The sequence below is a fragment of the Vigna unguiculata genome, chromosome 9 (genome assembly GCF_004118075.2).
Source record: "Vigna unguiculata cultivar IT97K-499-35 chromosome 9, ASM411807v1, whole genome shotgun sequence".
Classification (NCBI taxonomy): domain Eukaryota; kingdom Viridiplantae; phylum Streptophyta; class Magnoliopsida; order Fabales; family Fabaceae; genus Vigna; species Vigna unguiculata.
The window spans coordinates 32,117,890-32,189,978 of record NC_040287.1 but is presented as its reverse complement, the minus strand read 5'-3'; the positions used below and the strand labels follow the sequence as shown (position 1 = coordinate 32,189,978).

The 72,089-nt window shown below is 31.0% G+C and overlaps 6 protein-coding genes across 6 annotated transcripts in view; 3 read left to right on the top strand and 3 right to left on the bottom strand.

The window, feature by feature from the left end:
• Positions 1–14,371: 14,371 nt before the first annotated feature.
• LOC114162363 (bidirectional sugar transporter SWEET1-like) lies at positions 14,372–17,041 on the bottom strand. Its single transcript, XM_028046224.1, has 6 exons — positions 16,833–17,041; positions 16,658–16,694; positions 16,039–16,134; positions 15,241–15,520; positions 14,927–15,046; positions 14,372–14,823 (listed from the first exon to the last, which is right to left on the bottom strand). Exons 1-6 carry the CDS (start codon positions 16,864–16,866, stop codon positions 14,647–14,649), a joined length of 744 nt encoding a protein of 247 aa, XP_027902025.1. The 5' UTR covers positions 16,867–17,041; the 3' UTR covers positions 14,372–14,646.
• Positions 17,042–33,099: 16,058 nt separating this feature from the next.
• LOC114164673 (pentatricopeptide repeat-containing protein At3g21470) lies at positions 33,100–35,135 on the top strand. The gene has a single exon (XM_028049414.1). It carries the CDS (start codon positions 33,474–33,476, stop codon positions 35,025–35,027), a length of 1,554 nt encoding a protein of 517 aa, XP_027905215.1. The 5' UTR covers positions 33,100–33,473; the 3' UTR covers positions 35,028–35,135.
• Positions 35,136–35,284: 149 nt separating this feature from the next.
• On the bottom strand, positions 35,285–37,759 carry LOC114164674 (psbP domain-containing protein 4, chloroplastic). The gene is made up of 5 exons (XM_028049415.1): positions 37,248–37,759; positions 36,627–36,730; positions 36,227–36,338; positions 35,854–36,081; positions 35,285–35,729 (listed from the first exon to the last, which is right to left on the bottom strand). Exons 1-5 carry the CDS (start codon positions 37,546–37,548, stop codon positions 35,665–35,667), a joined length of 810 nt encoding a protein of 269 aa, XP_027905216.1. The 5' UTR covers positions 37,549–37,759; the 3' UTR covers positions 35,285–35,664.
• A 1,409-nt stretch (positions 37,760–39,168) lies between these two features.
• LOC114163669 lies at positions 39,169–40,383 on the top strand. The gene is made up of 4 exons (XM_028047965.1): positions 39,169–39,543; positions 39,649–39,854; positions 40,026–40,169; positions 40,254–40,383. The coding sequence occupies exons 1-4, from the start codon at positions 39,169–39,171 to the stop codon at positions 40,381–40,383; spliced, it is 855 nt and encodes a 284-aa protein (XP_027903766.1).
• A 2,857-nt stretch (positions 40,384–43,240) lies between these two features.
• On the bottom strand, positions 43,241–49,967 carry LOC114163116 (putative transcription elongation factor SPT5 homolog 1). The gene is made up of 22 exons (XM_028047204.1): positions 49,553–49,967; positions 48,582–48,820; positions 48,339–48,485; positions 48,096–48,254; positions 47,897–47,980; positions 47,711–47,781; positions 47,265–47,619; positions 47,019–47,174; positions 46,835–46,932; positions 46,695–46,743; positions 46,458–46,610; positions 46,228–46,371; positions 46,041–46,131; positions 45,781–45,939; positions 45,660–45,705; positions 45,482–45,576; positions 45,285–45,363; positions 44,939–44,993; positions 44,736–44,850; positions 44,496–44,639; positions 43,896–43,993; positions 43,241–43,733 (listed from the first exon to the last, which is right to left on the bottom strand). The coding sequence occupies exons 1-22, from the start codon at positions 49,860–49,862 to the stop codon at positions 43,488–43,490; spliced, it is 3,093 nt and encodes a 1,030-aa protein (XP_027903005.1). The 5' UTR covers positions 49,863–49,967; the 3' UTR covers positions 43,241–43,487.
• A 19,890-nt stretch (positions 49,968–69,857) lies between these two features.
• LOC114164576 (alcohol dehydrogenase 1) overlaps positions 69,858–72,089 on the top strand; it is a 2,976-nt gene continuing 744 nt past the window's right edge. The window contains exons 1-8 of the mRNA XM_028049295.1: positions 69,858–70,144; positions 70,630–70,766; positions 70,935–70,981; positions 71,159–71,484; positions 71,571–71,653; positions 71,747–71,822; positions 71,926–71,987; positions 72,074–72,089. The exon at positions 72,074–72,089 is cut by the window's right edge and continues 80 nt beyond it. Coding sequence (XP_027905096.1) covers positions 70,111–70,144; positions 70,630–70,766; positions 70,935–70,981; positions 71,159–71,484; positions 71,571–71,653; positions 71,747–71,822; positions 71,926–71,987; positions 72,074–72,089 — 781 coding nt within the window. The 5' untranslated portion in view covers positions 69,858–70,110. The remainder of the gene's footprint in view (positions 70,145–70,629; positions 70,767–70,934; positions 70,982–71,158; positions 71,485–71,570; positions 71,654–71,746; positions 71,823–71,925; positions 71,988–72,073) is intronic.

The following is a 72,089-nucleotide window of genomic DNA, read 5'->3' as shown; positions in this document are numbered from 1 at the left end:
TGCTTAAACCAAAGACAATTAATTTATTTATAAAATCTTTCCTTATCCAAAAAGTGTGTAACAATGACTTTCTTCATCATCAAAAATGTTTATCATATGTAAATTAATCCTTGACCTACTCATACTAAGTTATCAAGTTCCTATACTAGTTATATATATGTCCATAAGTTATTTTAATTGACTATATAGAAGGCATTATTGTCAGAAACTTGATGTATACCATTTTTTTTTATCAAATGACAATTTGTGTAACATAATGTTGTATTAAACATCTTACATCTGGTTAGCTACTGCACATAAAAGTTTCTTAAATATAGTGGGTGAAAAGTTGTATATGCATTTATCTCTGAATATAATCTAATAATAAAATATAAAAGATAAGTTGATTTATAAAATCTTTTTCTTGGTTATTTCTCCTAAAAGTACAATTAGCTTATAAAAAGTTTATTTATTTCTATTTCTACAGTTGTTTACTGACTTATTAAACATGTTTAGTAATAAGTTTAACTCTGCTCTGATTTGCACGAATTCATCAGCTTATTTACATAAACGTTATATATATATACACTTCAAAGTTCTGTCATCAAAACGTATTTGAAAGTAACAATAATGAAATCTATCTTATACTGTAAAAGAAGCAAATACAGGAAAGGAAGAAAAAAATTTAACAGCAAAAAATGGTTTGTATATGTTGTCTGATCTGAAATCATAGGAAGCTTCCCTCGTTAAGGATGAGAAAGGCGTTGGTAGAAGAAACAAAGTATTCAAAATATAAACCCTTTAACACTGATGAAAAAATGAATAAAACAAGATGCTATGAATACCAAGGATATGTATTTCAATTGAGGCAAGAGAATTTAAAAATAATACAGAAATAAAGAGGAAAGAGAAAAAAGAAGTTAGACTATTTTAATTTATTTAAAAACATTAATGACAATGTAACACGTGTTAGGGCTTCTTCTGTCTCTAGCAACAGTAACAAATTTGAATCTACAATTTCATAAGTTTTTAACTTTTTTTTATTCTTTCTTTATAGATATATTCAGCAAAATTTAGAAGAAATACTCAAATAATCCAAGACCACCGCCTGCCTGACAATAATTCCAGCCATTTTTTTACCTAATATTTATGTATATTTGAAAAATTTATAAAAAAATATTAAATTAGTTGTCCCATATAGGTAATTTGGATCCTATGCATCATAATCACCTAACATTTCTTTTAAGGAATGGACCCAGATGACGTTGACGATTATTCTTGTAATTAATTTTTTTTTTTGGTAAGAAAACCTTTTATTGTACACTACTCAAAGCTTCTTATCACCCCTATTTATGATTCTCTTACACATTTATTATAAATAGGAAGCATACACGTATTTCACTCCCAACACACCTCTTGCAAAGTCCACTACTATGGCATGCAACCAGCCCCCTCCTCCTTTTCAGAAGCAACCTCTTCCTACTGTGCCTGAAACTCCAGATATCGAAGAGAGACATCTCAAAAGGGTAGATGTATATGTTAATTATCTGAATTTTTTAGTTTTAAATTTTTCTTTTGGCTTCTGAAATTCTATGTAATTGCATGCATTTGAGTAATTCATGTTTATATCTGATTCCAGTTATATATACACTCTTCTCTGTACTCACTTCATGAATTCATATGTACAGGATGCTACTGAGAACGAAAAACCAAAATTTATTTTTTCTGCTGTCAAAGTAAGTTTTCACTTTGGTCTATCTATCTGTGTAGTAGTCCTATCTATATTTTTATGACTCATTTTTATAATTTTGTTTACATATTTAGGTTGGTAAAGAGGAAAAGACTCCTAATGTTGTTGTTGTTGCTGTAAGTGCTCTTCTGAGGATTTTTTCTTTTTTTTTGTTAAGAGTCACCACAGAATCTAATTAAGAATTTTGGCTTTTTCCCCTTTAGTAAGAACTTTGACATGTTTTTCTGATCCATTTTTGCAGGAAGTGAAGAAGCCTGCTGAAGCTACAAAGGTGAACCCAAGGAAGCGCAAGGCAGAAGGTCAATGAGGTGCAGATAAGAAAGAGGAAAAGATGAGTAGCACCATTTGTAATAATTAGTGTTATGGACATGCATTAGCATGTTAATAACTGTAAATTACCATTAAATAAAGGCTACTCTTGTTTCGATTCAGGACTTTGCCCATCTAATTTCAATTTCCTTTCAAATGTATCAGTGGTCTCTTAAGAAATTTCTAAAACCAGTATTATGATAATTGAAATAGTAACAAATACTCTCCATTTACTGTGTTTCATGTCAGATAAATGCAATTAGAAAGGGATGTTGGGGGATTTGATTCCAAGATACATTGGATTTCTCACAAATTTAAACTAATTTCACTTCTTTTTAATGGATAGTTAGGAGCAAATGATTTATAAAGTTAAGAGGTTAAGACCAACTGAGCTGAGTTGTTTTATATCAGAAACACTTATTCTAAACTTTTTGATGATCTGTCGTCTATGTGTCACATATAGAAAGGAAAATGGTGGTCGGAAAACCAATTTGGTAAATGTGATATTTTTGTTAAAATATATTTTATATTTCAACTTCTAGATTTATTTTTTTATTTAATTAGTTAGATGGTATCTATTTTTTTTAATGTATCAGTTTGATATTAATTTTAAAATGGTGTCATTAAATTTAATTTTTGAAAAAATATTTTAATTGAATTTTTTTGATAAAAATATTATTAATGTCATTAATTTTATTGATAGATGACTTTTATTATTAAATTTTTAATATAAATATAATACTTAATGTTATAAGAGTTATTTTATATATCAATACATTATGTTTATAATTTTTTTTTCTAAAAAAAAAATTAACTGAAATATTTTTTCAAAATGAAAACTTAATTAAAACATTTTTAAAAATAGATAGGAAATTAGTACATCCAAATAAAAGATGTTTGTAAGGAAGTGATGTTTCAAATTAGGCTCGTCTTAAATAGTGTGAAATCTGTGCATACCAATGAGCGATGTAATAAGTCAGAATAACTATCAAAAGTCTTGAGCCATGTCTAATCAAGATCTGACTTGTTTAATATAAAAGTCGCATTAAAAAGCCTTTTTGAAAACATATTAAATTTAAGCTTTTGAAAACATTAAACCATCTTATTATCTCTCTGTCTATGTGTGTACCTTTCTTTCACTTCTTTATAATAAAAGTTCCTAGTGGTATGTTTTGTTTTTGGAATGTTAAAAGAGGCGAAAACTTGCAAAGTGAATTTATGCAGGTTTCAATTCAAAATCTTGAACAACACTTTATATTTGGATTAAAGATAAAGTTTCCTTATATTTGCAGAATTTGATATTTAACATTGAAATAGCCCTGGTAAATACATGAGAATATTGCAGGTGAAAAGGGAAATATTATATATTGTCTATCACCTTTATCTTAATCTCGTTAACCTATCTTTAATATACCAGCAGTAAGGTTTCTGGCTATTATAATCCAAATATAAAGTTTGAACTAATATACCAGCAGTAAGGTTTCTGGCTATTATAATAGGTAAGTGAAGGGAGAAGGATATATCATTGAACATAGTGAATGTATAATGTGCAAGTTAAATGAAAAGAGGAAAATGTGGAAAGAGCTAAAAATCAAATCAAATTAGGGAAGAGTACTAAGTTTGTCAAATCAAATCAAAATCTAAATATAAGGGTAAATGGAAGTCGCTACCATTTCAATGTTCGTCTATGGAACGACATAATGATAAATAATTAAAATAGAGTTTGAAGTGGTAATCATAATTTATTTTAGAAAATTATGAAAAAAAATATATGTGAAAAGAGTATTTTGGCTTCGAGAATAGATTAATGTATTCGTGCTTTACCTTTATAAATTAAATATACTAGATGAAAACTTTGTGGTTAGAAAAACTTTAACTTATCATATCCTAAAAGCTTTACCAATTTGTGCATCCAAGGTGAATTATAATATTGAAATAACTAAATTAGAAGTAAATTAGAAGTGCGGTTTAAAACAATGGAATAACCAAATTAAAAGTATAGTAGTTTAAAAAATTGGAATAACCAACGTTAGTGATTTTGCTTTCTATTTATTCAAGGTTGTCCTTCAAGATTCGAAGAAAATTTTTCAACATTTCTATATTTTGTATTGACAATAAATAAGACTCAAAGCCAATTGATTCTAAACTTTAACTTTATTTTCCACTTTAACTTTATTTTCCACATTTTGTATTCACACATGATTAATTATATATTATTGCACCGATAATTCAATTTGGTCTCATATATGTGTCTAACACGTATTCATATATAATACTTTAGAATATTTTATCAATACTTATCAATGATGTATCTTGTTCCTGCGAAAAACAAATAAGAGATATTAGAAAACACAAATAATTTCTTACCTCAATCCTTGACCTTTCGAGTTGACTCCTTCTTGACTTGCACATGTCATCTCCTAAGGTAGGCGGTCCAGACCCTTAAGGTGTTACCTGCGGAGAAAACTCCGACAATTAAGTCAGCAAATGGCTCTTCAGAAGTCAAATTTCATATTAGAGAATTAATGAAAGCGTACCCCTTAATTGTTGGGGTCCATGCGTATTTATAGAGTTATTAATTATGCCTACCATCTTTATGGGTTGGGCCCTCCCAGTTATACTGGGCCAACATTCAGAGCCTAGATGGGTCTGGGATAAGCCCAAGTCCTGTGTTAGGGTTGTTGATACTAGGGTCCCTGTTTGGGATATTCTAAGTTTGGAGTCATCGACTTGTTATAGTAGGCAACCTGGGCCGCTATGTGATCCTGCTTGACTGGTTACTCGTGTACTGATTTTATTTGTGGGGCTATACTTAGGCGGTCTTGGTCGTGTACTTACCTTAGTCCGCCTAGGTATAGTACATATCTAATTTATAAAACAGTAGTACTTGTATGATAACAATAATTTGTAATTTTTATGTTAACAACTTTAATACTTATGGTTTTAATTATGATTTTAATTTGGATTCACACAATAACAATCATATATTTATCATGCTTTTAATAATTATTATATAATTTTCAATATACATATATCATATATCATATCATATTATTTTCAAAATAAACATATCAAGATATCTGATAAGTACAATATTTGATACATATATTGTATGTGTGCATCATTTTGTGTCATTATTTCTAGAGTAAAAGAAAAGTTAAAAATATTCATTTTAGGTGAAAATGTAGTCACTAATTAAAAATGTGGTGTAAGAAAAATATTTAAAAATCTTAAAAAAACAAAGACATAATTAACTTGGATCATATATCAAGTATAAAAGTATAAATGTTATTCTAATGGTAAGATATTTATTTCTTATTTATTTATTTATCATACTTAAATTGTTTATTGAATGAAATGCATATATTTACAAAGTTCATGATGATTTTGAATTATCCTAAGTTGCTTTGAGTCAGAGTTGCACAATTATAACTTTGTAATCAAAATTTATATTTACTTAGAAGCCAAGGACATATTGAAGATCATCAGGTACTGGTCTATCTATATCATTTTTGTTGTTCGTTCTGAGTACATTGATAAAAGTAGTTATTTCAAATTGTTTTAGTTTTATATTTTCTCATGCTAACAAGACAAAAGTTTACTCACTCACTTGCAATTACATTTTGAATTTCCTCCTTAAACATAGAATTAGGCGTCCAAAAATATTTCACATGCCAAGTGGTTTGAACTCTGCCTCAACCAGACACGTACACAATTAGCATGAACTATGTGTAAGTACACCTCCTTTGACTCATGCAGCAGCACCGATCCCAAACTAATAAAGAAGACATAGGCCTATTTTTAATTCTTGGACCCCACGAGTGCAAGAGTCAATTCATGTTTTCAATTCTGTATCATAACACTGTTTTAGCATACAGAACATTTCCTCTGCTGCTTAATCCCGTTTTACACTTCTTACTTCTTTTGTGTTAGTTATATATAATTCTTTGAACTTGTAATTCCTTATTTCATTCTGTTAGGTACAGATGAAAAAAAATATTAATACTAATATATTTTTATTAAATTAATTATAACTATATTTAAAACATATGGTTTGAAATTAAACGAATTATCATTATTATTTGTTTAAAAAATATTAAGTAAAATTAATTATAAAAATTTAATAAATAATTTTTTATTAAAAAAGTTAAAAAAACAAATTTTAAATAAAATTCTGATATATTTTTGAAATAAATTATTTTATTGTTAAATAAAAATACTTTTTTGGCTGCCCTGAGTCTTAACGAAGTTACTACTCTAGGGAATCTTTTTACCAATTAAATTATTAAATTTTATCTTCTGATAGTTTTCAGCAAGAATTTTGCTGTTTTGTTCCTCTGTCGGTGATGCATTTCCTGGACTACACCAATTTCTTCTTGTGTCTACGCTGTTCTTTTAATAAATTATACTTTATTTCAAAAATCGTTAAATTAAAAAATCTTATTGAGTTGATTAAATCTATAAGCTTTTCATAAATTTATAAATTATTATACATCAGTGATTTTTTTTATATATATAGGATTTCACCTTTGAGTTTAGAACTAACAAGCTTAGGAAAGCATAGGAGGACTATATACCAAAGTCTATGAGCATATAACACAAGCAACAACAACTTCAGAAAATCTAAATTCAGGTAAAACGATTCTATTTTTTAAAGAAGTTAACTTTTCCCCGGAAGAGGCGATCAGGGGAATAAAAAAAACAACGCACTTTGCATATCAATTTCAATGTTAGCGTATCTATTTGCACACTTATTATTTTCCTTCTCTATATATGTATGTAACCGTAGGTTGTATCCTTTAATAACGTTGTAAACAGCTTCTTCATTTGTTTATAATATCCTAAGACACGATGTTGTAATTCCTAAATGTCTGAGGTACCAAATATAGAGTTTTGTTTCAATTCAAAGATAGAACCAATCTCTGTTAAGATCTAATTCAATGTCAAGGATTGTTGGTATCAGTTCAACACAAACCTTAGCTTTTAATCCCAGCAGATGTGGGACTTGAAGATAGATATACTCTATTAAAGGAGCTGAAGTACACCATTTCTCTTTTCAAAATCTGAATTGTTTTTAGTTTCTCAAAATCCATACAAGTTAAGATTGCTTTAATGCAGACCAAACTGCAGAAGCACTATATTTTGCAAAGACAGATACATTACATTTTAGGAATCTCTTTCATCTTCTCTACCCATACATATATATATTGTGGTCATTTTCGGGACAGAAAACTATATTGTCTCATTGAACCACTTCACTTCACTGTAACAAGAGTTCTACTATCCATGGAACCAATCCGCATGAGCATGGTAGGCCATTTATAAATTCTAGAAGACTATTGCATTAGACCTAAATATGTAAAGGGGAATAAAATACACAACCTGCTATTTTCTACCCACTGACTAGAAACAACATATTCAGTGAATGAATTTATTTGAATGTACTTTTATTATAAATAAAAATAAATGATAACTATAAAATTATAAAGCTACAAATCATTTATCTGTGTACAATTTGTGATGATGATCATTGAATTATAATATCAAAATATTAAATTACTATAGATTAATAAAAATTTAATCTGTACAATATTGAACAGAGTAAAAAGAAATTCATTTCGAGTTTTTTTAAAAACTTAATAATAATAATATATGACTTAATATATATATATATATATATATATATATATATATATATATATATATATATATCACCTAATAATAAATTAAATATAATGAAATACAATCATTTAACTAAATTTCGTCTTTAATCTTTCTCTATTTTGAAGTTATTGCAGCTAAGGAATATAAATTGGTAAGTTTAGAACGACCCCTTCAAAATTGTGGTGTTCAAAATCGCATTACTTTCACCTATTATCATTATGGAGAGCACTTTTCTTATCACGAAACATATGAGATATTTTATGAATAAAATATAATTAGATTTTGAAAATTTAACATCGAATTTGTGAAAAATAAGTATTTTCTGATTTCTAATTTTACAATATTACCAAAAGTGTACTAAAATAATAAAAGACAAATATATATATATATATATATATATATATATATATATATATATATATCAATTATTTTTTTTATAAACAAAAAACAAATATATTAATATGAGTAATATGGTTGTTCTAACAGAGATAAAAAAACAAAGATAAAAGAAAAAAAGAAAAAGAAAAAAGTTATCAAAAGATCAAGTCTAAACCATATATCTTTGTCTCCCATAGTTGTTGTCAATCAAATTACAAGAAAATAGCAAAATCAAAAAAGGAGTCTTGGGATATAAAATTGATCTACCACTTTGCCAGTTTGGATCTTATATTGAATAATTAGTGTTAATTCTTTGACAAGTGTACCAATTCGTTACATGTAGTAAAATGGATATCGTTTTTCCAAGATATTTGTGTTGGTTTGTCTAATTGTAATTATTTACTAATTTTAGCAATGATGTCAACATAAAAAATTGGTTTAAATTAAGAATAACATGCAAAATTAATAAACACTTTATAGAAGAATTTAGGAAAGACTTCACCAAGGTTGGATTTCATGAACCATACTAACACAATATTTCCTACACAATTTCTCTATCTTGCTCAAACATCCTCATCATAAACATACTAGCCCCTAATTCCTTAGAAGCAAGTTCTAAGTCAAATATGCCAAAACATTAATTCCTTAACTATTTTAACACATGACTTGCATTAAGATTTGATGTATAGAATGACCTAGAGATTACGTCTATTCCTAGAACTCAATCTCATGGTTGTTCTATCCAAGGTTAAGTTCCAATTCATTTTTCAATAATTAGATACAACCAAATAGCAAAGATTTCCATCATGCACATTTATAATTGAGATAGAACATATGAACAACGAAAGAGATTACATTGCATAAGAAAATTATAGAGAGGATAAGTTCATTACATCCAACCCCAATGAAAGAGGAGTTTAGTCACTCCTAGGCATGTAGAGAACAAAAGTTGGATGAATTTGATGGATAGAATGAAGTGATGTGAGTTTTATTGCCCTATAATGGCGTTTCTTGTATTTTCCCTGGTTCTGTCGCGTTCCCACACTCCAGCACAACAGTTTCGTGTAACTTTCGAAACTATAACCACTTCAGAAAATCGTCCTCTCGTTGGGCGACTGACATGCTTGCTGGGTGACTAGGTAGAACAACCTCACTTCTTCTCCAATCCTTCACTCTCCTATACAATAATCTCCAATAAAACACAAGATATACCTAACCTAAAAGAAACCTAAAAACAACCTAAAACTTTCCACAAAACACATGAATAAATACAATTAAGAGGTCCAATCAAATAAGAATAATAAGTATTTTTCATACTTATCAATAAGCGCAAAAAGACCACATAGATACCATAAATAGAAAACAAAACATGTCATTGTAAACATAGAATATTACATTCACGTCCTGACCCTATCAGATAATATAACAGTATACTAATACAAGGGGATAAGAAAGAAGTCCATCACCAACTTGAACAAAAGAGTCTAATATCTGTTAAAGGCACAAATATTGTAAACACATGGTTCAACACAAACACCAATTTCAGAATATGAAAAAAATGCTTTAGGATTTTTATACACTATCCAAGACTATGATTTAAGTTGGGGTAGAGTGAACACTTTGTCAGCATCAAATGCACCATATAATGGCTACCCACATACACGGCCACAATTTGGTTCAATTTTTATTCAACCTTAGAGTTCAAAATGAATGAAGTGTGAAACTGTTATATTATGATGTATAGATGATAGTCCCACCAATAAGTGACACATCTTCCAACCATGTGCAGCCACCTTACACCCAAAGAACAAATGACTAACGGATTCTACATTCCACACATCACACAAGTATTGTTACTCAAATGCACACCCCTTCTCTGTAAATTATCATATGTTGCCACTTTATTAAAAATAACTGGTCATGCAAAGAATTGGGTTGTAGGCAAGGCTTTAACTTTCCAAAAAAGACCAAACACAACATTATCATGCCTTATATCTCCATTTCGCATAATTATGTTGACTTCACACTATACATTTGTTTATCTCCTCCCTTCCAAAACCACTCATCCTCCCTCTTTACATGGACTATTTCTTTGTATATTATGCATCAAGGTAGTGACCCCAGATTTTTCCCATTCAAACCATTATCTTCTCCATAAAAGGTTCCATATCCATTGATATCACCATTCCAAACACTCATTTAACAAAAAATCTTAATAAAATTGTATTATGGGTCTTTCATCTTATATAATATTTAATTTTGTCTAATATATTCAATGTGAGACTTTTGACTCACAGTTGGACTATTCCGTAAAACATAGACGTCTATAAGGGATATATATTATATACTGATTTAGCTGTATTCAAGCTGCGGGTACTGATTCCTAACTAGTATTTTGGTGGGTGGGGATGATATCTTGTACTGATGATATCTGTCATTTTTAATTTGTTGCATGTTGTACTCGTAATCTTGTAACTTATTAATGAATTATTTTTCATTTGCTTTTACAAACCAAATAAATTCCTTCTGTAGATAGAACTCGGTATAAAGTTCAGTGTAGGTTCTATAGACCATAGAAGTTTATCCACAACAATGAAGGGAAATCTCTCAGAAATGAAGTCAGTCAAACCATTATTAATAAAATTTGAGTTTACTGATATGTTTTTGGTTTGTTTGTGTCTTTGCAAAAGCAATGTTACATCTGGAATTAGCACATACTCAGGTGAGCAGTTCAAGTGGAGCAGGAATGAAGCATAACCAACTGTTACATCTTGGTCTTACAGTAGGTTCTTGTCTCTCATATTTTATACTCTGAAACCCTGTTTGGACTTCATTTGCATGTGTAATTTTTGTTCACGATCTCACACAGATGAAAAAACTGATATTGCTGTACAAGAGGAAACAAGGCCTGCTTCCTTCCCGTGAGAAGCTTCCTTTGACTTGGTAGTGAGGCGTTATTGCTGTGTCTCAACTAAAAAAATTGGGTGTTCATTGTTAGACATATTTTATATTTAATATTCGATTAAATTTTAATATATATATATATATATTACAATAAGATAACAAGTTCATACAATATATCTTTTATACCTTTTATATATTTTTAAACTCCTAAAAATTTTCAACAGTAGTATATTGTTCTTACTACTTGTATAATGGAAAAAATTTGTCACATATTATTCTTTGATGGTGAAAGTTATTATTTATGGACGATAGGAATGCAATTTATCTAAAAGACTAAATTTGTGGATTGGGGAGGAAGATGATATTCCCTTTCCTGAAAATCTTATCGAGGCTCAAATCAAAATGTATAAGGAAAAAAAAAAAAGCGAGGAAGGCAAAGACAACTTTATATTTGTTTGTAAGTGTTTCACAAATGATCCTTACGAAAATCATGATTCTAGAGTTACCTAAAGAAATTTAGAAATATTTGAAAGGAGAATATGAAGAAATCGAAGATTTGAGGCATGAAGGTTTTAAACTTAAAAGTAATTTGAGACGCAAAGGGTGAAAGAGTTTGAGACAATTAAGGAATACTGAAACAAATTATTAAGTATTTCTAAAATTGTTGGGAAAAGAGTTTCCAGATCCCAGACTTGTTGAGAAAATTCTGGTGACGGTGCCAAAGCCAGAGAAATATGAAACATCTATTGCTTCCTTAGAAAACACAAGATAAGAGAAGATCATGCAGTTAAAGGTATTTTACTTTATAATAAAAAGAATGGTATCATAATCAAGAACAACAGAAGGAGCAAATACAACAATACACATATTTTCCCATCTTATCCCTATTGCAAGAAATATAATTATTAACCCAACATGTGTTGGTGGAGGCCAAATGTAAAATGTCATAAATGCGGCCAACTGGAACATCAGGAGAATGTATGCAAATCCCAATATTTTCAAGAAAATGTCAAGATTGTAGAGCACGAATCAAAAGATGAACTACTTCTTACAACATCTTGTGTTGCAATCAACAAATTTACAAAAGATTGAATATAGATAGTGGTTGTACAAGTCATATGATACATGATCGAAAACCTTTCAAGAAGCTCAACAAATCAGATATTTCTAATGAGAATTGTGAATGGAGAATAACTTTTGTGAAAGGTACATGAATAATTTCAATTAAAACTCATTCAAGTATCAAATTAATTTTTGATGTCTTATGTGTTCCTAAAATTACTTAAAATATGTTAAGTGTGCTCAAATGTTAAAAAAATGTTATAATATATTTTTATAGCTCTGAAAAATTGACAAAAAAATTAGATAAGTCTCAACAAAGTGCTAAACATAAGCTCTCAAGACCATACAAGTCTAAAAGAAAAAAAAAATACTAGAGATTTATGTTATTAAACTAAGATAACCATGAAAAACGCATTTAAACACACGAAAATCATCTCATTCAATGGCAAAATCACACGATTTTTAAAGAACATTATGATATTTTCATATCCTATTTCTAAGCATTGTTTGCTTATATAAATTTTGTAATTCACCAAAAGAAAATTTGTTCTACAACAATAGTGTTAGCATAAAGACAAATAAGCATTAAAAATCTTTGACACAAGCAAACCCGAAGCATTCAGTCTAAATAGATACTTTTGTGACTCTGTAGATAGAAATAAAGTTATGCTTAAAAGCTTAAAAGTTTGTTAAATGAAGGAATGTAAAAACACTCTAAACAAGCACGTGATTTGTGATTTTTTTTTTTTTTTTTATATTCCTAACGACATAGACAGATAAATTTATACATGAAATCACTAAACAATTCTCTATTGTATTTAATAAGCCTTTGGGAAAACTTTTCAAAGTATACTTTTAAATTTTAGTCAAGCTCTTTCTAGAACTAACTATTTATTTCATTAAATTAGTTTTAAGTGTTTAACAAGTATTAAATTGGTCAAGTATCAAATTATAAATATTAGGGTTTAGAATAACTATTAGGTTGGTTGAGAGGTATAAGGGTATTCAAACAATTCAAAAGGTATTTTTGGATTTTTAAATACATGTACATTTTATTTTAGAATATACATTTTGTTATGTAATTTTTTTTTAAATAAATCTTAGATTATTCAATACAAAATATATTAAAAATACCTTGTCGATTGTGCAAGTACGGAAGACACTTCCCCATTAGATTTTTTCTTCCGGATAGCTGTTCTTGGTGTTTCTTCTCCTTTCTTTCCACACCCCATACTTCTTAAGAGTTCATCAGCGAATGGAATAGGTCCATTTCTTAAAGAGACAGAAAATATTAAAGAAAAGAATGGGAGTGAGAGATTAATCATTTAGGACTTTTATTATAATTCAAATGAGAAATAAAATAGAGATATCAAATTTTATGAGTGGAGAATGAAAAAACGAGAGGTACAGGAAGAAAGAAACAGCCTTCTAAAATTAATAAGATGGACCTATTATAGGCCCATAAAATCAATCCCCACATACGCTTTTGCACAAAGAATAAAACACAGACTACACAGAAAAACTATACTATAACACTCAAAAAAGTCAGCACCATTTGACATCTATTGTAATAATGTATTAATATATTGGTATTTTAAGTTAAAAAATAAAAGAAATTCAATTAAAATATTAATATTTTGGATTATGTAATAAATGTATTTTGCTTTATGAGTGTCAAAGTATCACCTTTGGACTACAAAACACAACAGGCGAAGACAAACAATTCAAACCATAATCGAGAGGAATTGGGTAACGATAATAAAGGAATTGAGTGACAAACAATCTCAAACTTCAAAATACAACTTGAGTAATCAATATCAAATCTTAGAAAGGAACATTGTTGAAACAACTAGAGAACCATGCTAAAACATATGACCTAACTCAGGTTTATCCTAAAACAACAGAGCCAAATTAGAAGCGGAACTTCTTATAGTGGCCCAATAGGCCGAAGTTAACAGGAAAAAATACAACATAAACAAGTCCTCTAGTAGCTCAAGGAAGATTCCAAGTTGAGAGAATCCCACCTAAAATAACTAACTTAGCATATCAAATTTCTCTCTTCTCTTACCTATTATTCTTGAATAGTCAACATCCATGATTGAAGGAAATACAAGAGGGACTCCAAAAAGCTTTGGAAGAGACTAAGACATTCCTCAAACACTTTTAGGTCCCAAAGTATTGAAATCAATTTTGAGATGAAGTAATTAGTGAAGCAATATTGCTCTGACTTTTAACTGACTTTAGCGTAGGAAGCCTCGCCAACTTTAAAGAGTAAAAAGTATGTATCATAGTATTAGCTTCTTCACATTGGCTTAAAATTTTGTAGTTGAAAATGAAAATCTGCACTTTTATTTGTAGGTTATACTCTAGGAAAAAGCCATTAACATAAAATCCCTGAGACCAGGGAAGGAGGTAAACTCTCTCGTACATGCTTGTGTCCGTTCAATATTATCGACTACAAGTTGCCTTCGCTTGAAGTAAATTACAACCATTTATAGAACTAAAATAAGAAAAGACCAAATCATAGAGTTGTTTGCTCTCAGTTGCATTGAAAACTATGCAGCTGAGAATGACTATTTTGTGATGTGTTCCTTGACGTATCATCCTTGAGTTCCATTTGCATTGGATTGCTTCCCCTGTTGGGGTTTTGCATCCCCCATCTCCATGAATTCCTCCTCCGTTGGGGCTTTTTTCCCTCCACCACCTTTATTGTCTCTGTATATGAAATATAAAATCAGTTGCATTGCCCCCAAAGCAGAACCAACACCATTAGGTACCTGAAAAACCATACGTGAACCTTAGTTTATTCTTCTTCACTGCCAATACATCAATATAAAACCACATTCTATAGTTAAAAATTAAAATTGTAAAGTGACTTACAGCAACAAATGGGTCACGACCTAGCAGACCGAAGATAAACCAGGAAGTGCCGCAGAGAAACACAAACAGCGACAAGAAGAAGGGCATGAACTCCACGCTCTTGGTTTTGATCACTAGTCTCTGCACATAGTTTTAAATCCACAATTAACTCACACCCACACTGAGTCTTGCACTACAGTATTACGTGGTATTCTTCCTTGACAGTGTTTGTTTAGTAATAATAAAGAAAAAATGATCAAGTTGTTAAAATTTACTTAGTTGATTTTGAATGAACAACTACTAGTACCGTTGAATTTGATGGAAGATTAGCTTACCATAATTGAGAGTGGAGAGCCATACATGATTATGGAAAATATTGCAGCAGCAAAGCCACAGAAGAGCTTTCTTGAATTGCCGTGAAGGGCGAAAAGGGACACAAAAACAACAGCACAGAACACAGAGAGCACGAAGGTGAAGAGACCAAGAATTTTAGCCTTCTGCTTCTTGGGGGCCATTACGATGAAGATCAACACGTATATGATCTCGATCAAAGATCCAGTGCCATTCACTGTTGACACTAATATATTGTGGGGAGACACAAAAGGTAGACCATACCTGTGGATTTTTAAAATTACAAACAGACAAAAAAATTTACTAGGAACTAGCTATCTTGGTTTTAAGTTTTAATAGAAGTAGTTTTAATCAATAATAAGCATCACAACAATATACCATATAGAAGCTAGCAAGATAAGGATATAGTTTTCTACGCAAAGATTTATTGAACAATTGAAAGCGAAAATTCAACCACTGTTTGAATTCTAGTCCGACAAATTATTTAGCACTCCAAAAAAACAAAGTTTGTCCCTGTCATTCGCGCACTTTAATGATTAAACCAATAGACAAGCAACTTCTGTCAATCATCAAAAAGCAACTTACGAAAATATTATTATCCGGTATAAGAATTGAAAATTTACATCAGGGAAAAAGGGAGGCATAAATAAAGACAATTGAAAGAAGTAGAGAAAATGAGCACCACAAAATTTAAAAAGAAAGTACACGTGATTTGATAGAAGATTTGGAGGAGGAGACCATAAAGGCATGCAGTAAAAATAAAGAAGATGCGAGAAGCTTACCAAGCTGAAAGGAGACAGTTGAGCAGTGTCATGACATATGGAATGCCCGAGAACTTCTCTGTTGATCTGTTCTGTATAATCCTCTTGAATGTGATCCTACGAACCCAGTTCGTCACAAATTTCACTCAAACTTGCACTATTTCGCATATCAATAAACAATACAAAAAAATTGCTACTTTTATTTTCATAGTTTAATTGCTCAATTTGGTAAATCATGTTCATGATTTTGAATTTGAGTTGGCCTTAGCTCCAAAAACTAAGTTCGTAAGACATGGGTTACATACACTATTTTATTTACATCACTAGTCAAAGATAGATCTTTAAAAGATTCTCTAACAACAAAAACTATGTATTTTGAACATGAAACTCATAATACTGAACAGCAGTCCAATATAGATTAAACAAGTACAGTAACAAGTTTTAATATCAAAGATCATTTGGCTTTATAACTTAACCCAAAAAGCCATCTCAAAATGTGATTCATCAGAGTTGTTTTGTTTATATACATGTTACCTCAAAAATAGTTTAGCAGGATCCATGGCAAAAAAAAAAAAGTAAAGCCATAACAGTTTAAGAGAGAGATAACGGAGAGGGTAGGAGAAAGTCGTGTAATGCATACACTGGAGCCAGGAAGAGGAACAGAGCGGAAGCATTCCCTATACAAGAAAGAAGAACAATGAGAAACAGATAAACCAAAAGTTCAGAAGCCAAGACTGAACAAGAAAAACTTCCATCAGGGTAACAAGAAAAAATGAGAGAAACTCCTGCAAAACTTGAAAGGGTGTTAAACCTACCAAATATGCCAAACAAAAAATGTGCAACATCCATGGCCTTTGATCTTTTGTTATCCTTTCTTTTTTTTCTTTCTGCCTAATCTGCAGAAGGGAGTGGGGAAAAAACTTTGGGAGTTTGGAGACCCAGAGTGGTGAAATAAAACCTGTTTCTTTAGAAATGGAAATGTGCTACGATGATAGGAGAGTCCAAGTTAGTGGGTATTTATAGGAAAAGGAAACTAGTGCAAGGTTAAATACAGTATGATACTGTATTTTAGTCTTATCCTTGGGATTCGATGTGGAGAACTGCTTTCCTTCGCAACCATAATCATAACATAACCATGTATTACAGGGTCTTTGTCATGTGTCTGATTTACGCCAACCCAAAATAATGCAGATGCTTATGCCATATATATCATTGTCATACTCTAACATAACTCACGGGGTGAGGAAAAGGAAAAAATATATATAGTAGTTCCACATGACATCAACACGAGACATGTGTGCAGTGCAACAGTGCTTCTTCTGCCATTAAGGAACTGTTGCAATCAGATTTTAACGTAACAGTGAAACATGAATAAATATAATTAACCACTGGGTAAATTTACCCCATGGATCATTTTGTATCTCGACAGGAACCAAGCAGAAAAAGGACTTTGCTGGGTTTCCGAAAATATTTTCGTTCTTTTACAAATAAAGAAAACAGTAAATTAGCCTTGTGACATAATGTGAGTTCAATTGTTGGGACTTTATGTTTCTCTTTTGGGAACAAACTGGGGAGAGATGAATAGCAAGTAAGAACTTGATTCTAATGCTCAAAAACATGTATTTCTTGAGAAGCTCATAGGAATTGTGGTGCTTTAACAAAATAACTGCTGGCTTGGTTTTGTTTAATTTCCCCCAGACAATCATAATATTCCAGAATCCTGTGGTGAATAACCCGAGGCCTAGATTACGTTGTGAATCGTGCAATTTGCATAGTAATCGAAGCTGGATAAAGTTTATCTATGCTTTGCATGTTTGGTTTCACGGAAATCTCTAAAATCAATTTCTAAAATTAATTTAGGTTAATAAATTGTTTCAAGACATCTAAAATCAATTTCTAAAATTAATAGAAAATTCACATAAAGAAAAGCAACTCTTTCCAATTTTTTCATAAATCAAAATTGATTTTCCTAGATCAAATAAAATTATACTTTTCAAAATGTTTCCAAACACATCCATATAAGTTTAGAGACTACCGATAGTGTCTTTTACTGCTGTGCTTTTAAGTATACATCAATAAAAAATTTTAAAAACTTTTTAATATATTTTAAAATATTAAAATAAGTGTCAATTAGCATATTTATAAATCAAAGGAGCGGTACAGAAAATCCAAATTCGTAAATTCTGAATATAGATCCTTTGTGTTTTGAAAATCAAACTGCATTCTAGTTATGCTTTATTTTCACTAATATTATATTTTTGGTTTAGTTATTTTTTTTTTGTTACGCAATTGACAATAATTAATAATATAAAAAAATACAAATATCTTCTAAGAAGAATGGATAGTAAATAAAGATATTTTAGAGAAATATTATAACCATTTTTAATCACAGATAAATATGTATAGGCGTTTTTTATACCAAAGTAGTTTAATTTTCTTTTAAATTTATCAAAAATGGGTATATGTATAAGTTATGTTAAGGTGATATAATTCTACTTCAAAACAAACTTCAGTTTAAATACACGTAACTAAAATTAAAGTTGTGTGATCTTGATTTCAACTTAAAAATATTCTAAGTTAAAGTCATGTTATACTAATATGACCTTTTTTTTTGTAATAAAGCATTGTCAAAGTGGCACAACTTACTAATATTTATAATTTCTTTTAAAAATTATCCATTTTAGTAAATTAAAAAAAATACATTAATTTGGTAAAAAAAACTAAATGCATAAAATGTCCTAGAAAATACTATATTTATAAAAATCATGAAAATCACAATAAATAATGTCCGCAACAAAAAAGTTTAAATTTAACACATATTACTCCAGGTTTTGAATATATATATATATATATATATATATATATATATATATATATATATATATATATATATATATATATATATATATATATATATAATATGAGATTTTACCTATTTTTGACAGGTTTGGAAGAGATGCAAAGCTTTTTGTCAAAACATTTGGGCTCTTTGTCAATAATAGGTAAAAATGGCAAAAGAACATGTGTTAAAAATCAAGTGTTAAAAATCATTACGTTTCCACAAGGTATATCAAACATAAAAGTGTTATATTTTGAAATTCACTTTCTTTAAAGTCCTTCCTATACTTTTGAAACATGTCAAATAATGTCATAGTTTCAAAGACCAAGGTATGTCTATGTGGGCAGCCATACACATGTTTTGTTCTTTTGTTTTAAATCCATTGACCATGCATTGCATAGCTACTTACGTGATAAGAACTTTTAAGACCTTTCGTATCGGCGAAACAAAAAGCTTCTAACATAATCCAAACATGATAATCTTTTTAATATGGATGAATAAGAACAAAAAAATAAAAAAATAAGAAGAAAAAACGCGTACAAGAATAAGATACCTAATCTCATTGTTTAATTCACATGAGAAGTTGATTTTGTAAAGATAATAATAATTTGACAACTAAATTTTGACAATTTTCTCTTACAATCTGATGTGACATAATTTTTTAAATAATTTTAAAATATAGAAAAATGAGAAAATAGAATGAGAAGTCATTTAGATAATGTCACGTCATGATTGTAAGAGAAAGTTATCCAAAATTTAGTGCTAAAAAATTATTTTCCATTTTGTAATAATTGTTTTGTTAGAAGAAGAGTTGCTTTTTGCTTGAGGTTGGGTTCATGAGGGTTTTGACGCATCCAAACATCATGTGCAATGAGAATGAATGAGGAAATGGAAAGAAAGAAAGGAGTTAATAGCTTTATTTGGATGCATGGGGCCATTGCTGAAATCGAAAACCTAACAAAATGATTGAATGAAGTATGTGTATGTATGTATATATATGTATAGAGAAAGTATGAAAGGTGGGATGGTAGATAGGTATTAGGTATGTATGCCCTTTGGATGAAGGCTCTTCCTATGAATTTGTGTGGCTCAGAAACTGCGTTCCCTACTTCTGTTTGGAGTAGCATTAATGATAATGAAACATAACACCATATATTGACGCAAACTTCATGCCCATACCAACACCCCTAACTTCTTCTCTTTCTTTCTATTTTAATTCCTATGAAATCAAACATCTGCACGCAATTTCCCTTGTCATTTTTTAATTATCACACTCTGTTGTTTAGGAGAAGCTTGATTCATGAGTTTGTCTTACTAACTTTGTTTGTCAAAACATTTTTAATTCAACGAATTAGCTTCCATAGAGTCCATACATATGTGAATAGTAATTTGGATAGACTCAATTCTATTCAATAATTACGTATATATACTTTTTTTAAATAATTATATATTAATAATACATGTTTTTTTTTTTTAAATTATACGTGTTTGTGTCTTGGTAAGTAATGATTTGTGTGTGGAAATTATCAACTCGACTATGCCATTATACTTTATAAGAATAAGTAAAAAGAATTTAGCCATAATTAGTAACTATAAACTAACTTCGGTTAATAATAAGGGATTCATTAAAGGCGAGGTAACGAGCTTGATTTTTAGAAACACACTTTTGGTAAGGTATGGGTGAAAGATATGGGTTTTTTTTTTGTAACTAGTTGTACTTTATTTTTAAAAGGTAAATATGTTATCTTTAATAAAGTACATAAATGAAATAATTTTGTAATTCTATTTAGGGACTAAACATAGTTTTGAAAATATTAAACATATTTAATTATATAAAAGAAAATGTCTTGTATAAACATTTTGACAGTATTTTCTTAACATTATTTTGCTATTTTTGTATTACTATTTATTTCATCTCACCTTTTATAGTCTTTCTTTATATTTATAACGTTTAGCATGAAAATACCTGACCTCAACCACAAGCTGTTAAAAATTCGTGTTAATTTTTTTAGTATTTATGAAAAGTCGTTAGACTAATAGATTACCATAAATAAGAATAGTCTGTAATACAATGGACTCGTGGCCAAAAACAATTATCATGAAAAAGTGTTGTTTCTCTATAATATGTTATATAGCACACAGGTGTCAGCGACTCTGCTTTTACTCATTGCCCTGCACAGTGGTTAACTGTGCAGTCCATCCACAACAAGATGCAGAAAAACCATATTTAATCCTTCAATAGGGCAAAAATATCAATTTCTTAAGAAAAGCAAGATTGAGTAAATAAAACATAACATTTTATTTAGTATTGTTTCAATTAATGGAATCAGAACAAAATTGGTACAGATTTGTTTCTATATGATTATTTATTACTAAATAGTAACAAGATTATGAACAGAATAACTTCTGGTTTTTGCTGTTTCTGCTGTAATTACTACGTTTGAGCTTAGAATTTGTACAAGGAAACACATTGTCAAGAAAGACAAGAAGACAAGAAATATAGACGAGAGCCGTGTAAATGAAATTCTGAAGAAAAGAGAAATATTTGCGGATTCAATAACATAAACTACATAATGTTCTCAAGGCACCAAGATAGTATAATTATCAAGCTAAGCAATAAATCAATAACTTAACTACAACAAAATTATGAAGCCACCCGACAAGAAGAAACTAAGAGTGGATTAAGCATAATTTGGTGGCGAAGAAATTAATGTTGCCAACCTTCCCTTCAAGAGATTAACTTTCTTTTCCAAGCTTTTTTATGTTTCCACCGAAAGTGATAAGACTTTTATATCTACACGTCTTTGTGCTCCTTACACCCTTTTCAAAATCAAGTGCTTTCCAGAGTTTCTAGTTTTTCTTCAGTTTACCTTGTTGTAGAACTTCACAAGAGAAAATGACCAAAAATTTAAAGCCTAAGGGACAAGTTTTCATGGAATCATGCCTCATGGTAGATATCAAATTAGGATCCTTTCCTATACATGTTTCCTAATCTATAAAGGCAGTATATATAGTTAATCTTTTCATGCATCAAATCATTCTGACTTTCACAACGAAATTAAGATGCAGTTAAGTTGTAAAAGCACTACATCGCTATCTAGTTTCATTTATGATTCTCACTTTCTCACTTTCTCACTTCCTCTCTGTATCAGTCCTTTTCACTCTCTTTGAATATGTTGGCCACTGAACCTATTTTTAGACCAGTCCATGACTTAAATCCCATCAGTACCTTCCCTTAGTATGGGCATGTTACCAAATATTCCTTCCACTTCAGTCTCAACATGACAGAAAATAACCATCAAACCCAGAATTTTATGCAATCATACAAGAACGGTCAACCAAATAGCCATATAAGTATCATCCTACTCCACATTAATTTCTTGGGCTAAAACTCTGAGACTTTATTTTTTGGAAACTCTATAAGGAAGACTATTTTCCTCACATCACCTCGTGTACTGTCATCTTCACGTATCCAACAATGATTGGTTATGTATCTGTTCTGATCATCTTTATTGAAAGCAATCTGCACTTCATAAGGTAAACCCACAAAACGAGAATCATTGCCTTAAGACAGAACTTTCAGAAATTAAAACACGTCACGAGGTTCCATAGTTTGTACCATTGCTGGTACGTGTTCCTTCAAAATTAGTTTACTTTATAAATGAGTTTACATTTTACCCATTACCAACAGTTAAACCAATATTATCGACATATGTTGATAGTGGACCAGTGAGGAAATTCTTTTCAACAGTAGAAAAATATATATTAAATATATAGAGAGAGAACCAGAATATTTTTCATCGAGGTGGTGGTGAAAAACATAAAAGCAAGAATTCAGAAAAAAGATAAGGGTATATAGGTAGAATTGTAGGAACACTTTTATATGCTATATAATTTAAGAATATATCTGTAAGAGAATTCGCATTAGTAATTATGGATAGCAGTTGTTAAATGCTGATTTGATGTGAATTTTGGGTTGCCATGATGGCATCCCAACAAGGTTAGTTGAATTTGATGCTGCAATCGGCTTATGCCATGATGTAGTAGAAGACATGTTGATATTGATGCATTATTGAAAGGAGAAAAGACCAGGGATAATGGGTTCTAGAAGAGATCAAACTCCATCCTTCTCTGTAGGTAGAATCTGTCTAAAGATTGCAGCTTTATATTCCTTATGCGTTATACGAATCAAGTTGTGATGTAAATAGGGAATTATTTGTTTCTGAGAAGTACACGGAAAAACGATAAATAGAAAAGGATGTGGGTCAGTTTTTCAACCACATGATACGAATCGAAATGTGACTTTCAATTGCAAGTACACTGTATAAGAAAAAGTTAAGCAATATTTTGAAGATGGTGACAAGTTTTCTATCCGAGTTTGGTTTATGATTGTGCTAAGGTTTGTTTTAGATTCGAGATAATATCAAGTTTATTACGTAAATTTAACTCATTCATTCTTATTATATCTTAGTAAATTTCTTTAAAAGACTCATCGACATGAAAAAATCAAGTAAGCCTTAACACCAACTGGACAATGTTATACACAAACTCCATCCTTAAACAACACACATTATTAAAACTTTCAACTAAAAGACTAAAACATCACAAATTTTAACTTAAATCCAAATCCAATTATCAAACCAAAGGCTATTAGGTAGTCTTTTTACTATTGCATTTCTAAGGTTTCTAAGGTGCCAATATATATATTTGTCTTAAAAATATAGTCATCAACTATTTTTAGTAATTTGATTCCAACCAATAAGAATTAAATGATGCTTTTTTTTTAATTTTTAATACACCATATTAATCATATTAAGTAATATTTAATAATGAAGCGTAGAATTTATAATTTTCTATCACTAAAATTTAAATTTCACTTTATCAACGTTATGATTTATAACATATATAATATTTAAAATTATTTATGAAACCAAATTAAATATATAATGGTATTTAGATTTTACAACATAATAGTACCAAGTTATAAAGATATTTGTAAATTATATATATATATATATATATATATATATATATATATATATATATATATAAGTATTCATCATTGTATATTACCTATTATTGTATAAATAAATATTTGGTTTTTAATTACAAAGCAAAACAAAATAGCTAACCAATCTGAACTTATCTATTATATTCAGCCTTGAACTACATTTAGGTCTATATTTAAGAGTAAATGAACCAAATTTTAATTTGTAGAATATGTTAACTGTTATAAGACGATATAAAATAATAAATATACTAATAAAATAAATAGTATCACATTCTGTACTAGGGATGTCAAAAAAATCCGTACCTGCGGGTATCCGCGGATAAAACCCGCAACAGATAGGAAATGGATATTAAAAATGGATACCCGCTACCCGCAGGTATGGGTATTTTTGATACCCGCATGTTAACGGGGCGGGTACGGGTATCATAGTATCCGTACCCGTGGATACTCGTACCCGCTAAACTTTACCTTATATATATATATATATATATATATATATATATATATATATATATATATATATATTAGTAAACAACATTATGAGTCTTCATCCAATAATGGTGGTCAGATTCTTACCCCACAAATGAGTAAATTACTTCCATATACTGTGGAGGTATTGATGTGTCTCTAAGACTGGTTATGGACCAACATGGAAGGTAATGAAATTAACACTTTTACTTAGATATTTTAATTAAGTGATTGTTAGAAATTTTTACTGAACTTCTTATGTTTTAAGGCTTTTCTAGATTAAAATTGGACAACATGAAACTTTATACAATGTTGCAAGAGGTGGACATTGATGAAGTTAGTAATTTCTTTAATATTTTATTCAAAAATAAACTACAATATAAATTGGTAGTGATTTTTTATTTGTTTGTTTTTTCAAGAATCAATCAGAGAAAGGAAACTTGTTGATCTAAGCACTAATTATGGTTAAATATTTATTTTTTAAAATATTTTTGTAAATACCCATGGATACCCGTGGATACCCGCGGATATGAAAAAAATAGACGGGTACCTGCATAACGGATACCCGACGGATATGGGTACGGGTACGGGACAAATATTTTTCCAGCGGGTACCCGTACCCTACCCGCCCCATTGACATCCCTATTCTGTACCATGGAATATATTGTATCACCTTATTAAGGGGAAAATTAGCAGGTTCAAGTAAAATAAAATTTTCGAATTCAGCCGAAAACTACGGTAGTTTATTAACTTAATTATTTTTTTAAAATAAAACACAAATCCCTTCTCTTAACATCAGACATGTCCATCCACATATTTCGTTGAGTTGATGCTCTTTGGTGGATTTAGTGGCAGATCTTGACTAAAATTTCTGGAAGAGCCAAAATTACATAATTAAAATTCCTATCACTCGTTCAATGAAAATGAATAAACTACATTATCTAACAGATTGTCCATCGTTTTTTCATATTCTTAAACTTATCAAATAATTCAATCATAACTAAATTTTTTGAGCTTTTTCTCTAATATAAATAATCATATTATCTGCAAAATATTCATTTCCCATTTTTCTAATGTACATATTGATTCAAATTCGCATTTCATTTCATTATTATGCGATAAACAACCATATTGTCAGTGTTTTGGTCTTCACTCATCTTTTATCAATTCTAAAAAATAAATTTATTATTTTGTTTTTCACCAATATAACTATTTAAAAAACAAGTTTAAGACTAAAAAATAATTTATCATAATACAATCAATAATTGAGAGATATAATTACTAATAAAAATTATGATAATCAATTCACTACCAAGTGAGACGGAAGATTATTTTTATTTTTTTTTCTTTTGTGGTAACATAACAAAAAGAAATCAGGTCAGGGTAAGAGATAAATACAATATGTGAAAAACTAAAAAGATAATGAAAATAAAAAAATAAAAAGTATATCTTAATTGTTATGAAATAAAGCGAATAACAGAGAGAATAATAGATAATAAAGAAAAGAAGAAACAATAGAGTATAGAGAATGAGAGAATAGGTAGCAACTCATTTGTGTATTATCATTGATAGGAGAGTCTTATTTATAGATACAATATGTAATCCATAAAGGAAATAAAAAATCAACTTAGTTAATACAAAGTTAATATAAATATTTACATAAAGAATAATGAATCATATGAGTAAATGTATAACATTAATAATTTTGTTTCTTTAATATATTTAATTTTATATATTATTATTTATTAACATTAAATGCTATAACTTATAAAAGAAATAAAAAATATCTAATTTTATTTTCTTTAACTTTTCAATATACTATTATTTAATTTATAAATATACATATAATTTAAAAAATTTAAAAATATAAATAGTTTAACAAATTTTAAATATATAATTTAAAAAAATTAAAAAGGTTAAAAAAATTAAAAAAATTGGAAAAGTTGGGGTGTCGTGTCCTCGCCTGCTCTAACAATCCTCCGCCAGTGGATGGATTCAAATGTTGCAGTGAGATGTGGGTTATCCGACGCTTCAACCAAAGTGGTAAAGGTTAACATGCAACAAACGTTAAGCGATTCATCTCTACTATCAAAATTTCGTCGAGTACATCTTATCTCGTCCGGATTGAATGAGGTACGGTACTCAAATTGAACTAAATCGTTCGAACTAATAACGAGACACTAACTTGAGCTTTTAAGTATACTTAACAAGTACCTCCCCATTTACCTGATCAAAGCTGCATATTGAGGAGTTGAGGGATGGAACAAACAATCATTGGAGCATTCCAAATGTCTAGTAATCTTAAAGAACCATTTCAGTTTTGTAAGAACAAAATATATATATATATATATATATATATATATATATATTCTTTTCTTTTTTCAGAGTATCATTTTAAACAATCTTTTGATTTTAGAATTTCTAAAGATTACACAATTGATTATTCAAATTGTCAAAGTATTTGCATATTTAAATGGACTAATAAGAACAAATTTATTCTCCAATTCAAGATTTATAGTTCATTATGGATCCAAACCAACTTGATTTAAGTCCAACCTAACCTACTTTGGTTTAGCTTGACCTAAATTAACTTGGATTTAGTGCAATTTAAATTGGATTCAGTGCAATTTAACCTTGCATGACCTAGGCCCAACCCAACCAAACTTTCCATAATTAAGGCTTAACCTTACCTAGGATTGACTTAGCTTAATCTAACAAGAGCCTAATCAAACTTTGTATGACCTTGGTCTAGCTAATTGGGCCAACCCAATCTTGGCTAAATTTGAGTCTAACTCACCTGAGCATGATTCAACATTGTCTGATGTGGATTTGACTTAAGTTTGGCTCATCTCAACTTATCCTAACCTAGACTTGACCAAACTAGGGCTTACCTAAACCTAACTCATGTGGCCGACCCGACCAATTTAGCATGGTCCCTCCCTATCTAACCTAACTTTACATAGACTTGACCTGATGATAAGTGTGATAATTACCTATTTTTTACACTTCTTAGAACCTCTTAATTGTCTTTTATTCATGTATTTTTGTGTTAATCTCATGAAAGAGTTTAGGATTTTGTTATTTTATTTCAAAAACATGTTTACTTTGATGTTTGTGGACTTTTGTAGAAAAGAACGGAAGATTGGAGAAAAATTCACTAGTTGTTGCCTGGAGCCACTCGCATAGCTAGTTGGATGTACTCGCCCAGCTAACCAGACTCACTAGCCCAGCGAACCAGACTCATTAGCCCAGCGAGTGATGATCTATGTTACTGTCTATTCCAGTTTTTGGACCTCTCGTCCAACGAGCCTGTTCGCCCAGCGAGCGAATCCACCTAGTTGTTGTTGTTTCACTAGTTTTGATTGCTCACCCCTGTAATCTTGTGTTTTAATTCAACAACCTTGTTTGTTCTTACTGTGTTGTTTTGTTTTACTTCTAGTTGTAATCCTAGTTTTGTGTAGTGTAATGCTTTGTGTTCTTCTTTTTGCAGATGGCTCCTCCTAAGACTTCCCATGTTGCTAAAAAGAAGAGAATTACCCGAGGCTCTTCTTCTCAGAATCCCCAGCCAGACTTCATGGAATCAGACATGGTGCAGAATTTTGATCAACATAAACTCTCTTCGGAGACGGCTGCCAACCGCTTTGCTGAGATAATGCCCAAGAGCTTGATACCTGAGAGAAAGGTCAAATTAAATCCTGGGCAGTATGATGAATTTCGTTTGGAGCTTGAGAGGAGAAACTGGCATAAGGTGTTAGTAGACCTTCCTAATGAAATTGATGAAGTGTTGGTAAAAGAGTTCTATGCAAACACATACCAACAGGTGAGGGATGGCCCACGTCAATGTAGGGTGCGGGGGAAGCTGATAAAATATGATAGGAAAACGATCAATACCTTTTTTAGGACGGGATCACCTCCTGCGGGCCACGTAACTCCATTTAGTGAATTCTCAAGTGCTCATAAGGACCATGATGCAATTGCCTCAGCTCTGTGCACCCCAGGTCATACTTATATGTTGGGCGTCAATGGCAACCCCATCTGTATTCTCCGAAAGCATCTGACCTCGTTGGCACAAATGTGGAGTGTTTTCTCTTACACCAACCTAAGCCCAAACACTCGTACTTCAGATCTTAACTTAATGAGATCTTATCTGATTTATGGGCTCGTGACAAGTATGGATATGGACGTGGGGGCCCACATTTCTCAAGATATCGCCTACACTACGGACATGGAGAATGTAAAGTTGGGTTTTCCTGCACTTATCACAGCTCTTTGCAGGGAAAAGGGAATCATTGTTGACACTCTTGTACTCCTCTCCCTCCAGCCACCCATAGACAAAAAGTTCATCAGGAAGAATTACATTAGTAGGGTGGAACTCAATGAACCTGCTCCACCACCCCGAGCACCCCGTCCACCCCGAGCTGCCTCTTCCTCTCAGTCCACACATGATCCTTCCTCCACTTTCGAGGCATCCTTCCAGGCAGCCATGACCAAAATGTTTGCAAGACAAGAGGACATGTGGTTGGGTCATCAAGCACTTAGGCAAGGCCAAGTCAGCATCATAGATAACATGCACCATTTGTCTCTAGGTGTTCCAAATTTTCCAGATGATCTCATCATGACAGGAGCACAGTTTGAGGCACGCATTCCTTGGCCTGAGTCTCAGTGGGGGGGAGGTACTATTGTTGTTGATGATGATCCTGATGTAGAAGAAGGAAGCCAGGAGGACCCTGCTGCTGATGACCCTGATGCTGATGACCCTGATGCTGAAGAAGGAGAGTAGGGAGGACCCTGATGCAGTCTGGAGTACTTTGATTGGTGTTTTTGTTGTTTTTGTTTGTTTTTTTTTAGCGTTTTAGTTTGTGTTATTAGCCAGTTGTTTATTTAGTTTTTACTTTCAGTACCTTATTTTATGGTGGAACACTTGCTTGATAGTTGAACTAATTCTCTTTTCTCATAATTTTGTTGGCTAGCCTTGTTTTGGACGCCTTATTTTGTTGTTGGCATTGGGAGCTTTGATGTCTTTTCATGTTATCCTTGCATGATCTTGAGCATTTTGCTTGCAAATCCAAGAGTGAGAATGTGGACGTGGTTGCAATTTGATTAATTCCTTAGCCTTGTTTGATTATGACTAGGGGATTGAATGGTGAGAATTGTGAGAATGTGTTTGGGAGTGTATGTGATAAAGTTGTTATTGCTATGGATTTGAGTTTTGCATGATTCTTGTAAATGCACATACACACTTGATTAGAAATGTGAAAGACACTTTTGTTTTGATGTTACATAGCTACTTGGCCAAATAGCCACCCTTGATGCATGACTTTGATTTTTTGTGAACCTTTTGAGCTTTGTTATAAAAAAAAATTTTTATGACCCCTAAGCCTATAAAAAGAAATACATCTTTACCCACACCCTAGAAGAAGAGAACAAATAGTATGTTATGAAGGTATAAGTTGGGATTAAGTTTGGGGAAAATTGTGTGAGGAAGTAAGGGGTGAATTGGTTGAGAATGCCTTTTAGTAATGTTTGAATATCTCTTTAAAAAGGAAAAAAAAAGAAAAAACAAGAAAAAGAAAGAGAAAATGAATGAAGAAAAGAAAAAGGCAAGCAAAGAGGTTGTTACAGATAAAAATGAGATTAGAAGGATATGGGGGCGTATTTTTTATATGAAGGTAGAGGATGTTGATGAATGATTTATGCATATTTTTGTTCTCTTCTTCTCATGTGGTGTCTTTGAATCCAAGAAAAACCATGTTTCTTCTAGCCAAGCCAAGCTACAACCCTTAAAGACCTTTTGATCTAAATCAAGTTGTGTGAAGTGTTTTTGAGATGAAGTGCAAAGGTTGATGAAGTAGTTTTCTAACATGTTGAGTTTGAGTTGTTTAAACACTTGTCAGTTGAGTGAAACACTACCATGGTGAAAGCTGTGATGATTCTCTTTCCTGTGTGCCATATATCATTCTGGTTTAAGGATTTGAGTTGATAAAAGCACCATTCCATGTTCCCTCTTTGAAATGCAAAAGACTTTTCTCTATTTTGTGACAAGGATAGTGTGAGTTGATATCATATGCTTCTCTTTTTGTGTTGATCAGGCTAGCCTTTCTTCTCTTTGCTGTTTTGATAGTTTTTCTTTCCATGAGGACATGAAAAAAATTCAAGTTTGGGGGAGTTGATAAGTGTGATAATTACCTATTGTTTACACTTCTTAAAACCTCTTAATTATCTTTTATTCATGTATTTTTGTGTTAATCTCATGAAAGAATTTAGGATTTTGTTATTTTATTTCAAAAACATGTTTACTTTGATGTTTTTGGACTTTTGTAGAAAAGAATGGAAGATTGGAGAAAAATTCACTAGTTGCTGCCTGGAGCCACTCGCCTAGCTAGCTGAATGTACTCGCCCAGCTAACCAGACTCACTAGCCCAGCGAGAATGAATGTTGGCCCAACGAGTTTATCTTTTTGCTCAAACATTAAAAGTGTCGAGACTCGAACAGAAAGGCAGTTTTGGTGGGAGGAACACTGTTGTAACTCAAGACGAAGGCAAAAACACTTCTGGAGCTTAAAGGATCAATCTTTCTTCATCCATTCTACAATTCCAACTCCATTTGTGCTCTAGATGTATAGGAGTAGCTAAACTCCATTTCATTGGGGTTGGATGTAATGTACCTAAACTCATTATAGTTTCATCTATGCAATAGAATCTCTTTCACTGCTTTTGTGTTCTATCTAAATTATTTTCGTGCATGGTAGAATATCTATGCGTCTTGGGTGGTATCTAATCATTGAAAAGTGTTTTGGAACCCTAGACATGGATAGAACAACCTAAAGGTTTGGTTCTAGACATAGACCAAAGCTTTTGGTCATTCTAGACATTGTTTTTAATGTGTCTTTTGTGTTTAAACCTCTAAGGGATTAGTAATTTTTACATAAAAGTTCAAAATAGATTAGGGATTGAATACCTTTGATGTCAATGCTTGAGTAGATGAGAGATTTATATTGTGAGGTGCTTGCTTAGAGTTTTGGTCATGAATTCCAACCCTAATGAGTCTTTGCCTTGGTATTTTATCACTTTAAAGTTTAGAAATCTTTATGTTTTCACTTGTTTCGAATTAATCAATGGTTACATTCAACGCTTAAATTAGTAAGTACACCTAGTTAACTAAACAAACGCAATTCTCGTGGGAAAACGATACTTGAACTTACCATTTTTATTACTTGCACGACTTGGTACACTTGCCAAAGTCTTAACACCTAACCCTATCCATACTAACCTAGGCATGGTTTGGGCTCAACCCAACTCGATTTGACTTGAGCTCTACCCATTTGTGCTAACTTAGATCTTACTCAATTTAGCTCGACATGAGACAAGATCGTCTCAACTTGACTTCACTAGGTCAAAGTTGGACTCACCTTGACCTAACTTGTCCCAACACAAGCCCAACCCAACTATGCCTGACTTGGATCAGACTTAACTTAACCAAACTTGGATTTGGTTTATCTTAGCCCAATCTAGATACGGTCTGACTTGTCTTAACATGAGTCAATCTCACCTTAACTTCACTTCACCCATCTTGATTAACATGACATGATCCCAACCTAGCTTAACTTCACTCAAGTTCAACTTGACGTTGTCCATACTAACATTCATTTGAATTTGAATTAAGTAAAGTTCTTTATATATGTAAAGTTATTTTTTAATTTTTTTCATTTTTAAATAAGGTATTTTACTTGAAAAAAATATTCATGGATGAACCTTGTTCATGAGTTGATCTTGACCTTTAACTCGTGAATTAACTAAGTCTCGTGAACTTTTGTGAATATTTTAATCCTACATGCTTTTCTTTGTCGGTGTTTTGGTACTATAAATTTTGTTATGTAACCATATGGATAAATATGGGTCAAAAATAAATCCTACATAGTATAACAAATGAACAAGATTTATTATCTCGTCCATAAGTCAATACAGCGTATAGGTGAGATAAGATCAGATTTATTATCTCATCTCATAAGTTAATGCATATTTATTATGTGTAAATATATAAAACTTTCGGTGTGAACATAAAGGTTAGCCATAAACTAACAATGATAGCAATAATAAAGGTTGTATGAAAGATAATGACGCTTCAAAATAAAATACACCAAGGTAGGAAACTATTTTTGTAACATATTTGGAAATAGTATGAAGTACAAAGCCTAAACACATACTCAAATAGGAAGTATGATAACATTTCGTCACAAAGGAAGCTCACCTACCTCCGAAATAGAAGTGTTGTTTCTAATTAAAATGTTTCGTGAGTACAAGAATGGCATGAGGAGACTATGCTTGTTGTAATATAAAGCTGTATATCAAAAGAATATTAAGTATATGAGAACTATATAAAAGTAATAATCTGTATATGTACTAGGCACCCGAGTCCTACTATTTATTTATGTTGCCATAAAAAAGTTACAAGACTTATGAATTAGTGTTGTGCCAAATATCCAAAAGAACACGATTAATTTACATCTCGTGTAACAATAAGTTAGAAATACTTCGATGCAGTCTCTACGTAACATTCTTGGAGAATCCTTTGCTGTTGTTAGGTAGCAGATGCAAGGTTTGTTTATGCTCCTCCAATATTACCTTGATTTTTCATCTTTGAAAAAATGTAAAGAAACATCATATTAAAAAATCACTAAATGCAAAAGAAATAAACAAATTGTTGTAAAATATAAAAATAATAAAACAAAAAAAATTAGTTAGAATTTTAACAGATACAACCTGCGTAGACAAAAATGGAAAAAAAAAAAATTGTAAGCACTTCTAAGCACTTATCCCATCGTTCCCAAATATCCACCATCCAATTACACTTTCAGTGTAACAAAGGGAGATGTTATCGCTGAAAAAAACATGGGAGAAAAACCAGAGCACCACCTTTGCTTGAGTTTCTGTCTTCCACTGCTACAAATGGTAGTTACTCTGATTTGTTTATTTACTATAAATGATAGTTTACTCTTAATTTTAAAATTATCATAGTAGCTGCAATTTAGTCCTTCGTAAGATTGTGAAACACTTTTATCTATTTTTTGGTCAAAATTTTGACATAAACATGCTAACGCGCCAAATTGTGTGGATCCATGATGAGTTTTAACCTTGCCTCATGAACAACCCATCTTATTGGTTTTGTTCAATAAGGAACCACATTCGGCGAGGATCATTGAGATGTGCCCTTCTTACGTATAAACAAACCCGGCACATAGGATTATACGACTCCAGTGTGGTCCCTCTGTTACTAAAGGCATGCGCTTTTCTTCCCTTTCTTCACTACGTGAAGACCTTGCATGCAGAGTCCATCAAGGCCGGTTCAGGGAGCGACGTGATCATTGGAACCGCATTGCTTACAAGTTATGCGAAATGTGACGCTACCAGGGATGCACGGAAACTGTTCGATACAATGCCTGAGAGAAATGTTGTGACTTGGAATGCCATGATCAGTGGGTACTTGAGAAATGGAGACACAGGATCTGCTTCTCTTGTATTTGAGGAGATGCAGGGGAAAACTCAAGTGACTTGGAGTCAGATGATTGGTGGATTTGCTAGGAATGGGGATATTGTCACTGCTCGGAGGTTGTTTGATGAGGTTCCCCGTGAGTTGAAGGATGTGTTAATATGGACTGTGATGGTTGATGGGTATGCTAGAATAGGAGAGATGGAAGCTGCCAGGGAGGTCTTTGAGTTGATGCCTGAAAGGAATTGCTTTGTGTGGTCATCTATGCTTTATGGGTACAGCAAGAAGGGTAATATCGCTGAGGCTGAGGCTGTTTTCAGCCGGGTTCTGGTCCGGAATTTGGAGATTTGGAATTCCATGATTGCTGGCTATGTGCAGAATGGATTTGGTGAGAAAGCACTGCAAGCTTTTGAGGGAATGGTAGCTGAAGGGTTTGAGCCGGATGAGTTCACTGTTGTTAGTGTTTTATCTGCCTGTGCGCAGCTGGGGCGCCTGGATGTTGGTAAGCAAATCCATCACATGATAGAACAAAGAGGGATAGCTGTGAACCCGTTTGTGTTGAGTGGATTGGTTGACATGTATGCGAAATGTGGTGACTTGGTCAATGCAAGGTTGATGTTTGAAGGATTCAATGAGAGGAACATCATCTGCTGGAATGCTATGATTTCAGGTTTCGCCATCAATGGAAAATGCAGAGAGGTTCTTGAGTTTTTTGGCAGGATGGAGGACTCAAATATAAGGCCTGATGGTATCACCTTTCTTACTGTGCTTTCAGCGTGTGCTCATGGGGGTTTGGTCCGTGAAGCTTTTGAAGTAATATCCAAAATGGAGGGATATGCAATCGAAATAGGAATCAAGCATTATGGATGCATGGTTGACCTCCTGGGAAGAGCAGGGAGATTAAAAGATGCTTATGACTTGATAGTAAGAATGCCGGTGAAACCTAACGACACTGTTTTGGGGGCAATGCTTGGTGCATGCCGTATTCATTCAGATGTAAACATGGCAGAACAAGTAATGAAGTTGATCCATGGAGACTCTGTTACAGGTGCTAATTCTCACAATGTGCTTTTGTCCAATATTTATGCAACTTCCGAAAAATGGGAGAAAGCTGAAAGGATGAGGAGAATCATGGTAGATGGAGGATCTCAAAAGACACCTGGGTGTAGTTCAATCATCTTTAGTGACTATTGTGGATTGAAGTGATGAAGCCCCACACTGAAATCAACGGCCTAAGTGCAATCTAAAAAGGAGAAATACCAAAGTAAGACTGTCCTGTACATGAAATAGCCTAGTGGCAATACTGATGAAAAGGGCTTTTGTACTGTGAGCCCCGCGCCAAGATCAATCCGTGGTTTCTGCCTCCATTATGAGATAATATTTCAACAGATTTGTATTAGTGAAGCTACTTGATTTGTGTTTATTATTAAGGAGTTGTCTGAGAAAGGATGAAGGAACTGCGCTTTACTAATATATCACTGGTTCATTCTGTTGGTGGTCCTTCATTGATAGATCATTCATAACTATCATGATAAGCCTCTACTAAGACCTGTGCCAATGCCCTGACTTAGGATTAGAACAACTACCCCACCCCTTAAACTTTAAATTCTCGAAAACTAGGTAACCAAGCTTCTTAGTCTTCACTACAAATCCCAAGTTTCTCAATCATAGCATTTACCAAATGTAACAAAACTGGTTTGGTATATTGATGGTTCAAAGATTCAACATATATGATCTTTCGATCCACATAAATCATCGTATGAGAAACAACCACTTCTTTGTACCACACTACAAATACAGAAAGCTTCATTTCAACGATCTCTCGGTTCACTGAAGATTCAAATTATACAACCCGAAAAGACTCAGCTATCTTCTTTAAATCATCGTAGTGTCTCTTCCACTGAAGACCTGCAAATTGCAATTGAGTTGAGACAACATTATATTCTTTTCTGTTAGTTTTCATAGTTTCTTTATATGCTTTCAAGCTGTTCAGTTCAGACTTGTGAGCTTAGAAGAGGATAAATAGTCATACCACTGCCTGTTACGCCAAACAAATATAAGCGATTGCCAGCTGCAGTGGCAGTAATGAAAATGTGAGGAGGCTCTAACTCAAACTGGTAATACGTTCTTCCTTCATGTTCTGCTACATTAGAGCTCAGAACCTTCCCTTCTACATTTTCGCCAATTACTTCTGGACCAAATGCATTGATCACTTTCTCTGGAGGTCCAATTTTTTCTATTGTAGCATTATCACCAAGATCTGTATAGATTTATAGTAAATATATTATCACATAAAATGGAAGTTCCACCTAGAGCTTTCACTGTTCTTTCTGTTTCAATTTATTCTCCGTGTCTCTAGAGAGTAAAGATTGAGAAAGAAAAAATGAGCAAAACTCAGTACTCACCATCTGAAAATCGAAGAACAGGAGCAACAATGACAAACAAGCGTCCTTCCTTAGAGCTGGCAAATCTCAAATCTATCTCTGTTCCACCAAGATCTGCTATTGATACTGGTACCTGCTAAGCATATATATGCTGGCTGATGTATACACAAACCATGGAGCTGAAGAAAACAAATGATAAAATGTCCTCTAGATGAACATATGCTGTAACAGATCTTTCAGATTAAAAGTGAAGTAAACTGCTCTCACAAAAAGAGACACATGGGAGTTATTTCGTTGAGCGCTCTAAGGAATTTCCACCGGTATATTTAAAACTTTTCAATACTTGTGACTGGATGAGATAGAAAAGAAATCTTATAGTGATTTTTTCTAACTCTAACTTGTAAAGATCATTGAGCATCACCTCTTCCCATTCTTGAGGCACTCTGAAGGAGTATGGGATAATAGGACTCCATCCAACACCATGTCCACCAGACTTCTCATCTGGCCTGCGATATGTCCTCCAACCTGTCTGATCAAATCCTTGCCCACTTTATCTCATTTTCATTTAAAATCTATAACAGAAGAGACAGTTGGAATTCTAACTTAAAAAACATGTATCAGATCAAGTTTAGAATTAAGCATCAACTGTATAACTCTAAAAGTGGAAGAGATTTTTTTTTTCTTTCCTAGAAAGACCGGACCTTTTGATAACTTTTTGCCTCTCCTAAAGGGTATTAGGATTAAACAAGTGTTGGACCGATTGGCGCTTCTTTTAAACTAACAACCATAGTTTTATCATTTACAACAAATTTTGGGACTCTACAACCACGGCATCTTTATCATACAACCGAGTACATTCATTTCCTTTATCACGGCTTACATTAAAAATTGTTTTCTTATGGTTTGTATGCACGTTTATCTGTCTGCATTGCTACATCACAAATTCATTTACTTTGGGACAGTCTACATATAGAATAAAGTGTAGGCATCGCAGAATGGTGTGTGCAAACAAATTATTTATTATAATCCAAAGTGAACGAACCTTGTTCATCTGGTTCGGACAGACCAGGAATTCTCCCAGCAAGAAGGCCTTGTGTCACCACGGCCAAACTCTCACCCGGGAAACCCAGCAAGGAAACCCCAGAAGCCAAAACTGTTCTTCTGGTCACCAACAAAGAGGAGAACTTCTCACTTTCTCTGCCTTTTGAGGCTGAAGCAGCCAGAGTTCTTAGAATCCCAATTTGCTGTGAGGAGTGACAAGGTGTATGTGGAGAGGGTAGGACGTGCAGGTTCTGCGGATTCCCCCAGCATAGCACGCTGGTCGTGGACAAGGCTGTTGCCATGTCCACGAAGGTTTATGTGCTGAGTTGTTACTTGAGGATGAGATTGAAAAGGGGAAAGAATTTGGGCAGCTCAGAATACAAGACTAAAGAAAATCGTAGAAATTGATTTCTGATGGAAAGATTAATGCAGAAGCTGAGGTCCAAATAAGGATACCAAGCTTTGATAATTTTGTGGACACGGTGCTATTGTGCTCATGAACTTGTTTTTTCCTTTCGGCTAACTAAGTATCCATTTCTAGCCTAACACGTGTTATTCATATATAAAAAAAATTAAGTAATATATACTTTACTAGTTTTCTTACTATGTAGCACACCGAATAGAGATGTCATCGGTGAAGACAGTTTCATTATTTCATATTTATTTACAAATGAAAAAAATGTATATATATATATATTGAAATATTTAAAATTAAAAAAATGTATTCTAATTTTTTCAATATAAAAAAATAATATTTTTATTACCAATTCAAGTATAAAAAATAATGCATATAATCGGAACACGTGAGAGACCACGTCTTTGAAATCCTATTTTCATTTCCTTATTGAATATTAATTTTTTTTAATTAAATTCTTTAATTTTTTTTTTAAATTTTAAATTATATGTTGGGTTAAATATGTTTGGTCCCTCCCTCATGTTTCAGTGAAATTTAGAATTAGTCCATTTTTAAAATTTTTGACCAATTTAGTCTTTCATCTCTAAAAATACGTGAATTTAGTCAAATAAATATATATATATATATATATATATATATATATATATATATATATATATATATATATATATATATATATATATATATATATATATATATATATATATATATATATATATATATATATATATATATATACACTATTATATGTGATCCTTTTAATAACTTAAACCTTTCTAACATAGATGTTATGGTATGTGCAACAAAGACATTAATAAAGTTTACAAATAGTTTCAATAAGGATATTAACATAATTTCTATTATAAAATAGTGGGTTAATTATGTTTTTCGTCCCTAAAGTATTATGCGATTTTGTTTTTAGTCCCTCAATTACCGTTTGCTCCAATTTGGTCTCTCATGTTTTGAAACAATTGGAAATAGTCCTCCTTTTTGGACGCCGTTAATTTTGTTTGACACCTGACAAACAGACTGCCACGTATGGATCCCGTTTTAAGCTGTGTAAGTGGATTGTGTTTCTACACGTGTTAATTAAAGAGAAGTTTTAATTAAGTAAAACGAAAATGTTATTTCTTCAGTGGGAGAGTTATTTTGTCTGAATTAAGTGGGTTGTGTTATTTAATTAAGTTGTCTGAATTAAAAGAGAAGGACGTTGTTCAAATTAAAAAGAGAGGAAAGGTCATATCTTGAGTGGGAGAGTTATTTTGTCTGAACGAAAGCGTTGCACAGACCAATCGAGGACTTGAGAGAAGGGATTAAACCATTACACAACAATCGGGAGGTTGAGGATAAGGATTAAAGCATTGAAGAGTAGAATCGGGAGTAGAATCGAGAGGTTGATGTAAGGGATTCAAGTATTGAAGAGTAGAATCGCGACCTAAGGTAAGTTTATTCCTTCATGTTTTTTTTGGATTCTTGGTCTGGTTTGGTTCCATTTTTTGGTTCGTGTATGGTTGTATTTGACTATGTGGCTGAATTATTGAGAGTGAATGCTGGAACTTTCAAGATTAAGATAAATCAACCCCAACCAACTCTGCCACCTAGGTTTGGTTGTTTTTACATGTGTTTAGATGGATGTAAGCAAGGGTTTTTGGCTGGATGCAGACCCTTTATAGGTGTGGATGGTTGCCACTTGAAGACAGCATATGGTGGTCAATTGTTGGTTGCAGTGGGTAGGGACCCCAATGATCAATACTATCCGCTGGCTTTTGCAGTAGTAGAAAACGAGTGCAAGGAGACCTGGAAGTGGTTTTTGACATTGTTGTTAGAAGATATTGGGGACATTGGAAATCATAGATGGGTTTTCATTTCAGATCAACAAAAGGTAACTGTTATTTACATTTAAATAAACTGGAATGTAACTCTGATTTACATTAAACTGGAATGTAAAACTGACATCTAATTCTAACTCTGAATTAAAATTTTGCAGGGCCTAATGACTGTCTTTGATGAAATCTTGAATGGAGTGGAGCATCGTTTCTGTTTGCGACACTTATATAGCAATTTCAAGAAGAAATTTGGTGGTGGTGTAGTGATCAGAGACTTGATGATAGGAGCAGCAAAGGCAACGTACTATGCAGGATGGGAAAAAAAGATGGGTGAGTTGAGAAACATCAACCCTGAAGCTTTTAATTGGTTAGTTTCCATTCCTAGGGAGTCTTGGTGTAAACATGCATTCAGCATGTATCCAAGATGTGATGTCTTGATGAATAATCTATCAGAGTCATTTAATAGTACTATTTTACTAGCTAGGGATAAACCTATCATTAGTATGATGGAATGGATTATATCATATATAATGAGTAGGTTTTCAACCCTTAGAGAGAAAGTGAATGAATATTCAGGAACTATGATGCCTAAACCACAGAAAAGGCTGGACAGGGAAATAGAAAAAAGTGGGAATTGGCTTCCTGTATGGGCAGGGGATTCTAAGTTTGAAGTGACGCAGGGGTTCACTATGGAAAAATTTGTTGTTGATTTAAGTAACCATAGTTGTAGTTGTTATTTTTGGGATTTAGTAGGTATACCTTGTAGGCATGTTGTGGCAGCCATTAATTACAAGGTAGAAAACCCAGAGGATTATGTTCATGCTTATTACAAAAGGGATGCCTACCAGGCTTCCTATGGCCCTCAAATTACCCCAATCAATGGACAACAACTTTAGCAAAAACTAATGAACCTGAACTACTGCCACCCATTTACAAGACTCCACCTGGGAGACCAAAAAAGAAGAAGGGAAGCTGATGAACATGTCAGCCATTCCAAACTATCAAAGAAGAATACCATCATCAAATGTAGCAAGTGTAAACAATTAGGCCATAACATAAGAAGTTGTAGAAGGGGAATCAAAAACAGAAAGGTAAACACACATCTGTACTATTTACAATTTCTTTCCTTCCTAAATACAACTTCTGAATCTTTAATTCATACCAAATTGGCAGGGACAGATGCATACAACTGGTAGTGCAACAAGCAACACTGCAGGAACATCAAACCTTAGCTCCACCAGTAGAACCAGATCCACACCACGGGTTGCAGCAGCCACCAACCAAGGAGAAAGAGCACGAACCACCATAAGGAGAAGAAGAATGGGAACACGGGTTTTAGGGTCTCAAGCAAGTACTGCAACTTCAGCACAACCGACGTGAATGTGAAAGAATCAAGTTTTTTTGTTGCCTTTTTTGTATGGTGGACCACTTTTCTGGAATACAGTGCATTATGGTAGTGGACCACTATTTTAGAATATTGGGCATAGTGAAAGTTAACTACTTTTTTGATTGCAGAACTATTGGATTATTGTATTGACAATTAGGGACCATTTGTCTGCTACACTTAATTGACAGCTAGTGTTGGATAACGTTTTATTGTTTATGAATGAAAACAATTTAGACCACTTTGTTTTATCAGTAAATCATGATGTAATTATTTCCCGTGAGTTTTGTTTCAATATGCTGAATCTGGTATTAAGCAAAATTTCTAGAATCTGAGATTAATGATAACAGTAAACGCATAATAATCACAGCTACAAGTTCCATTTTCATTGCAAATACTAAGACATAACAGTAACCAAATGTTTGAAATTCCATTACAATTCCAATAATACCATTATCACAACTACAAAACACTTCCCACTACAGTAATCTCAAACATTACAATTAATTTTGAACAACAACATGAACAACATTACAATTGTTGAGACCCACGATATCACAAATAAAATAAACAGGAATGTCCCAATTTTTTTCTCTTGTTGCAATTTCATCTTCAACTTCTCATTTTTCTTCATCAAATCCAGCATAATTTTCTCCCTTTTCAAAGAAACTTCATCTTCTTCACCTTTTTTCCCACCATCAACTCTTTTTCCACCACTGGCTTCACTTTCAGTTTCTTTCCCTTGAAAATCGAATTCCTCGTCATCAACCCAAAGTAATTACAATGTGAATTGGTCTGCAAAAGAAAAAGATGAAACCATTACCACAAATACAAAAGCAACATCCAATAAAAGTCACGGAATTTGAAACTTACAGCCCAATTTCGACATCTCCAAAATAATCTCCTTTGTTTTTCACAGTAGATGCCTTTAGGAGCAACAATCTTTCCCCACACCCACAGACTTTGGATGACATTTCTGAAGATGACGCACAACTTTGCGACATTTTCGAACCCGTATTTCGCGGCGTACATGGAAACCCTTTGCTACCACTCTTCATCAATGAAGAACGCAATAACTATGCCAAACTTTGTCTGCCCAGTGACGATATGCACCAATTCCTCACTTTCTCGAAGCCCCAATTCTCAAATTTCAATTTTAGGGTTTCAAACTTCTCTCAATCCCTCTTTTATTTGGATGTGATTCTCTTTAATTAGCACGTGCAGACACACAGTCTACTTACACAGCTTAAAACGGGATCCATATGTGGCAGTCTGTTTGCCAGGTGTCAAATAAATCTAACGACGTCCAAAAAGGAAGACTATTTCCAATCATTTCAAAACATGAAGGACCAAATTGGAACAAACAGTAATTGGGGGACTAAAAACAAAATTGCATAATACTTGAGGAACGAAAAACATAATTAACCCTAAAATAGTGAATGACATGTAAAAAGAATAAAACATACTCAAATTTATTATACACAAGAACAAAGTCTGATATACCAAGAACCATTCTTTTTGTAAGCAAATAACAAGTAAAGCACAAAATAAATCTTTGCCTAAGAATTTTTCTCAAATCAAATTCAAAACCAAGGTCACTCTTAGAAGGGTAAAGCATGCACATTAAAAGAAAATATTAACCTTAAAATGAACAAAGTTACTATCTAAAGAGTAAATTTTTACTTCACTCTACATGTATTTTCAAATTATAAAAATAAATAGATTAGAAAAAATATATATTAAAAGTCTTTTATAAATATAACATAAACACAAACACAAACACAAGATATTATCTTGTTTATATGTACACACTTTTTACATATACATAATATTATATTAGTAAACAACTTTATTAAAAATTTATAAACAATTTTATTAAATAATTATATTTTAAAAAATAAAATTAAAATTTTGAAATCTAAATACAAAAATAATTAAAATTAACAAGTCAATTTTCAAAAATTTAATAAATAATTATATTTTAAAAGATAAAATTAAAATTTTAAGATGTGAAAAGAGAAAATTCTCTTTATATATTATTATAGATTTCATTTTACAAATTTATATAGATAAAATAATATTTTATTTTCAATTTTTCAACAAAAAAAAACAAATAAACAGGATATGAAAAAAAAAACACATCATCGAGTTAATCGTGTCATGCAGAAACAGAAAAAGGAAAAAAAACCATCAAACGAACAAATGTTTAAACAAACTGTTTAAAAATAATCACTTCTATTTTAAAACTTGAGAAAATATTTTTCAGAAACAATATTTCCAAAATGTTCTGGATTTTTTTTATGCGACTCAATCAAAAGATATACTGGTACATCGATTCTCGTTAGTGATGCCTCAAGATACCATCCCCATTTTTCTTTTTTCAGGTTTCCCTAATATTAAGGGACAAACAAGTAGTGTTTGGAAGAAGTAAATATGAATATCTGCATCCATCTGCAGAGGGAGATTGACATATGCAACTTAACCTAACCAAGTTGAAGTTGAGCGAACAAAGGTGCACTGCAGGGAGCATATTATATAGACAGACAGGCAAAAGCGCTCGCAACAGTTGAGACAAAAAGAGGATATGGCATTAAGTACCATCTCTACATAAACTTATCATGGTTGAGCTAATTTTGCCAAAATAACCAAGTCTAAAATCTTGACATCCAACGTGTCATCTACCTTTACAATTCCATCAGTACCATCTACACCAATCAACTTGCCAGTGGCACCACGTAATGCCCCACCCATAATCTTTATTTTGTCTGATTTTCTTGGTACCACAGCCTCCATTTCATTAGGAAGGGCGGTAATCGTTTCACCATTACCACTAGATCCAAGTGCTACCTTGTACGAGCCATCCTGAAGAAACAAAAAAAACGCTACCGTCATTAAGATCATTAGACGGAATCAAGCAACAAATGGAATGAGAACACAGCTTCGAAAGATTTTGTTTGGCATATATCGTCTCAACTTGGAGATCCACTCGTACAAATATAAAAGCAAGTTATTAGGTCATCATACCGGAAGAACCTCTCTTATAACTCCAACAGATTCGTCTCCGGCCCTGTGTACATTGACTAATATATCTGGTATAAACCATGGCCCTTCATTGTCCCCACCTGCAAAAACATTAAACCAGCACAGATGTATATTATAAAATTTTAAGGATGATCCAACTGAATTAAGCACAATTATCCACATGGGGATGACGTCTCCGCGGTAGACTCGATTAAGGAGATGGCCTTTGAACTAAAACAATCGTAACAGAAATGCAAATAATTGAACCAAAAACCATCAAAGCAAATATGGCAAAAACAAAAATAACCACTCCATCTTCGACTATCAAATGAGATGAGAAACAAAATGCCAGACTATATAATATATGCGGAGTAATAATCATCTTCATAGTATATGCAACATAACAAGTGTAGAATAACAAATAAGAAAGTATAATCAATGAGACACCTAGCTAGTTGTCCTTCATTTGAAGGACCAAACTCATGAGTTATTTTACTATGATAGATGAAGAAACGTTTGATTATGTAACCAAATGGACAGCTGAATAGATAAGCAACAAAAATCAAATAAATATGTGTCATAAGATTGAAAAAACAAACTTACCTAAAACTGGAGACATCATGTCCATACCACCTGTGCCTGGAGTCATAGGCTGTCCTCCAGGAGTGCCCGGAAGATAAGATGCTGAACTTGGTGTCATAGGCTGCCCACCAGGTGTTGATGGTAAATATGGACTTGGAGCATTAGCTGCGAAAAATACAACACCCATCCCCAGAATAGAGTATTAGCACAAAAATAAAAATGTATATACTATTGTTTTGAAAGGGCGGGAAGTAGTGTTACCATAGGCAGAACTGTCCCGAGGTGTTCCAGCTTCACTATAATTTCCACCAGGTGTGCTAGCCCAACCAGCACCAGGAGTTGGGGCTTCATACGGTCGTGATGGAGGGCTTCCAGGCTGAAAATATCGAAAAGGGAAAAGAAAATAAACACAGTTCCTAATATGAAGTTGCATAGAGTATCTGAAGTTTGCTAAATCTCCTAACCTGATACTGTGGACTTGCTCCCCAAGAGCCTGGATTTCCATCTTCCCAGTTGTCCCTAATTTCATTTTTCACCATCAGAATTCATACATCACATATATACTAACTAAATAGTGCCGCAGACTGTATAGAGATAACAATGTTTCTAACTAACAAATTCCTTATAACCCTCTAGCTCTAGTTAGTTCTATTTGGAACATCAATGTCCACATGGAAGTTTATTAACTAAGACATTGTTTTCATATACAAATTGGAAGAAAGAAATCTTTTTATTAAAGCAAAAATTATGTGAAATAAAACTCAGAACAGTATATAAAACTAAATAAGGAACCATGTTAATTGGACAAACCTTGGAGGACTCATTGGAGTATATGGATTCCATGCTCGATCACGCATAGGCGTCCTCATTCCATCATGAATAGGTGTTGCTATAAACAGCAGTACATTTATCAATAACGAATTATAACCATCGGTCAAAAAACAAGTTGGATTGTTAATCCCACCAGATGATGAAATGAAAATTTATTACAATAAAATCAAACAAACCTCCAGGATCTCTCATTGGAGTCATATATGGATGTAAGGGAGTCCGAGAAGGATGCATTGGGGTTTCACTTCCCATTCCATAGCGAGATGTATCACTGGAAGAACATATAAAAGTTAGAGGATTGAACATCTTCCATTGCATGCTTGGAATCATAAATTACATTTACATAAAACTTACCGATATGGAGTTATAGCCACATTGTCAGATATATGGTTGCGGTCAACTGCAAATCACACGGTAAGCAACCATGCAAATACCAAAATACATACGATACAGTTTTTTCTTCACAAAGACGTACCTGTTACAACCTTCATTTGAGATTCAAGCTCAACACGAACTGATGTGCCTTTAACATCTATAACACGCCCACGATAACCTTTATATGGACCCTGACGCACTTTAACAGTTGTACCTGCCAAACCGTCATGCCCCCTCCCACCCCTATGTCTCCCTCCAGCTATATCACATCCAAATAAATTAACATCAACCAAGTTACTTAAGGAAATGTGCAACAAATTGATAGATTGGTTCCATATAAACATGAAAAAAAAGACATACAATCCATTGGCCCTCCACGAGGAAACCTCCTTGGGGATGGTGGAATACGACTTGGATTTCTAAGAGTGGGAAATCTTGAGTAGGCATCACCCTAGAGGAAGAAAGGAATGAATTATGTAAAACACTATCACAATGCTAAAACCAATAACAAAACATTCACAAAAATTACAATAGGAAAATTGGTTACATTTCTGTCACCGCTGGAGCGTGAACCTCCCACTACCACACATGATTGGGCCTTAGCACATATAAAGCCCGCATGTTCAAGATGATGGCGATCAAAGATGAACAATATTCCTCTATATATGTGTTCCACAGGACCTTGTTTCCCCTAGCCAGAAAAAACAAACAAATAAATAAATAAATATAAAAATATTATCTTTCAAAGCTAAATCTAGTCAAAAGACAGAATCTTACTTTACTCGAACCATCAACAATCCGGACAACATCCTTTGATGAAACTGTATTCTTATACCTATCTTGCACACTTATTTTCTTATCTATCTTACATTTGATCTCTCTTAATTTAACCAGCACAACTTCGTGTCTGTCAGGAATCCCCTTTAGAACCTAAAATAGCAATAGACATTAATTAATATAATAACAAATCTCAAAAGTTTAATAAAATAAATTTTGAATCCTTGTGGCACTGACCTGAAATGCTTCACTTTCTACACGTATTATGACACCAAAGCTCATATTACTGCACATATTAAAGAGAAAATAGAAATGAGAAACATTGAACTATATCTAAGGGGTTAGGTGAATATGCAATAATCTCGAGCAAAGCTTACTCAAGCAATACAAGGTCACGAAGTTCATAGTCTCCAATTCTAGTAACTCCAGTCGTTACTTCTGAACTTTCTACAACATCATCTGCAAAGACACGAATCTAAAAAGAGGATATTTTTATGTCATTTATGCAGTAAATATAATTCAAAAATAAAAATTAACACACCTTTATACCACAAAACTCACATGTTCTTTTGTTGTATCAGATATTAAAATCAAGACATGTTGTTCCACCTTCACAACCATGCCTGTAGCCCCTTCTTGCGCGCCAGAAACAACCTTAACGTGGTTTCCAGGCTCAAAATATTTACACAGCTCCTTCTCATTTACCGCAATAGTTTTCTGACAAAATAATGAAATGATCAATTAATCATTAATCATATACAAAATTGGCACCATACAAGGATGACTAGTTAATTCATTCATACTTACTGGGAGTCCCTCTATTTCTGGTTTTATATGAACATTGTCTTCATCCACCTTCTCCACCTTTCCCTTAAGGTTCTTTAAGTCACCCTTAACAACAATGATGGCATCACCTTTCATAAAATGACCTTTCTTCCTGTTCGCAAACAAAGTTGAAAGACTAGCCACATCACCATCTCCACTCTCACCCGGTTTACGAAATTTTTCCAACTCATCAAAAGTAGGTTTGATGTTCTGAGCACTGATGGATTTTATTGATACGGTTTTGTATAAGAAACCATCTTTGAACATCATGCCCCCAATTGCATCAAATCGTTCACCATATGTGTCACGTCTATGCTCCACACGGATATGCAGTTCCCTGAATAGAAAGAACAAATTTAATCAGATCAAGAACAGATTTCCAAGACACAGAATACTTTCAGCCACATAATAGAGACAACCAGCAATACCTTGCTTCATCAACATTCATAAATCGAGGGGGAGGAACAAAAGCCTTCTTTTTCACAACCTCCTTACCTTCCTGCATGACAAGTCATATGTATAAAAAAATAGACTCAGGCTATTCCTTCCAAGGAATTTAAACACTGGACAAATAAAATACATTAATTTAACAAAAAAATTGCAACATTCCTTACCAATTTATTTGCAAGAGCCTGTAGGTCTATCCTTGGAATTAATTTAACAGTAACTCTCTGCCGCACATTATCAACATCCACTACCTACAAAAGACATACAAAAGACATTTGATGCTAATACAGAAAACAAAATGGATTTGATGGTAATACAGAAAACAAAATGGATGGTATCATGAATTTTCTAAGATGTGATACATACTTTGGCCAAGTCCCCTTTATATGTCCCAATCTTCATTCTAACCCAAGTATCTCTGGCCAGATCAATTGCTTTGCTTTCGACTGACAGAACATCTGTCATTTCTCTGATTGGGACCAGAGTAATTTTTTGGCCAAATATATTGCGTAGACCTTTGCAAGCCTGGAAACATATACATAATATTTAAAAACACAATTTAATCCATACAGACATGGCTATGTATGAACCAGATTACATGACATTTACCTCTCTCACATGGGCTTCTTTATCTGCTTCCACATATATATAGTTTTTGAGATGATCAAGAGCAATAGCTGATCTTATTTGCAATTCAGATCCCCTATCTATGTACTTTTGCATGAGGCAAACGGCTGTTTCTCTTTCGCGACCAATCTAATGAGAAAACAGAAAATACATGACATGCTCCAATAATGTTGCAAGAAAAAGGGACATTTACACAAAAAAAAAAAAAAAAAGATAGGGACATACTGCGCATTTGACCATCCAAAGCTTTGGATCTCTCACAGATGGCAAAAGAGCTTGTTGTTCTACATCTGTCGTTTCTTCATCATAATCAGTTAGGCGCCTTCCATAACGTTCCTGGATGCTTCTGGCCACAGCTTCAAGATCTTCATGATCTTCTTGGTGATGCGGCAGCATACGCCTATTTCGCATCCTTCTCCCATCATCTTCTTCTGGTAGATCAGCTCCACCCTCCACAATGAAGTCTGGATGTTTCAACAGTTGTTAACTTGTCTATATAACTAATAGATATATTTTATGCAAAGATAGAGCAGAGAGAGGATTCAAATGCTATGTAGTTTGTTTTTGTAATTTAAGAAAAGTATGCAAAGTGCAGCTTTACTGTTCTGTTAGCAAGTTTGAGGGTATAAATACTATATGCTCACACAGAAAACCATCACTGGAGTATGTAATCTCATCTTGTTTCAATAAATGTTTTCAGTTCAAATTTGATGTTCTATCACAAGCAAAACCATAAATAACAAGATTGATTCTCAGTTTCATCAAGTGGAAAAATAGTCTAAATCTTCTAATTCCTCCAAAAACCCACCACAGGAGTATGACTTCATACTCATAACAATTAAGAAACCAACTCAACAAAGGTAACCTTCCATTCACAATACATTCAATTAAACACAATTTATTTCAATATCTCCTTCCATACCCAGTTTTCCACTGATCCAACAATAGGTGGTCAGTCAAATATGATCCACAGCATCGATTTGAATAGCAGACAATCCATACTATGGATCCGCCAGGAAGGGATTGAATAACATTTGCCTAATCAAGTTTAAAATCACCCACAGCCACCCTAACTAGAAAACAAACCATAAATTCAAAGTTCCAACCCTAATATTATACATCCAGGTTCATATCCAATCATCCAATCTAATCACGAACAAAATTAGCAGAGAAAAAAGAAGAAAAAAGAAACGCACCGTCTTCGCCTTCTTCCTCTTCCTCTTCCTCATCGCTATCCACCACGGCTTCCTCATCAAAAAAATTAGAAGCTGAAACCTTCTTGTATTGACGCCTACGACCACCTCGGGCATCGAAATCCTCATCATCGTCATCTTCCTCCTCATCATCCTCATCTACCTCCTCAGCGTCATCATCAATGAAACCAGATCTTCTGCGCTTCCTTCCGCCGCCACCGCGCCCTCGGCGGTCATCCTCCTCTTCGAAGTCTGCGACCTGCTCGTCCTCCATGTAATCATCATCGTCGTCATCCATGCCCCGGTGACTCATGCCGCACAGGCAAACCCTAAACTTTGCACTCTTATTCTCTCGGCCTCTGTTCTTCTGGGCTTCCTATATTATCTGCTTTTCTGCATCCTCTTCTTCATTAGTATCATTTTTGCTTCTTTGTTATACTTTTTTAAACAAAAACATTATTATAATAGAAAGAAGATGAAAAAATAAAAGATATTTTATTTTTATTCTCTTTTATTTTCAATCTTCTAAGGTGTTATATAAATATTTTTATATATTAATATATTAAAATATATTTATGTGATACCTTTCAAATCAAATTCTCTTAAATTAAAATATTATTTACTTTAATTTTATTGTTTCAGTGACTTTTTTAAATATAATTTGTTTTACTTGATATTTTTTAAATTTTATAATTTTTAATCAAAAATTTACTAAAATATAAATAAAAATGATATCTAATAAAATTGTGAATCTTATTCATATTTATTTTATAATTACTAGCGTGAAAACAATGTGTGTTTGATTTTTTAATTTTTACAAAAATTTAAGTTATAATCAATAAAAAATATATAATTATTATTAAAATATTTAATAAATGTGAAATGAAAAAAAAATATGCACGTAAACTTTTTTTAAAATAATAGATAAAATAAATTATTTATAAAATAATAAAACTGAAATAATAAAATATATTGTTATTTGGAATAATTGTTTATTAATTTTATAAAAAAGTTTAAAATTAATTATTTTTAATTCAGTTTTTCTTAAATTAAAAAAATTATAATAAAATATAAATTATTTATAATAACATTATAAAATATATTTGTATTTTTTATAATTATAATTTTATTAATAAAAATATTCAACCGTTTTCATTGTTATAGATAAAAGTAAAGGAGTTAATTCAGTTTTTCTGTAATTTTTCACGTTTTTCTTAAGTTTTCTTTTTTAAAAAATTCAATTTAGGTATATTTAAAATATCAAACGAATTTAGATATTGCAATATTTTCTTATATTTTATATAAGAGATAAAAAACTAGGGTTAAATATGTTTTTGGTCCCTCAAGTTTCAGTAAATTTTGAAATTAGTCCCTCATCAAAACTTTATACCAATTTAGTCCTTCATTCTAAATGTGTGAATTTAATTTTTTTAACCAAATTTTGTTAAGTTTATCTGACGTTTTAAGCGCATTTCATGATAGTATTTAAGTTAACATTGAAGCAAAAATATGTCAAATAATGTAAATAATTTAAATACTATCATGAAATGCGCTTGAAACATCAGATAAACTTAACAAAATTTGGTTAAAAGGACTAAATTCACGTATTTTGAGAGATGAAGGACTAAATTGGTCAAAAATTTTGATAAGGGACTAATTCCAAATTTCGCTGAAACTTAAAGGACCGAAAACATATTTAACCCAAAAAAACTAATAAAAGAAACCAAACTATACGAAAATAACTTTTGTGAAAACTAAGATGTACAACTTTTAAATATAAATATTAAAGGTTAAAGAATAAAATGTTTAAGTCTATACACCAAAAAAAAAATTATCATAATAGGTAAACATTCCTTTGTATTTTTTTATTAAAATGTATAAAATAAAAATAATATACAATATTATAATATAAAACATCTTATAAAAATTGTCATAATATATAGACATTTCTTTATACTTTTTTCCTAAAAAAATATATAAAATAAAAATAATGTGACATCTCATTTAATAGATAAATTCTAATGAACAAAACATTATATGTTATAATAAGATAGAGCACGCGACATAAAGTACATGAGAATTCACAATTATAGTTATCCCAAAATACATTTAAAACACAAGTACCATAGACACAAAACAATGTCATAAACATGTCTTAAAACATAAAATAGATTGGCAAAAGATTGTTCAAGAAGCAATGAATTACATAAGACCAATTTTTCCAAAAGATGCTCAAAAGAACAATAACCAACATGCCTAAACTATACAGCAACATCTTCACCGTCTTGATGATCACTAAGAGTCTCCACATATACATCACCCAAGAAACACATACATGGAGAAAAGAAACATTAATTCACAAAGTTTTCACTCAATTAAACACCCAACTGACTATTGATTAGATATCCGGATTATGCGCTTGATATAAAATTATAAGGAAGTATGCATCTGCGTTGATTTCTAAACTCTATAGAGTTTAGCCACAAGGGGTTATTATCCAATCAATCACAAGGTAAATCACAATATGTCTTAGGCTCAAACACCTTCCAAGATCGGGATTTCTTGTCACTCTCACCACACAATCACTCTACTATACGTGAGTGTGAGTGATTATTAGAGTTCATAATCCCTTCCTAATCTAGACATCTCATATGTCAAGACATACACTAACCACACATTCACCAAGAATTTTCCTTGAAACTTTTTATCATCGACACTCCACATGTTATCTCAAAATAATTATCATCCCAAGCTAAATACATCAAGTACAAGTAAAAATAATGCCACATCATCCATGCATGGCTTCATACATCATATTTTTAGCATTAACTCAGTCAATCACAAGTCTTAAGCTAGACTGATATCACTTACGCTAGACTGATCTCGCTTAAGCTAGACCAATCTCACTTAAGCTAGAAATTCTCGCTTAAGCTATAAATTCTCATTCAAGCTAAAATTCGAACAGAGAGCAAAGTGAAATTTTGTCATTCTTGTTTAAGCTAGAAATTGTTGCTTAAGCTAGAAATTATCGCTTAAGCTAAACGTGTCTTGCTTAAGCTATAAATTCTTGCTTAAGCTAGAATAACATGTTTTCACTGTTTTCAGCATATAAAAAACCAAAAATCTCAAACAACAAAACTATATAAAAAAAAAACAACCACAAACATCAAACCAACATTTTAAGCACGATTGAAGACCAAAAACATGCAAGACACTCTCAAAAAAGTTTTAAAACCCTAACTTCCCTTACCTTGACTAACACTAACTTGAGAGGAAGAAAACCAGAGTGGAAAGCACTAAAATACCCAAATACAACCTAGGAAGTTAACATGCAAGAACATAGGAGAAGAAAACATGAGACCTTGATCGAGCTCCAACACAAATGAAACTTCAAATGTGAAAAATGAAAGAGTGTGAAGTTGCGGTTGACTTACCCGGAGGATGTATTCGTTCCAATGAGAACTCCGCAAAAGTTCTAATTTCAGTCTCTGCTTTAAGAAGTAGTAGAAACTGAGTTAGAATCGAAGAAAATATGTGGAACAATGGCTAAGGAGAATGAGTTTGATATATAATGGAAGACGTAGAGAAAGAAAAAAATTAGAGTGAAGGAACTGAAAAAATTTTTGAATAAGAAACATGTGACTGACTTGGACCCCTTTTTACTAAGGTTGGGCCCAAAATCTTTAATTAAAAGTCGGCCCTACAAGTAATATTTAAGATACTGTACTCAATTACAATATTGTAATCTAAAATATCTTATATATCGGACAAAATTTCCATAAATTTAATGGTTAGATTTTCTTTATAATTTAATAGATCTAATTAATAGTTAAATATATATAAACCTTAACTAGCATAAACATATATAATATATGTTGATAGCGAATTATAATACGAAAATATACACAGTAAAATTGTAATTTACTGTGTAAGACTAAAATAATATGATATAATTTATATATTTTAAATCTTTAGTGGTTATGAATTAATTATTAGCATTTTTATCGAAATCTGGCGTGTGGATCTCTGGACATGCAGTAAGATATGATTGGATTGGAAAATCCTGATGTATGTCCTTGAGAATCGAAACATAAGTGAAGATTCACTTGCAAAAGACTTTCCTACGCTCAAGTCAAGTCAGTAAGAGAGTTTGAATCTTGTAGAGTAGGAGATAATGAATATGAGATAGTGTATTCCTACTAGATGTATTTATAGGACCTTTTGAGCCTTGGATCCATATGATGAAAAAGTAATGTAATATAAAATAATATTATTAAAATAACAACTTACCTCAAATAAGCAATAATAATAATAATAATAATAATAATAATAATAATAATAATAATAATAATAATAATGTAGCACCTTACGTGATATACCATATATCTGTAAATATTTGATACCAAAAAATATCAAGACGTAATCAAACAACTTAGAGATTCGTTATAACTACCGTTAATATGTGAATATTTGTTCCAATAGATGTATCTTAGAATATTTTGCAATCATTTTGGTGATGAGACTACCGAGTCTTATTAGATTGCATTACTTAGCATAATCTATTAGGCTGGGTAGGTACAACAAATATTATAAATTTTAAATATTCAATTAATAACATATACACATTTTATTATCAATTTATTAATATAAACTATTTTATTAATTATTTAATCTTTCAAATTTTATAACTATCTTTTTTTAATTTAATTAACCATTTCTAATAAAAAACTAATTTTTGATAGAATTGAATAAACTCCATTAATTTTTACATAAAATGTTAGACATAAAGTAAATTACGATAATAATAAATATTAAATTTAATATAACATAAATGTGAACATGCTAAAAATACTTCTTATTAAGAAAAAAATTTGTGTATATTAATAATTATATATATATATATATATATATTAAATTAAACCATTTTTATATTAATTATAAAATAAATAAAATTAAAATGATTCTTTTTGATTTTGAATTATACTTTATTTTTTTGGAATGTATTTATTTAGTTTTTTTTTTATTTATGGATAAAGTTTAATTTTGAAGATTTATACAAAATCCTCCTCCTTTAATGATATTTTGTACAGAGTTATATAAATTATGTTAAGACCCTATTTATTATATAATTTCAATGAGACAATTTCCTACAAAATTTAATTTGATAGATAAATATATTAATGGTGTAGACACTCAAATTCCATCATAAATGTGTTGTGTTAAATATCTAAATATGTGAGTTTAGAGAATAGAAAAAACATAAAAATAGTTATAACGTGAGAATTGACTTAGGGAGTAATGCATATTTATAGGTTTCTTATGGATTATGTTATCAAAATAAATAGATATAATAACATGTTAAAAATAAATTATTAACTAAATATAGATATCATTTTAAATATCTTAACGATACAATAAAATATAATAATTAAATATTATATTATAAACCATTATCTACAAATATTTTAAAGATATTTTCTAATAAAAATATATTTTTAATAAAATTGTTAGAAATATTTATTTTAACAATACTGATGTGAATACTGATTCATTTTTTCGTTTTTCATTTTGTTGTATACATTGCGTAACATTTTTATTTGACATTTTCACAATGTTTTTTTCATTTCGGTCTCTCTTTTTATAGCTTTCTATTCATTTATTACATTCTCATTTTTTCAATTTTTGTCTCTCTTTTTTCAGGTTTAAGTTCATTGTTTACGTTCTTTTCTTTTTTTTTCCTTTCCTTTTTTCAAGATTTTTATAGTTTTTAGTTCATCTCTGTCTCTCTTTGTGTTTGTGTGTTTTTTTATGGTTCAGTTCATGCATTACATTTTTTCACTTTTTAATTTTCTTTTTTTGTCTCTCATGTTATAGGTTTAAGTTCATTGTTTATTGTTCTTAATGGTTTTCATTTTCGTCTATGTTTATTGTTTATTTCAGTTTATTTGTTTTTTTATTCTGTCTCTGTTTCTATACCTTTGCATCCATTTGTTATAGTTCATTTCGTTAATTTTTATCTATTTTTCATTCTAATTTACGAAAAGTAACGTATACATTTCGTTAAAAGGAAGAAAGATCAAATGCATTAAAAGATATATTACATCGATCTCTATAGGCTAATGTAATATAATGTTTTAGTTTTAAAAATAACATATTAATATATTTTTTTATACTTTTCTTTTTAATTCTAGGGAATATTACATCGGTTAGACGTAACAATCCATACAATATGATTTTTAATATCTACAAAATTGTCAACTTACAATTTATTACATAATTTTTCTATTTTATACTAGTGTATTCCAGAAAAAAACTACGTTACAAAATTACAAATATAGATTAATTAATATATATTTGTCTATCTAACAGAGAAAAACAAACTAAAATTTGTCTCTAAATACATTATAATAGGATTTTAATAATCTACACATAAAATTGTCATTATATTTACGATGACATTTAGTATTATCATCTAAATTACAACAAAAAAATATTAAAGAACATACAAATTTTGAGGACTAGTAAGACAGGAGAAAATGGTACATTAACAAAAAAAGTATTATGTTTAATTTTTATTCATGAAATAGTAAAATATAAAAAAAATTGAAATATTTTTTTTTAATATTTAAATTTGACGTGATTTTGTATTAGAGAACTCTCTAAGAATATGCAACTTGTGTTTAGCTCAATTTCATAACTTCTATTTAACTTCTTAATAATAGTTAATAATATATATATATATATATATATATATATATATATATATATATATATATATATATATATATATATATATATAAAAGACATTAAACTACTCAACTAGACATTCCAATTTTGTATAGCTAAAAGAAAAAAAAAAATATGAAAAATTAAGTCACCTTCGTAAAATCAACTTTGTAATGAATTATGATAATTAAGTCATTTTTCGAGTATGACAACATTTAACCAGATGATTTTGCACATAATATTTTGTCTATCATTTTGACACATTATATTATAAAAAAAATTGTCAAAATTTAGTAATAAAAATATTAGGTTTAATTACCCTTTTGGTCCCTCTATTTGTCATGAAATTTCATTTTGGTCCTCACGTTTTTCGTTGTCTCAATTTGGTCCTCATTTTCTTAAAAATGACTCAATTTGGTCCTCACCGTTAACTTTGACCAGACGGTGTTAAAGTCAATGCCACGTGTCAATTTCTGGTTTTTTTGAATTTTTTTAATATTTTTTAAATTTTTAATTTTTTTTTGAATTTTTTTTTCTTTTTGACACGTGTCAGTTCACAATTTTGCCACGTGTCAAAGTGACTCAATTTGGTCCCTATATTTGTTTTTAGTTTCAATTTAGTCCCAATTTTTGTAAAAGTGAAGCAATATTGTCCCTCCTTAGATTGAGACTCAATTTAATCTTTGTATACAACTTATGATGATATTCTTAATAAAATTGACATTTTTATTAAATATTTATAGAAATATTTTTAAATAATTTTTTTTTAGTTTTATTATTAAACAAAGTTAAATCCCAAACTTAATTTCAAAAATTAACAATTTTGTCATCATATATAAAGGCATCAAGTGTATCATATTATACAAATTTGGTAAAGATTAAAAATCAAAATTTGTAAGAATATCACCATAAAATTTATAAAAAAGTAAATTTAGTGTCAATTCGAGGAAGGACAATATTGCTTCACTTTTACAAAATTTGGGACTAAATTGAAACTAAAAACAAATATAGGGACCAAATTGAGTCACTTTGACACGTGGCAAAACTATGAAGTGACACGTGTCAAAAATTTAAAAAATTCAAAAAAAAATAAAAAAATAAAAAAAAATTCAAAAAAAAATATTAAAAAAATATTAAAAATTAAAAAAAAACCAGAAATTGACACGTGGCGTTGACTTTAACACCGTCTGGTCAAAGTTAACGGTGAGGACCAAATTGAGTCATTTTTAAGAAAATGAGGACCAAATTGAGAACGAAAAACGTGAGGACCAAAATGAAATTTCATGACAAATAGAGAGACCAAAAGGGTAATTAAACCAAAATATTATTATCGTCCCTGTCAAAATTCCAAACTATACTACACGGCACACGATCCTTCTATACAATGAGCATCTTCCCATAATTACCCGATCCAGCATCTACTTCATCTCGGTTAGTGGTGCAAACTGGGTGCTGCAAACTCTCTACTCAAGATTTTAAAAACACTGCATTTATCAATTACCAATTATAACGATGAGTCAAAAAACATGTTAGAGTGTGTTAATTCTACCAAATGAACGAAATGAAAATTTATTACAATATAAAATCAAACGAACCTTCAGATCTCTCATTGGGGTTTCACTTCCCATTCCATAACGAGATGTATCACTAGAAAAACACATAAAAGTCAGATGGTTGAAAATATTTCAATGCATACTTGGAATCATAAAAACCTCACCGGTATGGAGTTATAGCCACATTGTCAGATATATGGTTGCGATCAACTGCAAATAACCAAGTAAGCGACCATGAAAATACCAAAATACATGCAATACACCTTTTTTTCAGTAAGACGTACCTGTTACAACATTCATTTCACATTCAAGCTCAACACGAACTGATGTGCCTTTATCCTCTATAACACGCCCAAGGTAACCTTTATAGGGACCCTGACGTACTTTAACACTTTTACCTGCCAAACCGTCACGCCCCCTCCCACTCCTATGTCTCCCTCCAACTATATCCCATTCAAATAAATTAATATCAGAAAAGTTACGTAAGGAAATGTACAACAAATTAATATTAGACTGGTGCCATATAAAACATGAAAAAAAAATAGACATACAATCCAATGGTCCTCCACGATGAGGAAACCTCTTTGTAGATGGTGGAATACTACTTGGGCTTCTAGTAACTTTAGTGGTTACCCCTGAACTTTGTACAACATCTTTTGTAAAAACACGGATCTGAATTTTTTTTTTTGTCAATTTCTACAATATATAAATGGGAAATAAAAATTAACAAAGTCTCATAAAACTCACATGTTCTTCTGTTGTATCGGATCTTAATATCAAGACATGTTGTTCTACCTTTACCACCATGCCCGTATCCCCTTCCTTAAGACCAGAAACCACCTTAACGTGGTTTCCAACCTCAAAATATTTGCAAACCTCCCTTTCATTTACAGCAACAGTTTTCTGCAAAAATGATGATATGACCAATTAATCAACATGCAAAACTAAAATAACACCATAATTAATTGATTATCATTTATACTTACTACAAGTCCTTCTATATCTGGTCTTATATGAATGCTTTCTTCGTCAACCCTCTCCACCTTCCCCTTCAAGTTTTTTAAATCACCCTTCACAATAATCACAGGGTCACCTCTTACAAATTGTCTTTTCTTCTCCTTTGCAAACAAATCTCCGCTCTTAAGCGGAATACCAAATTTTTGCCTCTCGCGACCAATCTAATGAAAAAACAAAGAATACATGACATGCTCCGATAATGTTGCAAGAAAAGGAACATTTACACAAAAAGATAGGGACATACTGCGCATTTAACCATCCAAAGCTTTGGATCTCTCACAGACGGCAAAAGAACTTGTTGTTCTACATATGTTGTTTCTTCATTATAATCCGTTAAATGCCTGCTATAACGTTCCTTGATATTTCTGGCCACAGCTTCAAGATCTTCATCGTCATCTTGGTGATGTGGCAGCATATGCCTATTCCGCATCCTTCTCCCATCATCTTCTTCAGGTAGATCGGCTCCACTCTCAACAATAAAGTCTGAATGTTTCAACAATTGTTAACTTATCTACATAACTAATATACATATTTTACACAAAGTATTTCGCAACATTTCAAATTCATATCCAATCATCTAACGGTATTTTGTATTCTTACCAATCATCTAATCTAATCACAAACAGAAATTAACAAAGAAAGAAGAAAGAAACGCACCGTCTTCTTCGCCCACTTCCTCTCCCTCTTCTTCATCTTCATCTTCGTCGCTGTCCACTTCGGCCTCCTCGTCAAAAAACTTTGAAATGGAAACCTTCTTGTACTTCCGCCTGCCACTGCCTCGGGCATTCAAATCTCCGTCACTGTCATTATTATCATCATCCTCATCAACTTCCTCAGCGTCATTGTTGAGACCAAATCTTTTGCGCTTACCGCACCTTCGACGGTCATCCTCTTTTTCTATATCTGCAACCTGCTCATTTTCCATGTAATCCTCATTATCATCATTACGGTCCATCTCCCAGTGGCTCATGCTGCAAAGTCAAAAACTATACTTGCGATGTGAGTGCTGTTGTTGCTGATACGTGTAACAAGAATGTAATAGGTGAGAATTGAGTTAGTAACGTGATGCTATATTTATAGGTTTCGCATAGATAAGATATATATCAATATATCAAATAAATATAAATTATTTTTTAATATCTTAAATATATCATAAAATCCGATAATTAAATATTTTATTGATACTCAAATGTTTATTTGTAATCCAATATATAAGTAAAAAAAAAAACCAAAGTTCAGAATTAAAAAAAAATTAACAGATGGATTATTACAAAAAAAAAAAATTGGTCCTGTGGTTAGATTAAGATTAATAAGTGGGTGGAATATTGAAGGATTTAATTTTTAATCTAATTTCTTATTAATCAATAAAATTTAGAAAAATGATGATGAATCTGATTAAAGAAGAATATGTCAAAATAAAATAAAAAAATGATAAATATTCAATAAAAGTTCATCTAAAAATAGTCCTAATATCTAAAAAATATTGAAGGATACAAAACAAAATTTTCTTCTACACCAATATTCAACTATGATAAAAAAAATATAAAATTATTTTTAGGAAAATAAGTTTAAAATCTTTAATTTTTGTTTTCTATTTGTGATTGAAATTCGTATTAGATCATATATATATATATATATATATATATATATATATATATACATTTATATATAGTTATTATTGTAGAATAATGATTTTTTAAAGTTAAGATTATATATATATATATATATATATATTACGAGATTAAATTTTTTATAACGTTAAAATTTTAAGTTTAAAAATATAAAGTAGAAATTTATTTCCATTAAAATGAATAAAAAAAATAATGTTTTGAACACTTTATTTCAGAAGTGCTAATTGATAGAAAAAGAATAATTGATAAAAAAGTTTACGGCTACTGAGAGAAGATATTTCTTGAGGAATTTTCCATGTAAATTATAACGAAATAATAAAAGTATTATTGAAAAAAATATTTTTTATTAGTTTAAGTAAATCAAGTGTTAAATATTATGTATAAGAATAAGAGGGAATATAAATTTTAAAACATGAAATTAAATTCAGAAGCTTTTCCGTGAAAAGTTGACGGTGAAGGGGAAAGGAAAGAAGAAGGAAAAGTGCCTATGCCAAAGACAGGTCGTTTTCTAGAACGCACTTAAATAAATAACCTAACCTCTCTTTTTCTTTCTTTTATATTTCAAGTTTATTTCAATCTAAAATAGTAATCTTACAAGAATATATTCATGAATTTTTAATTTTTTTTATTAGTGTAAATACAATTGAAAAAATAAATAATATTTATAATTATAAATAAAATAAATTTTAGTTATTAATGTTCCTGCAGAAATAATAACAAAATATCATTTACGTATTATCTAATTTTTGATTTTTTAGATGAATATTTCTCATTCCTGTAAAATACATTTTAGTGCCTTGTTGTCGGACTACAACAGTTGGGGTTATTGAGGAAAAGATTCCAATGATCAAGTCAGTAGGAGCTCTCAAAAGTCATATTACAATCTCAGAAATTAATGAATTGCGTACCTTTAATTATTGGGGTCCACCTGTATTTATAGAATATTAATTGTATATTATGTGGTTAATGGACTGGATCCATGTTTGGGCTTAATGAGTCTTTTATGGGCAGATGTGGGCCTATTCAAGGCCCAAGTACCATAGTCATGAACCGATTTTGTGTATTTGACTATTATTTCAGTACTCTACCGTGAGCGGTGTACGTCAATATGTAAGTTTAGTCATTATATAAATAATTCTATATGTGATGTGATTTGAGTAGAGCTTATGAGTTGACGACTAGGACTAGGTACTTATTGTTTCCAATTTTATCCGCATGGTATAATACAATTAATATAAGACTTAAATATACATTTGGGCCTTATTTTTGTTGATTTTATTCAATTTGGTCTCTATTTTCGTTTTATGTTCAATTAGGTTCTCATTTTCGTCAAATTGTGGTCAATTTGGTCCTTTTCACTAACGTGTTTAAATAATTAACGTTTTTTAACAGTACATGTCACGTGTCAGCTCCTATTTTTTTTAATTTTTTTTAATTTTTTTTTAAGTTTTTCTAAAATTTTTTAAAATTTTTTTAATTTCAAAAAAATGGTTCACGTGTCAAGTCACAGTTGTGCCATGTGTCAATGCTAGTGTCACGTTTCAGTTTGTGGTAGTATTGTTTTTTTTGTTCAATTTAGTCCCTATATTCGTTATTTTTGTTCAATTTAATTCCAATTTTTGTTCAAATAAATCAATTTTGTCCTTTTAAATTGACACTAAATTTAATCTCTTTTATACAAATTATATTAATATCTTTTTTAAAATTGACCTTTGAATTTATTATTTTTTAAATTCAATTATAAATTATTAAATTTAATTATAAATTGAATAAATTCTTATATTTAATTGCGAAATAGAATATAATTATTTAAAATATTATAAGAATATAATTATTAAATTTTTTTCTAATATTTATATTCTAAAATATTTTAAAATTGATATATAAAAATATTTTAAATATTCAAAATATTTTAGAAAAATAAAATAATATTTGTAAAATTAACATTTAAATATAAAATATTTTAGATTTTAATATCTAAAATGCAATAAAAATATTAAATATTTTAAATTTAAATGTGAGTTTTACAAATGTTAATATATATTTTTAAAATTTTAATAATTATATTTTAATAATATTTAAATAATTATATTCTATTTAACAATTGAATCTAAGTATTATATTCAATTAATAATTAAATATTATAATTTATAATTCAATTTAAGAAATAAATAATAATAATGTCAATTTTAAAAATTAAATGATTTTATTTTAACAAAATTTAGGACTAAATTAAAGAAAAATAACGAATATAGATACTAAATTGAACAAAAATAACGAATATCGGGACTAAATTGAACAAAAATAAATAATACAACTACAAAGTGACACGTGGCACTAGCATTGACACGTGACATAATTGTGACTTGACACGTAGACACTTTTTTTGAAATTAAAAAAATTTTAAAAAATTTTTAAAAAAATTTTAAAATTTAAAAAAAATTAAAAAAAAAATTAAAAAAACCAGACACGTGACATGTATTGTTCAAAAACGTTAACTATTTAAACACCGTTAGTGAAAAGGACCAAATTGGCCACAATTTGACGAAAATGAGGACCTAATTGAACATAAAACGAAAATAAGGACCAAATTGAATAAAATCAACAAAAATAGGGACCAAATGTATATTTAAGCCTTAATATAAAAAGTATTATAAATAACATTTTATATAATTATTTTATAGTAAGTAATTACTTAAATTTGAAAAAATAATTACTAAAATAATAAAACCAAAAAAAACAATCTTTTATTATGTATTATTATTTATATATAAATGTATAATTAAAAAAATAAAATTAAAAGTCAAAATAGGACAACAAAGATATAGTTATAGATTTAATATAGAACTTCGATATTTGAATTTGCAACAAAATTAACATCTATTTTAATCTCACAAATATTATATATCTCCTTCTAATTTCTATACATATCACCTGCAATAACTTTTAATATCTATACTGTACAAATCAATGAGAGTTAAAAGATATTAAAACATAATGTACAATAATAAAAGGACCAAAGGACATAGCTTCTAAATATAAAAACTGGAAGGTAAGTTTATTCTATTACAGAGATCGAATAATTAATTTTATCTTAAATACTATAAACAACGTACAATTGATATCAATTATCCAATGTTTAAATAAATGTACCATTTACTCTATGTAATAGTCATTGTATAATCATATTCATGAGTATATGTGTACATTGATTTAGATTAACCAGATTCTTCTAAGTTAAGTTAATCTCTCAAAATAATAATTAATCATCAAATTGACAAATTGAAAAACTAAATTTCATATTCATAAATTTGACTTATCACAAAACAAAAATATTATATGTGGAGTCGTTCAAGAGCCGGACATTTATTTTGTTTATCAAAATTAGAAACATAAACTATAATTAAATTTAATCATGTCCACCTAAATAAAAAAGAAAAGAAAAAGCACTTTAGGAAACAGCTTTTAGAAAGAAATGGATACAAGTTGTGGCTTTAGAAGGAAAATGTACATTTAATTGTTTCCTATTACACCTAATTAAGAAATTGGGTTTAGAATAACATATTTTTATAAGATCAACTTTATAACAAGAATAACATATCTAAGTATTATATTATATTTCTATTTTTGTTTTAAATAGTTTAGCTGTAATGTAATAGGGATTAAAACCAATTTTTTAACAAGAATGAAAGAAAAAGCTACTATATTTTATTTCTAATTACTTTTTTTTTTCCATAGCTATAACATTGGAGTGTAATTGTAACATCCCAATTTCAGCAGCTTAAAATTAATTAAAAAAAGGGAGTTTCATCGTAGTTCCAAAACACATAATCCAGTGTACACAATATATTAATACAGTCTTACAAAATATATGACTATAATAATATATCACTTATACACTTAAACTAAACTAATAAACTCTATACTTAAACTGACAACTGCTAAAGCTCCCACTGGAAACCTCCTCCTCAACACTTTTACGATGGCTCTTCATCCTCCAGAAGCACCTTTGACATTGCAACCACATCTGCTCCCACCGAATAGATGATCATCGCAAAAGGAAAACATACAACACGAGACAGACACACAACAAGCAAGGGTAAGCTAATCTGATTAAAAGAATCATACAGTTCAATTATAAACAGAAATCATGCAATCTTTCTCATTTTCACCAGAATCACATAGACCACCCAAAACACAATTTAGATATATTACTCTAGACTCGATATCCGGATTATGTAAGCGACATTGGATCTCTGGGTGGCTTGCACCTGTGAAGGTTCCCAAACTCTGCAGAGTTTGGACACAAGGGGTTATCACCCAACCACTCCCAAGGTAAGTCCCCTTCGCGTTTGTGACTGAATCGGGTCCACAGACTAGGACCTCCTGCTACTCCTCACGACATAATCCATTACACTCTACATGAGCCTTAATGGTTATTGGAGCGTCAGGATACCAACCCATATGGAGTCCTCATGTCCTTACACACACTAACATACTCTTATGAATTTCCCTTGAAATTCTAATTCAACCACTTTTTCTCATATTCCAACTTCAAGCAATTTCACCACACATATTACCAGTCATAACAAAATTCATGCATATCATAGCTAAGTTCATATTTTAACATTTAAAGATAGCTTCATCCATTAGAAACAAGGGAAATAACACTCAACTGCATAGGTTCTCGCCCAAGCTAGAATATCTCGCCCAGGCGAAAGGGCTCTCTCGCTTAAACGAGTCATTCTCGCCTGAGCGAGGCTCAAAACAGAGAACAACCCAAACTCTGGGCGAATTCTCGCTCAGACTAAGTTGTCTCGCTTAGACGAGAGTGACTCTCGATCAAGCGAGACTGGCTCACCTAGGCGAGATCTCGCGCAGAGACAAGGGATGAGTTTCTGGTGTTTTCGCTCAGGCGAGAGCTGCTCGCTTAGACGAAAATACCAGATTCCCAATCTGTTCTCACATGCAACAGTCCATAAATCTAGCACAATCCAATCATACACTCAATTACACAATTTAAGCACTCACACAACACTCAATCATGCAATTCAAAGTCATCAGAATGATTTCTATACGAAATTCAAGTAAAACAGTTAGCTTCCCTTACCTGTTAAGACAGCTTTACAAACGTCAATGCCTTAAAAATGTCAACACCTCTAACTCCACATGATGCTTTATCTACACATAGAAATATCAAAAGAACGATCAGGACATACCATTATGATCACTGATCAGCAGAGACTCATACTGGTGATTAAAACGTCGCATGCAAGCGGAAGAGGGCTTGCATGCAACAGAAAACAGAAAAAGACTAAAAAAGAAACTCAACATACGCGAACAGAGAAACTGATCGGTCCAATTTGAAGAGCTCGCCGAGAGGATCAATCCTATGGTCTCGGTTCTTCAATCAGACGACCAGAGAGACATAACCTCTAGAGAGAAGTCAGAGAACTCTAGAAAAGTGATTTATAGAGAGATAGTGTGTTTTAAAATAATGAAACTCATTTATAACAATTCTATTTATACTAAAATCTTTTATTATTAAAATAATCGAGTCTTACTATTTTTAAACTACTATCACTTTTAAAACGCCATTTTCTAGAGTCTCACATTACTAATGTTGGTGTCACGTAAGTCCTATGTATGCTTTCACTCCTTTTAACTTATGTATCTCTATTAACTTAAATTATGTAAACTTAATTCAATTAGAAAAAACTTTAGTGTAAATTTTAAGTCAATTGAGATGACTTTTTCTTTTTAATAGAAAATATTCAACTTATTGACATACTATTTATTATAAGTAAAATAAATAATTTAAAATATTTTAGATGAAATCCGAATCCTTAAGAGTCATGTAAACTTCAGATTTGATTAATCCATCTTATAAACTTTATTTTCCTGCCACCAAAGACGAAAAAAAGAAAAAAACCTCCCATGTGAAGGACGAAGAATCAAACTTTATTTTGGAGTTTAAACTATGAACTTGTGATTAGGCAACAAATAAAGTAAAGTGTACCTTTTATTTTATTTTTTAGCAACTGGGTTTAAACATATATGGTAACCTATTTTAAATTTAATTCCGTCATATTCAATATTCTGCCCACTTATTAATCTTAATCTAACCACAGGACCATTTTCTTTTATAATAATCCATCTGTTTATTTTTTTTAATTCTCAACTTTTTTTTATACTTATATATTGGATTACAAATGAACACTTGAGTATATTTATCAATAAAAAGGAATTGCAGTGTGTATTAATTAATTATTTAGTGAAGGATTTACTTTTTTATCTAATTTCTTATTAATCAATAAAATTTAGAAAAATGATGATGAATGTGATTAAAAACGAATATGTCAAAATAAAATTAACAAAAAATGATAAATATTCAATAAAAGTTCATAAAAAAGTAGTGATAATATCTAAAAAATATTGTAGGATAGAAAACAAAACTTTCTTCTGCACCAATACTCAACTATGATAAAAAAATATAAAATTATTTTTAAGAAAATAAGTTTAAAATCTCTAATTTTAGTTTTCTATTGTGATTGAAATTTGTATTAGATCATAAAAATATATCTTTTATAGTTATTATTGTAGAGTAATGATTTTTTAAAGTTAAGATTATATATATATATATATATATATATATATATATATATATATATATATATATATATTACGAGATAAATTTTTGATATCATTAAAATTTTAAGTTTAAAAATATAAAGTAGAAATTTATTTCCATTTAAATTAAAAAATAATGTTTTCGACACTTTATTTCAGAAGCTGCTAATTGATAGAAAAAGAATAATAGACAAAAAAGTTTACGCCTACTGCAGAAGATATCTATTGAGGGATTTCCCATATAAATAATAACGAAATAATCAAGTTTTAAATATTATGTATAAGCATAAGAGGGAATTTAAATTTTTAAACATGAAATTAATTTTAAAAGCTTTTCCGTGAAAAATTTGAAAAATTGACGGTGAATGAGAAAGGAAAGAAACAAGGAAACCTGCCTATGCCAAATACACGTCGTTTTCTAGAACACACTTTCTACGTCATGGCTTAAATAAACAAGGTATAAATACACATTTGGTATTCAAACTTTTTCGGAAAGTTCAATGTGGTATCCAAACTTTAGGAATGTTCAATTTGGTACCTCAATTTTCTAAAGAGGTTCAATTTGGTCATCTTCGTTAAGTTGGAGTTAACACCATGTCCGTACAGGACACGTGTCAAGCTATGAAATTTCTTTTTTTTTTTTAATTTTTTTTTTCAAAAAAATTAATTTTTTTTTTCAAAAAATTTAAAAAACTGTCACGTGTCAGTTTATCATCGTACCACATGGCAGCTTACAAGCATGACACGTGGCAGTGTAATAGTTGTTTTCAATTTAGTACCCAATTTAAATTTTTGGTTCAATTTAGTACCCTAATTTTTTAAAATATCCAATTTCGTCCTTTCCTATTTGAGACCAAATTACTAAATAAGCTTAATTATAATTTATATAAACATGTTAAAATAATTATTTTGAATTTATACATCAAATCACTACACCTAAATATTCAAATTATTTTATTTTTTACAAGTGTAAAAAATTTCATGTATAAAAAATTACAAAGGTTAAAATGAAAAAAATAAAATAATTTAAGTAATTAGGTGAAATGATTTGATGTATATATATTATAAAAAGTTATTGTAACATGTATATATAGGTTGTAATTAAGCTAATTTACTAATTTGGTCTCAAATGGAAGATGACGAAATTGAATGATTTTAAAAAATTGGGTACTAAATTGAACCAAAAATTTAAATTGGGGTACTAAATTGAAAACAACTATTACACTGCCACGTGTCATGCTTGTAAGTTGCCACGTTGTACGATGATAAACTGACACGTGGCAGTTTTTTTAAATTTTATAAAAAAATTAAAAAGAAATAAAAATTTTATGGCTTGACACGTGTCCTGTACGGACACGGTGTTAACTCCAACTTAACGGAGAGGACCAAATTGAACCTCTTTAGAAAATTGGGGTACCAAATTGAACATTCCTAAAGTTCGGGTACCACATTGAACTTTTCGAAAAAGTTTGGATACCAAATGTGTATTTATACCAATAAACAATCTAACCACTCTTTTTTTTTTTTTTCTTTTCTTTTCTTTTAATATTTCAATTTTATTTTTAATCTAAAATCTTAATCTGACAACAATATATTCTTGAATATTTTAATTTCTTTTATCAGCGTAAATACAGCCACTACAATACACACGTTCCTGTATGCATTTTTAAATATTTACAAATTATTTAAATTTTAAATAATTTATTAAGAGAATAAAATTTAAAAAATAAAATATTTTAATTAAATATAAAATGAATTTAACTATTAATATAAAAATATTATAAATAACATTATAAATCATTATTTTATTGTAAGTAATTACTTAAATTTGAAAAAATAATTACTAAAATAATAAAATAAAAAAAGAATCTTTTATTATGAATTATTATTTAAATATAAAAGTATGATTAAGAGAATAAAATTAAAATTCAAAATAGGACAACAAATATATAGTTATAGATTTAATATATAACTTCGATATTTGAATTTGCAACAAAATTAACATCTATTTTAATCTCACAAATATTATATATCTTCTTCTAATTTCTATACATATCACCTGCAATAACTTTTAATATCTATACTGTACAAATCAGTGAGAGTTAAAATATATTAAAACATAATGTACAATAATTAAAGGACTAAGGGACATAGCTTTTAGATACAAAAACATGGAAGGTAAGTTTATTCAATTACAGAGATCGAACAATTAATTTTATCTTAAATACTATAAACATTTGATATTAATTATCCAATGTTTAAATAAATGTACCATTTACTCTATGTAATAGTCATTGTATAATCATATTCATGAATTTTATGTGTACATTGATTTAGATTAACCAGATTCTTCTAAGTTAAGTTAATCTCTCAAAATAATAATTAATCATCAAATTGACAAATTGAGAAACTAAATTTCATATTCATAAATTTGACTTCTCACAAAACAAAAATATTATATGTGGAGTCGTTCAAGATACAACCCGACATTTATTTTGTTTATCAAATTTTAAAACTTAAACTATAATTAAATTTAATCATGTCCACCTAAAAAAGAAAAAAACACTGTAGGAAACAGCTTTTAGAAAGAAATGGATACAAGTTATGGCTTTAGAAGGAAAATATGTATTTAATTGCATTTCCTATTTCCCCTAATTAAGAAATTGGGTTTAGAGAGAGTAGTAGAATAATAGTGACCATGCCACTTGGTGTCACAAGTCAGAAACAACTTATGAAAATTAAAACTAAAACCAGGAGCTGTTTTGTTGTGTTGTGGGGTGACTGATACGTGGAACTGTGTCCGAATAATAATCAAAGGCGCCGTTTGAATACTAAACAACAGCATAACCAGAGTGGTATTGTCAATTTATCTACCTTCAATATCACTCTCTCAGGCTATATAAACATATTCTGCACTCTCTTCTTCAAGGTCACAGTCAACACAAATTCATCAATTCTGCTTTGTTCTTTCATCTTTTCTTCTCACCAACTATCATTAGTCATTATGAGCACAGCTGGTCAGGTCATCAAATGCAAAGGTAACTCATCCACCCTTCTTCTCACTTTCATCTTCTTCTTTTCTGTGTTTCAGTTTTGGTGTTATGCATAGCTTAGATTCTTCTCGGCGTTTTTTTTTTTTTAAGAAAGTTTTTGTTTTTTTTAAGAAAGTTTTTGTTTTTCATATTTGTTAACATCTTGGCGGTGCATTCATGTGATGGGCACATCGAATTATACGAAAAACCCGTTATTCTTTACACCTTTTTGTGGGTACTACAAGTTGGGTCCTTTCTCAGCTTTGAATTATGGAGTCAGTTTTGTTGGATCTTGAAATCTTGTTTGCCCACCATTTCAAAGTGGTAAATGGTATTATACAAGTTTGTTTAAAGGACAGGTTGTGTTTATTTAGCAATCAACAAGTGCACATTTGGTTTTCAAATTTTGTTTGCGGCTATAAAAGAACTGTCTTTTGTTTGAATTGAATGTACCAAGTAAATGGGTTGATTGAAATGCATGAATGTGGCAGCCGCGGTAGCATGGGAGGCAGGGAAGCCACTGGTGATGGAGGAAGTAGAGGTGGCACCACCAGAGGCTGGTGAAGTCCGTTTGAAGATCCTCTACACCTCTCTTTGCCACACTGATGTTTACTTCTGGGAAGCCAAGGTAAGACACCTTTTTACCTCATCTCCACTTACCATTATGATCCACCAAATATACTTAATCCGATCTAAGAAAAGGTTAGGAAATAGATCAAGTAATTGATAGGTACCAAGACATTCAATTGGGTTTCACAAATTTAACTTGATTTCCTTTCTTATATTCTCGATTCAGGGCCAGACACCATTGTTTCCTCGCATATTTGGTCATGAGGCTGGAGGGTATGTTTCTCTTCTGAATATTCCGCACAAAATCTCAAATTATCAATCTTTGGGCTATTGATTCATTGTTGTGAAGTCTATTTGGTTTCCACACACTAATTGGATCAAACATTCTGTTTTTCGATTATGTACATTAATGAAGTTTACCAATGATGCTTACTTGATGCTGTTATTCAGGATTGTGGAGAGCGTAGGTGAGGGTGTGACTCATCTGAAACCCGGGGACCATGCTCTTCCTGTGTTTACAGGGGAGTGTGGGGAATGTGCACATTGTAAGTCAGAGGAGAGCAACATGTGTGATCTGCTGAGGATCAACACTGATCGCGGTGTCATGATCCATGATGGTCAAACAAGATTTTCTATAAAGGGACAACCTATTTACCATTTTGTTGGTACCTCTACGTTCAGTGAATACACTGTGGTTCATGCCGGATGTGTTGCCAAAGTCAACCCTGCTGCCCCACTTGACAAAATTTGTGTTCTCAGTTGTGGAATATGCACAGGTTTGGAAAATCCTGGCCTTGACATAGTCTGTAACAATAATGTTAGAGAACATCAAATAAACAGTTTTTCTCATCTGTTCTTGTAGGTCTTGGGGCTACTGTCAATGTTGCAAAACCAAAACCTGGTTCTTCTGTTGCCATTTTTGGACTTGGAGCTGTTGGCCTTGCTGTATGTTAATCTTGCCTTTGTGTCTGAGCATTGTAGTTTTTATGCAAATGATGAAAGTACAATATCAATTCCTGTTCTTTGATCAAATCACAGGCTGCTGAAGGGGCAAGGATTTCCGGTGCATCAAGAATCATTGGGGTTGATTTAGTTTCAAGCCGATTTGAAGAAGGTAGAGTGGTTTCTTCCTCCAATAAATGAAGGAATTCAGCTAAACATATATTAAATGGATATTCACTATGGATGGCTTCTCTCATTTTTGTTCTTCTTTGCAGCTAAGAAGTTTGGGGTCAATGAATTTGTGAACCCAAAAGACCATGACAAACCCGTACAACAGGTTAGTATCTTAAAGCTGTTATTTTTTTTTTTCAAATTGTTTTTTATTTTGTTGAGGTTGATTGAGATGTGAATGTTGGCTTCCAGGTAATTGCTGAAATGA

Excerpts from the sequence above, each read along its gene's own strand:
- LOC114163669 (XM_028047965.1), top strand. The coding sequence starts at position 39,169 with ATGGTTGTATTTGACTATGTGGCTGAATTATTGAGAGTGAATGCTGGA. Across the intron at positions 39,855-40,025 it reads AACCCTGAAGCTTTTAATTG|GTTTTCAACCCTTAGAGAGA; the intron begins GTTAGTTTCCAT and ends TATAATGAGTAG. Across the intron at positions 40,170-40,253 it reads AAGTTTGAAGTGACGCAGGG|GCATGTTGTGGCAGCCATTA; the intron begins GTTCACTATGGA and ends TATACCTTGTAG.
- LOC114164673 (XM_028049414.1), top strand. The coding sequence starts at position 33,474 with ATGAACAACCCATCTTATTGGTTTTGTTCAATAAGGAACCACATTCGG.
- LOC114163116 (XM_028047204.1), bottom strand. The coding sequence starts at position 49,862 with ATGAGTCACCGGGGCATGGATGACGACGATGATGATTACATGGAGGAC. Across the intron at positions 47,981-48,095 it reads ATAAAGGGGACTTGGCCAAA|GTAGTGGATGTTGATAATGT; the intron begins GTATGTATCACA and ends TGTCTTTTGTAG. Across the intron at positions 47,175-47,264 it reads CAGAAATAGAGGGACTCCCA|AAAACTATTGCGGTAAATGA; the intron begins GTAAGTATGAAT and ends TTATTTTGTCAG.
- LOC114162363 (XM_028046224.1), bottom strand. The coding sequence starts at position 16,866 with ATGGATGTTGCACATTTTTTGTTTGGCATATTTG. Across the intron at positions 16,135-16,657 it reads TTCCTCTTCCTGGCTCCAGT|GATCACATTCAAGAGGATTA; the intron begins GTATGCATTACA and ends CTGGGTTCGTAG. Across the intron at positions 14,824-14,926 it reads GTCGTGACCCATTTGTTGCT|GTACCTAATGGTGTTGGTTC; the intron begins GTAAGTCACTTT and ends ATGGTTTTTCAG.
- LOC114164674 (XM_028049415.1), bottom strand. The coding sequence starts at position 37,548 with ATGGCAACAGCCTTGTCCACGACCAGCGTGCTATGCTGGGGGAATCCG. Across the intron at positions 36,082-36,226 it reads TGTTCTTCGATTTTCAGATG|ATCTTGGTGATAATGCTACA; the intron begins GTGAGTACTGAG and ends AAATCTATACAG. Across the intron at positions 35,730-35,853 it reads GTTTGGCGTAACAGGCAGTG|GTCTTCAGTGGAAGAGACAC; the intron begins GTATGACTATTT and ends TGCAATTTGCAG.